This window comes from Dipteris shenzhenensis, chromosome 31 (assembly GCF_047967505.1).
Source record: "Dipteris shenzhenensis isolate YYH24624 ecotype China chromosome 31, Dip_SZ_1.0, whole genome shotgun sequence".
NCBI classification, from domain to species: Eukaryota; Viridiplantae; Streptophyta; class Polypodiopsida; order Gleicheniales; family Dipteridaceae; genus Dipteris; species Dipteris shenzhenensis.
This window is the reverse complement of record NC_141626.1, coordinates 46,628,500-46,700,588: the sequence shown is the minus strand read 5'-3', so window position 1 is coordinate 46,700,588 and position 72,089 is coordinate 46,628,500. Positions and strand designations below refer to the sequence as shown.

Sequence of the window (72,089 nt, the reverse complement as noted above, 5' to 3'; positions counted from 1 at the left end):
ACGTGGGCTTTTGCACATGCAATTATTGATAGATTCATTGCATGGATTGAAAAGGGGACTACTTTCGCAATTCAGTGACAGGGATTAGATTCAATTAGATGAAGAAGCACTGAATATTTGGCAATCAATTCAGTGCACCTTTTTTAGGTTTGATTGAATTTTGTGTGCATGGTATGTGCATGGGGAAGTGGGCATGATAATGATGAAAACAAACTTTGGGGAATGTTTTCCTGCAATGCATGATTGCTTTCCTATATAAGGGGCAGCATAGGCTACTGGTAGGCATTCATTGCATCTCTTTCTCAAATATTTGAGTTGCAAGCTTCCTTCGATTAAATGGAGACTCATAGTGGAGCTTTTGAGAAAGGTTTCAAGAGTATTCACAGTGCTTTCCTTACTTACTTGATTCATTGCTTATCGACTTCATGATTTGAGTCTTTGGTTTGAAGTTGAAACATCAAACTAATGTACCAAGTTTGGTTTTGCAGGATTTGCAAAGGCATGCCCTGAAGTTGTTGCATTGCTTGTCAAGCCAGCAGTCTATGGCAAGGCTTCGACTATTGGAAAGATTCCCATTATCGACGAGTATGGCACAGCAATCCATTCATCTATAGTAAAAATAATTTTTTTTTGTATCTACCATCATCGTCTGTGCCCTTTAATTCATTTTCACTTTTCAATGTTCACATGCTTGTGGGATGAGTGGACAGTAGCTACAATAGGAGGAAGAATGTTACAATAACTAAATCTAAATTTGCTAGTGAGACTAGGCTTAAAGGTGAATTGTAAGCCTTATCGCTGGAACTATCATTGGCTCCATTGCTATGTTATAATTTTTAGCTCCCTCCAGCAAACATGTGCCACCGTCCTTACACTTAGTCACGCAATGTGCTAAGTCAATATGCATGTGCCACCGCCAGCACACCAGTCAAGTGGAATCTATCTACTACAAAGGGCTACATAAGGGGTCCACTTCTCAAGCCTCAACATCAAATGCCAATAGCCCTACCTCAAGTCCTTATCCATCCATGTCTAGATCGCCATCAAAGCTCTACTCGAGAGTGCACGGGTGGACAACACCATCAATTGTATCTTATTTGGTGATTTAAAAAATTTATTCTACTTTATTGTGTCTATTATTTGGTTATTATACTATTGTTCTTGTCAAATGATCACTCTGTTGCATCATATTTCTATATGGTATCAGAGCACTAAGTGCTTTGAGCAATGATAGTACAAGAAACTTAGTTGCAACAAAGCTTTAGCACTTGGTGTGATGGCTGCTCCTGGTGGAACTTTTGGAGTATCTATTGCTCCTACTCCAACAATTCACATTCGACCATTCGCCTTCACGAAACGAAAACTTGACAGTACAAACTATGAGCAAACTATACTCTTTGGAAGTTTAAGATAAGTGCAATTCTAGACTTATATGAGCTGCTAGAAACCATTCTCGGGAGTGATACAAAACCAGTTGTTGGCACTACCGATCCTGCAAATCCTAGCAACATAATTCCTCTTGATGCTACTCTTCTTCAAGCATGGAAGTGGCGTAATGTTGACGCACTTTGTACCATCATCACAAGTGTATCTGATTTGGTGCTCATGATGATTCAACATGTATCCAATGCATCCAAGGCTTGGAACATCTTGAGAACCAGTATGAGACCTGCAATAATCAGACTCAGATTCAAAATTTGAAAAATCAACTTGCTGTCAAAAAGCTTGCAGAAGGGGAGACTATTGAGACATTTATCACAAGGATCAAGAATCTGCGTGATCAAATGGCTGTTGCAAGCATTGCAAAGACTAGTAAAGAGCTAGCTAGGAGGTGCATTTGAATTCTTTCACAAAACCTCAATGCTCTCATAACTACACTTAACACTCTTGCACTTAATTTTGAAGAATTTTGTGCATTACTACTTGAGGAGGAGATGCAGCTAAATAGTCATGATGGTGGGAGAGATGCTGCTTTTACTACTATTACCAAAGGGAGAAGTGCCAATTCTTCAGAAAAGAAGAAGAAGAAGAAATTTCAAGGGTCATGTTATTATTGCATCAAGAAAGGTCATGCTACAAAATATTGCAGAAAGAAGCAATACTATGAGAAGAATGGGGCCTTGAAAGCTTCATGCAAGGGCAAGGACACTGTCAACAATGCTAAAATTAAGCTTGAGCTATTTGTGACTATTGAGGAGATGTGCTCCATAGCTCAATCTTCACCAAGCAACACTTCATGGGTATTGGATAGTGGTGCAACCCGACACATGACAAGTATGAAAGAATGGTATAGTTCTCTTTAGCCTCTACAAGAACCCACAAATGTCATGATTGGGAATGATGCAAAATGTGCAATTCAAAGGACTAGTACCAGCTCACTTGTGGCAGCCAATGGTGAGTCCACAAAGCTGTTACATGTACATTTTGTTCCAAAAATCAAAAGAAATATACTTTTTATTACTGATCAAGATCTTGAAGTTTGCTTCAAAAAATCTAAAGCCCAAATATTAGATGCAAAGGGAAATGTTGTCTAGGAAAAACTTGTATGAGCTCACCACACTTTCAGTCACTCTAGATTTGGAGACAAGAAGTATTTGGCATAAGTAGTTTGGCCACATAGACTATGATGTGCTAAAGGAAATGCAAAAGAATGGGATGGTTGCACATTTTCCTGCACTCACAAACAAGTGGGAGCCATGTGAAGCTTGTTTGATTGGCAAGCAAACCAGGAAGCCATTTCCATAGGAGACCAAAAATCAAGCAAAGGAACCTCTAGAGCTAGTACATGATACTGATCTCTGTGGTAACATGTCTACTACTGCTTTGGGTGGATCTCTCTACTTTATGCTGATAGTCGACAGTTGTAGTAGAAAGATGTAGGTTTATTTCCTTCAAGGTAAGGCTAAAAGCTCTTGAAAAGTTTAAATTGTGGCACAAGCTTGTAGAAAATGAAATAGGAAAGAAGGTCAAAAAGTTTTGCACCAATCGCGGAGGAGAGTTCATGTCAAAGGAATTTGACAAGTATTGCAATGAGCATGGCATTAAGCAGCAATTTACTGCTCCCCATACACCTCATCAAAATACTAATGTAGAACATCAAAATCAAATAGTCATTGAGATGGGACGCTGTGTTGAGATATCGAGCTCCACTCGTGATATGCCAGGGTGACCATTGTGCATTTATGTCACCGACTTGTTAGCTACAGATGCAGTTGGTACACCGCCCATGAATAATAGCTAGATGACAGCTATCCTTATCTACTCTAGTTCGTGGCTCAGTTAGTATGCCACCTTAGTTAGCTGAGTTTGGTTTGAGACCCACATATAGGGTTCTTCTATTTCTTTATACTAGAGTTCTTTTGGCTTTCACAACTAAGAAGAGGAAAACTGTTTTTAACCTCCACCTTTGTGTGTATTCCCCCATTGTGTATGTGAGAAAGCTGCAAGTGAGACTCTTGCCTTCTCTCCCACTATCTTCACATGGTATCAGAGCCTGGTTCATGGTAAGGAGCTCAAGAAAGCAAACCAAGTTTGCGGTGTCCTGGTAAGAGGACCAGTGTTACTTTTGTTTTTCGAGTTTGGGAGCAAATCTCTGTAGGTAGCACAGCCGGAAAGTGCAAGAGTGCACTGATTGAGACACCCTTCGTGGTGTGGCAAGAGGGTGGTATATGCTGCGGGAGAGGGCGAGGCCCTTGGTGACTTTATTTTTTTGATTCAAGGCCATTTCGGGGCCCATTTTGGAGGCGGAGGTTCTCTGCAAGCACTCAGAAAAAGGCCCTCTTTTTGCTGTGCGACCACTACTCTGCAGGTCGATGAAAAGTTGCCGCAGAAATTGCATCGTATGCTTGTACACAGAGATATTGGGAGTTAGAGAACCATCCTTATTGCATGTTCATGCAAAATCGTCACTAGGAAGTGACTGTGTGGTCAAATACCCCTTTCATTAGTTTTGCAGATTTGCCCTTGTGAGGCAGAAGCTGTGTTTTTTTGCAGTGACAGAATATTTTGTAGTGTTCTATAATGGCATCTGATTCTCTTTCATAGATTGTCACTGAAAAGCTTGATAAGAACAAATTCCAAGCATAGAAGTTTAGAATGACGAATTTCCTTATGGGAAAAGGCTATTGGGATTCAATACAGGAAATGAAGAAGAACCAGTTCTTCCTAATGTTTCCAATCAACAAGAAATGCAGGCATTTAAAGGATGGCATGAGAGAGCCAGAAAAGTTATGTACTGGCTGTCTATCAGTATTTCAGACTCTATGATTGTGCATATTCAGGATGCAAGTATGCCAAAGGAGGCATGGGATACTTTGGCAAAAATGTACAGTAAGTACAAATACACAAGCCAGGAAAATGCAGCTCAAGCAGGAGTTGCACAATGTGCAGAGAGAAAATATGAGCATCAATGACTACCACATGAAGGTGAAGAAAATTGCAGATGCACTTGCTTCCATTGGGTCGCCAGTGGAAGATGATGATTTAGTTTCTGTGACCTTGAATGGTCTAGAAAGGATTATGCACAGTTTCTGACATCCATTGCTGTCCGTAAAAAATTTCTTGATTTTGAGGAGTTGTTTGCTCTTCTAATTTCTGAAGAGCAGAGAAATGGTGGTGCATCTTCTTCAGGAGAAACTTCAAAGGAAACTGTCTTCTACTCAAATGCTGGAAGAGGTAGAGGTAGAGGTAGAGCAGGCCGACGATCTGAGGCCATGGTAGAAATCAGAATATGCAACAAACTCAAGAAAACCAGTCCTATGAAGGAGGATGTGGTAACTCTAGAGGCACGGGGAGCCAAAGAGGTCGTGGTGAATGGCAGAGAGGCCAAAATGCAAACAACAATGTTGAATGCTATTACTGTGGTAAAATGGGTCATATGGCTAAAGACTGCTATAAAAAGCAGAATGACATTATGAATGGAAAATTGTAGCAAGGGAATTATGCATCTTCTAGTAGACAGGGTGATGACAGAAATGAGCATCTGTTTATGGTGCAGCACATGACCAATTATGTGACAAGTGCAGAAGAAAGCAATGATGTGTGGTATGTTGACTCAGATGCATCAAACCACATGACAGGTCATGCAGAATGGATGTAGGATGCAAGGAAAATGGAAAGACCAAGATCTGTGGAGACTAGTGATGATACTGCACATCCTATTGTGCAGATTGGTAAAATTCCTTTGTCTATGCATGATGGGAAAAAGAAATACCTGTCTGATGTATTTCATGTCCCGAATATCACCAAGAACCTGGTTTCTGTTGGTCAAATGGTTGAGCAAGGCTTGCAGGTCAGATTTAATCCTCATGGATGCTTTGTTGAGGATATGAAAAATAACGGTCGCTTGATAGCAAAAGGAAAGAAGAAGGGCAGGATGTTTACATTGGATGCGGACATGCCTGAATTGAGTGCAGCAATGTTTGCACATGGGACCGATGTAGTTGCAGATATTGATATCTGGCATAAACGCATTGGTCATGTTAATGTACATCGACTTAAATCAATGCAGGCCCAAAATATTGTCACAGGATTGCCTAAATTCAAGGTTGCAGAAATGCATAAGGTATGTGAAGCCTGTCAATTTGGAAAACAAGCAAGGAAACCATTTCCTAGACATGTTCAAGAGAGTAAGAAGCCATTGGAATTAATCCACTCTGATGTGTGGACTACTAAAGCTCCATCTATTGGAGGTTGTCATTATTTTGTCACTTTTATTGATGACTACAGCAGAAAAGTTTGGGTGAATTTTATGAAAAAGAAAAGTGAAGTGTTTGGGCATTTCAAAGCTTTTAAAGCTATGGTTGAAAAAGAAACAGGCCTGCAAATAAAATGCCTAAGGTTAGATGGAGGGGGAGAGTACCTCTCAAATGAGTTTGCAAGCTTCCTGCAGGAGCATGCGCAGGAGCATGGCATAAAGCAACAATATTCATGCAGTCATACCCCACATAAAAATGGACTTTCCGAAAGGAAAAACAGGCATATTGGAGAGGTATCTCGGGCCATGCTAAATGAAAAAGACCTACCATATTATTATTGGGCTGAAGTAATGCAGTTTACATAATGAACAGGACTCCCACTGCAACAATACATGTCATGATGCCAGAGGAGATGTATACTGGTACGAACCCAGATATTTCTCATTTGAAAATTTTTAGTTGCATTGCCTATGTTCATGTGCTAGATGAATTGAGGTCCAAGTTGGATCCAAAAGCTGAGAAGTGCATCTTTATTGGTTATTCTCTGTAGCAGAAAGGATATAGATGCTATGACCCTTCTACTCATAAGTTTACAATGAGCAGAGATGTTGTTTTTGATGAGATGAGTAGCTGGTATAAACCAGTAAATGTGATTGATGATGTAGATGCACAAAATGGTAATGCTACATAGAATTCACAGTAGCAATCACAAAGTATTAGTGGACCTATAGTGTCCTCTAGTAGTGGTTCACATACTTCACCATGGACAGGCAGAGAATCTCCTCAAATCAATGCAGATAGTGGTATGCAGGTATCATGAAAAGGAAAAGAGAAGGTAGATCAGCCCATGTTTGATGTGAATGCAGGTCACTCTTATGTGGATGGTGAATCTAGTGGCTTAGAACAGAGCATTGATGATGAGTTGGGTATTCCTTCTGTTGTTACACCTGGAGTAAGGAAGACTAGGGATGTTTTGAGAGCACCTGGAAGTGAGCCTATTTTGCACAGGTCTATCAGAGCTAGGTATCCTGTGGATAGGCTGAAATATGATGGATTTACAACCATTCACTATGCCTATATGGTCAAAGTGATACAGGAACTAGAACCCACTTCTTTCGAGCAAGCCATGGGAAAAGAGAAATGGGAGAAAGCCATGGATGAAGAAATGGATGCCTTGGAAGCAAATGCTACATGGGAATTGGTGCCTTTGCCTAAAGACAAGAATGCAATTGGCTGTAAGTGGGTTTATAAGGTGAAGCAAATTGCAGATGGTTCTGTGAACAGATACAAGGCAAGATTAGTTGTCAAGGGGTATGCATAGACATATGGCATTGATTATGAAGAAACATTCAGTCCGGTTGCAAGGATGGCAACCGTAAGAGCAGTCATTGCTATGGCTACATCAAAGGGATGGTCTTTACATCAGATGGATGTAAAGAATGACAAGAAAGTGGGATCATGCTAAGCCTAGTGTACATAAGATCAATGTAAGGGCTACGAAGGCTCAAAGCATATAATGAAAAACATGAGGAGAGAGAAACCAAATGGGAAACACTCAATCTATTTCAATCTATATGATCAACAATACATGATAGGCTTCTTATATAGAGAGAGCCTTTAGAATAGTCAAACCATGTGGGATCCTCTCATCCACATCTCTCCTTGTGGATATCCTCAATCCACATCTCCACATCTTGTAGTCCACATCCTAGGGTGGCTACTTTAATTCTTTCCTATACCATACCTTCGCCCTTAAATCTATGTGCTCATGGCACCATATCTCTCAACAAAGAATGCCTTCTTGCATGGTGATTTGCAAGAAGATGTCTTTATGGAGCAGCCACCAAGTTATGTTCATGCTATTCATCTTGAGTTTGTTTGCAGGTTAAAGAAAGCCTTGTATGGCTTGAAGCAAGCACCTAAAGCATGATCTGACAAGATAGGACAGTATCTTGTCACTATTGGCTTTCATATTTCCAAGGCAAATTTCTCACTTTATGTGAGAAAAACAGAGAAAGGTATTATGCTGCTTGTCATTTATGTTGATGATTTGATCATCACAGGTGATAGTGATGAAGATATCCTTCATGTGAAAATGCTATTGAAGCAGAAGTTTGAGATGAAGGATTTGGGAGAGCTACGTTATTTCTTGGGCATTGGGGTGATTAGATCACCAAGTGGGATACAGCTCTTGCAGAGGCAGTATGGATTGGACATGCTGTCCAAATATGGGATGACAGGCTGTAAGCCTATTTCAGTTCCTTTGGAGCAGAATGTGAAGCTGAGCGTAGATGCAGGTGAGCTTCTAGAAGACCCTACTATGTACAGACGCATATAGGAAGTTTGATTTATATGACTATTACCAGGCCAGATTTAAGCTACGCTGTTGGATTGGTAAGTCAGTTTATGCAGGCTCCAAGGAAACCGCATTTGGATGGGGCTAGACGCATACTCAGGTATGTGAAGTCCACATTGCAGTATGGACTATTTTATGAGACTGGGGTTCAGATACAGTTGCATGGATACACTAATGCTCATTGGGCTGGTAGTATTTCTGATAGACGATCTACTAGTGGATATGTGTTCTTTTTTGGGAGTGCTGCAATCACTTGGAGTAGCAAGAAACAGCCTACAGTTCCCTTGTCGAGCACAGAGGCTGAGTACAGGGGTGCAGCAATGGCTGCATGTGAGGTAGCTTGGTTGCATAAGCTACTTTATGATGTGCATCATGGGCCAGTTGTCATTTATTGTGACAACATGAGCAATATACACTTGGCAAATAACCCAGTCTATCATGCTAGAACAAAGCACATTGAGGTGCATTATCACTATGTGTGGGAGAAGATTTTACTAGGTCTTATTGATCTAGTTTATGTCAGCACAGAGGATCAGGTAGCTGACATATTCACGAAGGCATTGGGCGCAGAGAAGCTGTGCAAGTTCAGAGACCTGCTTGGTGTGCAAGAATTGGGATTGAGCTCAAGGGGGAGTGTTGAGAAATCGATTTCCACTCATGATATGCCAGGGTGACCGTTGTGCATTTATGTCACCGACTTGTTAGAGCTGCAGATGCGATTGGTACACCGCCCATGAATAATAGCTGGATGACAGCTATCCTTATGTACTCTAGTTCGTGGCTCAGTTAGTATGCCACCTTAGTTAGCTGAGTTTAGTTTGAGACCCACATATAGGGTTCTTCTTTTTCTTTGTACTAGAGTTCTTTTGGCTTTCACAACTAAGAAGAGGAAAATTATTTTCAGCCTCCACATTTGTGTGTATTCCCCCATTGTGTATGTGAGAAAGCCGCAAGTGAGACTCCTTCCTTCTCTCCTACTATCTTCACACACTGCATGTTGAAGGCAAAGGTGCCACCCAACACATTCTAGGTTGATGCAATAAATACAATAGTCTATATTCTCAATTGGTGCGATACAAAGGTTCTCAAAGGGATGACTCCACAAGAGGCCTACTTGGGTAAGAAACCTTCAATTTTTCATTTTCATACATTTGGATCTGACTGTTATGCACACATTCCAGGTGCAATGAGAACCAAATACGATGCCAAGAGTAGGAAATGTATCTTCTTGGGATATAGCATGGAGTCAAAGGCCTATTGACTCTATGATGTAGAGGCAAAGAAGATCATCATAAGCTGAGATGTGGTGTTTGTTGAGAGACCACACTTAGGGGTGGATACAGTTCTAGCCACTTCATCATCAATTGAAGAAATAACTCGCCATTTTCTAACCCAAAAGTATGAAGAAACTAATGAGGAGGAGGCATTCTCTAATAGTGAGGACCAAGAAATCCAGCCTGTTGCACCAATCATACCTCAAAGAAATCCACAATCAAGGTGTGTGTAGCAGCTCTTTTATGATCAGAACCTAGAATCTATGCAAGAAAGTCCACAAACCGAAGGACCTCAAAGATCAAAGACAATAGAGGAGCAACGCTAATCAGCTGATCTTGTACATAACATGGCCTTGATGGCTGAGATTATAGAGACAGTCAAGGAGCCAGCAAACTTGGAGGAGGCATTGGTAGATCCAAAATGGAAGCTGGCTATGCAATCAAAATATGATAGCCTAATGAAGGACAACACTGGGAACTTGTAAGTCGATTTGCAAAGAGAAAGGTAAATGGTACAAAGTGGGTATGGAAAGCCAAATCTAAAGCTGATGGTAGTCTAGAAAAGTATAAAGCTCATCTTGTTGCACAAGTCTTCTCATGGGTGGAAGGTTTTGACGTAAGTGAAACTTTTGCACCCATAGCCAAAATGACCACTATCCATATAGTACTTGCTATCGTTGCTCATAACAAATACGTAGTTTTTCAAATGGATGTTAAGTCAAGGAGGAGGTGTATGTAGCTCAACCACCAAGTTTGAGTTGCCCCATTCATAGAATAGAGTGTGCAGGTCAAAGAAGGCATTGTATGGGCTGAAATGGGACCCAACCACGAGCATGGTATCAAAGGATATATAATTTTTTCCTAAACTATGGTTTTTTGAGAAGTGCTTCTGATGCTAACCTCCATGTAATGAAGCAAGATGGAAAACAAGTTGTTATATTCTTGTATGTGGATGATCTTGTCATCACACGTGATTTTGAGAAGATGGTCAAGCAAACACGCCAACTATTGAGCTCTAAATTTGAAATGACAAATTTGGAGCTCCAGAGGCATGTGGCATAACTGAGTGCAAGCATGTGGTCACACCCATGGAGGTGAATGCGAGGCTTCACTACAAAGGATGTCTCACCACTAGTCGACATCAAGAAGTATAGAAGGCTGGTGGGAAGTCTGATTTTTCTTTGCAATAGCAGGCCTGACATCAGTTTTACAGTTGGTATCTTAAGCAGGTGGTGTCTCAAATCATCCCTGAGAGAAAGATTGGAACACAAGCATGCGAGTTCTCAAGTACCTCAAAGGAACTCTTGACTATGGTATCACTTATAGATCAGGAGATTCCTTGATTGGCTATTGGCTACTACTATGACTCGGATTGGACAGGCAACTTTGACTCTAGAAAGTTAGTTTTTTGATATTGCTTCTTACTTGGATTTGGTATTTGTTCTTGGGTAAGCAAGAAGCAACCCACTATCCCTTTCTTCTATAGAAGCAGAGTACAAGGCATCTTATTTTGGCAAACATAAGAGTTCTAGTGAGAGAGCCTACATCAATAAGGTGCAACAACTAAAGTTGCATGGCCATCTTTACGAACCCTATGTTTCATGCTCAGACAAAGCACATCGATATTCAGTACCACTATGTATGAGAGCTGATGCCAGATGGCATCAGTGATGTCAGTGACCTTGTATGAGGTGCCTACTTAAGGACCTCCTTCTTCTTCATTCTATAAGCAAGTATTCTGATTTTGTGTCAACTCTACTCTTTCCTTTCAGTGTTCCAACATAAAAGGAATGTGTATCATCATGGTTGAGGTAATGAAGGCTTTCATCTTCATTGGGAATTGTAGGGTTTATGAGGAGTTTAAGGGTTAGGAGGAGGTTCTAGGGTTTAGAAGAGGTTCTAGGGTTAGAAGGAGTTGCAATAATGAGACATAATCTACCATTCTGAGCATTGCCTCAGTGCACAGCAGTCTCTGGCCTGACGACCTGTCATCGCCTAGAATCGAAGGTTGTCTTAGAGACACCACCATGCTTGTTCTTGGAGTTATAGCTTGGTTACCTAATTTTTACGTATTACAAGAGGAGGTCTATGATGACTAGTGCGTTGGCAAATAGAAGGAGGTCTATGATAGCCACTGCACTGGTTCTTGGAGTTATATATTTCTATACCAAGGAAAATGTATTCTGTTGTGCAACCAAGCAAATGCAATTGACAATATGGCCCTTGAGGGGTCCCCTTTAGGGGCAAGGGCCATATTGACATGCCATTTCTGTCTAGTGGCATCCTAGATATTATATAATACATGTCGATATGGCCCTTGCCCCTAGAGGAGACCCCTCAAGGGACAAATCATCAATTGCATTTTTTGAAAGTTTAATTGTACTTTTATAGATGTATCTCCATGCAACCACAACGGTGGGTCGTTGGAGTTATTTTAGCACTATTTTGGTAATAAACCAAGGAAATTGTAGTCCTTATTTACTGGTATTTTAGTTCTTGTTGCAGTAAATATAAATGAGGGCAAAAGTATAATTTTGTCGAGTGAGATTTGAGAAAAAGATATTACAATGTAAATCTACGTTCAATAATAGGTTATATAAAAATTAACAACTTATACCGAGCAAAAATTGAACAAAGGATCTTACGTTTATAAAGACTCGGCAATTGCTGAGAGTCTTAAAGGCTAAAAGATTATAGCTAGCAGCCATAACCATTCAAATATGAAAGTTAACTCGGGGGGGTCACTCATCATATGTAACCCTATCACGTGAGTTCAACAGAAGGACATTTTTAATATCTAAATTTTACAAAAGTTCATTTACATAAGGGAGAATTTAAAATAATTTTGGAAAAGATTTACATAGAAAAAGGATACATTTTATTAATGAAAATTTTACAGATAAGGTATTTTAGAAATAGGGCTTAAACGCACATGATATAGAGGGTTTATACATAGTGACCCACCCGAGAAAGTTAATAATAGTGCATACTGAGAGCCTCAAATTGAACAAAAAGAGATTACATTACTCTGCAACATGCAGAATGTATTGAGCATTGAAAAAGTCCATATGATGGAGGAGATGAAAAAGGAGAATACAAAAACAAAAAAGATGATCCAAAAATTGCGAGAGAGCTTCAAGGCCAGGAAGGATGGGGTAGAGAGCAGCCAGGTAGAGAAGACAATGAGGCAGCTCTCCAGGCTAGGAAGGATGCAAAGAGTAGCCACGGTGGAGCAAGTTGCAGCACCCACGGTGGAGCAATTTGGAGCAGCCACGATGAGGGTTGTTTTTTCAAAACATTGTTGGAAGTCCAAAGCTAAGCTACAAGACCCTACAACAAGATTACAATACGGCTGTGCACAAGCTTGCTGTGGCTTTCAACAGTTATGAAAAGCAATCCGTCATCCTGAGAGATTTCCAAACTAGAGTGGAAGTCTTGGAAACGGCCATGTTGATGTTTTTGAGCAATTTAAGAAGCTTCAACATGTAGGAGGGTCCAAAATTATTGGTCTGCCATACCCCCATCATAGATGACTCCATGATCCGATGGCTATCCTTCTATGCAGCAGGTTTCAAAATGCATGGTCTATCATACCCCCATCATAGATGACTACTTGATTCGATGGCCGGCATGCTACCACTATGTGCATATTTTCTAGAGGGTCCACGTAAACTAAGAGGTGGAGCTAAGAGCATCCCAAGCCATGAACCAGTCTATGAGCTCTTCTACTTGATCTTGCGACGACCGAGGCGTGCACCATCGACTAGACAACCGGCAAGCAACACAGATATTTTATTTATATTTAAAAAAAAACACAAATAATAAACTTAATAAATTAATAAATCACTAATCACCATAGATTGTTTACCAGTTTAGGCTTCTATTATTCTCTTTCCTTCATTGAAATGAACACGTATTGAAGAGGAAAGAGACATAGCTCCGAAGAAGAAGACACCCAAGAGGAAAAGAGGAGTGACTGAGAGCATATTTACAAGAAGAACTCAATCCTTAAGATACGTCTTAACAGCCCAATTCAACTAATATAAGTATAGTGCTGAAAATATACAAAAAAAGGCATACAAGACCTATTCCATGAACCATTTTCTTCCCTCGAACACCTAAGTTGTTTGTGAGGATGGAATACAATGGAGTACATGTCTCACTATATACACGAGAAATGCTCAAGCACACAGCTTTGCCAATGCCTTTAAGAAACTACAAAGATATTTTCTTCTATGCACTTTTCTATCATTGATTAAACAAAAATAATGAACTTTTGTATAATAGTGCCTTCGGATAATTTTGCAAGGTTGGTTACTCCAATAATTTTTGCCGCTCCTCCTTCTGACAAAGGCAGACAATCTTATCTTATCTTACTATGTTACTTATTATTACTTTATTACCTCTTCTTCGTCTTCTTCTTCTTCTCTTCTCTAAAGAGAAGGGTGCCATGTGGCGAGCAATGGCACCACTCTTCCTTGGAAGTTGAGGCCCTCCATGTGGCATGCCAACCTCTCATTTCAAAATCACCAACCTAAAATTCCTAGTGCATTTAATGCATGTGCAAAGCAAAGGTACATAACTAGTTATTATTATTATTATTACTATATATTATAAGGAGGCTTGTTACATGTCACGAAGGGAGAGAACTCTCATGTGCCACGTGTTACGATGGGAGGGTGGAGGGAAAACACCACCATGCCATTCAATCTTCTTGGGCTACACGCCACCTTCACACTCGACCCTCACACTCCGTCACCCTCTCCCGCTCGTGCTAGAGTCTCTCACCACCTCTTATGCCTCCAGCTCCAACTTTGCAGGCCTCCAAATCTCGCGATCGTGCAGACGGATATCCCCTCATGCTCCATTCTCTACGTAACCTCACCTCTCCTGCCCGTGCCAGAGTCTCTCCCTGTCTCTTACGCCTCCCACTTCAACTTCGTGGACCTCTAGCTCTTGCGTGCGCTGTAGCCACTGTGCAAACGTATGCTTCAACCATCTCCAGTCCACCGTGCTTAGCTAGTCATGCCCATCTCCAAGTTCATGCTCATTGCCCACCTACATCACCGCACGGTGACTTCCAAGAGCTCAGCTGATAACAATTCGTACCCATCTCCAACTCAATCGACACCTTCCTACTCAGGTTTGAAAATGAGCTAGTTTTTCTCTTCTCCTTTTCAAGTCGACCGTGATTTCTCCCTCCTTTACTAAGGACTTTAAGCACTTATTGGTTGCTACGCACAGCACACAAAGTTTCCGTCCGTGATCCCTCCCTCCTCTCACTTCAACACTCAAAATTATGAAATCGTACTCAGTCATCATATCTCGCCATTTGAATCAGCCTAAGGTACCTAAGGAACTTTTTATGCATAGTCCTTTTACGCATTGCAATGGATATCCCTCAAGGGTGCTCTTCTTAGCATGGCCAAGCAATTTTGTATGTAAAAGGGCCGACACCCTTAATAATATATTCAACTTTTTTTTTTATAATACAGCTTTGCTTCCCAAATTTTTATGAATAGTTGCATTGGATGATCCGTTGACAAGGAGTGTTCTCAACATGGGCCAAGGGGATATTCTGTATGTGGTCAATTTTTTAAAAGAAAGAAAAGGAGGGAGAGAGAGAGAGAGAGAGAGAGAGAGAGAGGGAGGGGGGCAGGGAGGGAGGGAGGAAGGGAGAAAAGTACGAGCATTCTTTCAATGGAAAGCACAATTCATGTAGCGCAATCAATTGTGGTTCACATGACGCATTAGTTCAAGTTGAGTCAATAAAGAAATAGATTTTTTGAATTAAGCGCTTTTTTATGCGTGGAAATGTGTATGTGCACACATACGCTCCCATACTTCTACCCATGTATTAGTTTGAGTATACAAAAAAACATACTTTTTAAATTAAACATGTTTGTATTAATACAAATGTCTATGTTTGCGAACATATTTGATTGTATATACATATCTATCTATGTATCTATCTATCTATTGCATGCATAGAAAAGTACGGGACATTTAGAGAGAGAGAGAGAGAGAAAGATTTGTGTGTGTGTGTATCTGCATGTGTATGTGTGTGCATGTGTGTAGGCATTTTTTACCACCCCCCCTCCTCTCTCCCTCCCCTTCTCTCTCTCTCTCTCTCTCTCTCTCTCTCTCTCTCTCTCTCTCTCCTGCATGCGCATGTATGGCTCTTGCATTCACACATAAATGTAAATATATATATGTTTATAATCTTCACACACAATTTTATCTACCAATTTATCTATTATATGTATATGTAATCAAATATTTTGATTAGATATGCATGTGTAGAGGTATAGGTGTGCGTGTGTGTACTTGTGCACATACACATTTGTACACATGCAAACATGTGTATGTGCACACACACACACACGCACACACACCCATACCTCTACACTTGCATATATAATCAAAGCATTTGATTATATATACATATAGATAGATAAATAGGTATATATCAATGATAGATATCTAGCTAGGTGAATAGATAGATAAATTGAATCTCTCTAGGTAGATAGATAGATGCAAGAGTGAGAGCGAGCGCAGAGAGATAGAGAGAGAGGGGGGGGTATAAAATGCCTACACACACACACAGAGAAATGTTACCATAGAACACTTTTCAAAGACCAAAAGATTCCCAAATGCAAATCTCTCTCTCTCTCTCTCTCTCTCTCTCTCTCTCTCTCTCTCTCTCTCTCTTGCCCTATCTTTCTATCTATCTCTTACAAGTTACATGCATAGAAAAGTACGGGCATTCTTTCAGTGGAAAGCACAATTCATATCGCGCAATCAATTGTGGTTCACATGATGCATTAGTTCGAGTTGATGAAAAAATAGACTTTGTGAATTAAGTTCTTTTTTATGCATGGAAATGTGTATGTGCAAACATACACTCCCGTACTTCTATCCATGCATTAGTTTGAGTATACAAACAAACATACTTTCTAAATCAAACATGTTTGTATGGTTCTAAATTAAACATGTTTGTATGGATACAAATGTCTATGTTCACGCACATATTATCTAAATATTTGAATATATATACATATCTATCTATCTATCTATTGCATGCATAGAAGGCCGCGGAGAGGAAGCAGGATGGGAAAGTCAGCAGTTCATGGTGCTTTCAACTCCGGAGCACCGGCTCCTGGTCACTCTTGACAAGCTACAACACCCAACTCCTCGTACGCGGGGACTCTCCAGTAAAGTAGAGGGGGCTTCTTCTCATCCCCCTTCAAAGAAAGAAAAAACATTTTGGCAACTCCCGGACAACAAGCGGCAGTACAAGAAGTAAAGCACGGGACCTAGACCACAGCTGCGAAGCCGACCCAAGAAGATGGTCCATCGTCCTCCAAGAACTCCCACAGAGACAAAGCTGATGCCCCCTCCTCCGATGGCACAGAGTCAGGAAACCGAGCACCTGAAGCTCCATGAGACTTTCAAAAGCCAAGCTCAAGCCTTCCAGGAGAGAGGATGTCTACTGAACCAGGTAAAGCTATCTTTCCACAGGTTGATGAAGATCCACTTGACCAATATGTTGAATGGCTTGAATTGCATGCACTTGTTGAGTATCTGCATGGTCTACGTCCTTCAGCTACGTTTCTTGAAAACTAGTTTAGAACCAACTGGAGTAGGAGAGGCAACTTAGTCACCAATATCCACTTCCTAAGACAAGGATACTTCATTTTTCTCTATGAAAAAGGCGAGCATGCTTCAAGAGTACTTCTTCATGGTCTCTAGACTGGGCGCAACCAGCCTTTGTATCTGGATAAGTGGTCTCCTTTCTTTAGCCCAGATAACCCACGTTACACTATTTTTTCGATCTGGGTAGAACTTCCTAACTTGCCATTCTTGCTCTGTAATCAAGCTGCTTCAATTTGCAATGAGGTTCCTAAGGAAAAATGGACTCCCAAACAACCTAAAGCTCCCAAACATTTGGAAGCTCTTGTTCACCCAATCAGCCCGGTTAAACTAAAAAAGGACGGCACTCCGCTGCCCGAATCCAAGCTTACTCCTGACATCCCAATTAAGAACACTTTTGAGGCGTTATCAGAGATGGTCCCTAAACCCAACCTCTAGCTCATTCCCAAGCTTGAATAGGGAGATGAATGGGCCAAAGACTTTGAGGATGAAGTCATTAAGAGCGATGATATGCTGACAGAGGATCTTGATGAATCAGAGGAAGATCTTGCTCTTCCCCCTCAACCAAATAAAGATATAGTAGTCAAAGGTAAACCTATAGCCACTGCTCCACAGCAAGAGGAGACTGTCTACATCCAAAGGTCCTACTGTGCATGCAAGTAGCCCAAACCCCAGGGCCAAAAAGGGGCAGAAAGAACATGGTAAGTAAACCCATTTCTTTCCTGTCCTCTGAATGTTCCTGGTCTCATTGACCCCAACTGGGCAGGTATCCTGGCCACGTGGTTGAGAGAGAATTCTCTTTCTTCAACTTTTTTGACTCTACAAGAGGTTAAAACTATTGGAGAAGCTCTAGATGCAAGACTCAAGTGGATTGATAAGAGGAGGACTTGGTTTGCCACCTCCCATGAAGAAGGTAGAGGAGAGTGTGCTATTGGAATTTTGTCACACTATTCCCAAAGTGTCCTGGATGTTGTTGTTGACACTAACAACATATGGATTTCGTTGAAATGCCTTCTCAAAGGAATCAAATTCTCGTTAGTGTCAATGTATGGACCTACAAGCTATCGTGAGAGATGTACTATGTGGTAGTCTTTATCCAATCTAGGTGACGAGGTTGTGTTGATAGGAGACTTTAACATGGTTGAAAGAAACTCTGGCAGATGGCTAGGTAAAGGCACCACATTAAGAGGTTATGAGCTTCATTCATGGAGCGACCTCAAAGATTCTCTTCAGTTGGTTGACAGGATCTGTACAGGGGACTTCACTTGGTCCAACAGGCAGATACGGGAGTCAAGGAGAGAAGTAAGGCTTGATAGAGCCTATCTTTCTCAGACTCTCAAACCAGCCCTAGCTACAAAAGTAATGTCTACTCCACATTTTCAATTTCTGATCACAAACCGCTTTTACTTCCATGCGACTTTGGTTCAGGAACTAGAGCCTCATCCTGGTTTAAGGTTGCGGACCTAGCCTTTTCCGGCTAGGTACTGTACAATCCAAAGTGAAGGAGGACTCCCCCTAGACACAGTGATGAATCAGCATGAGTGAGGTTATGGAATGCCTGGAAACATATTGTGTAGCCTCAGGCTCTCTCATGAACCACAACAAAATAGGATATTGCACCCTCAGTGGAAAGCCTCAAGTTGAGCTAGAACACCTAGGATGGTCTGAACCTGATCCAGAAAAACAACGTGTTCAGATTGCTCGGCATACCCATGGGCTTCAAAGTGTCCATGAAGGAATAATGGGGCTGGGTGCTAAATAGGTTCAACGTTAAGCTGGAAAAGTGGAGAGGATTTCAAGCCAATCTGGTGGGAAGATGGATGGTTCTCAACCATTGCATGTACCCCTTCTACTTGTCTTGTTGGCATCCGAGTCAAGCGGGTCTAGACAAGCTTATCTCCAAATGCGGATCTTTTTTATGGGGTGGAACTAATAGGATTGCCAAAGTTAGATGGAACTTTTGTAAGAGTGAAAGAGGACTAGGGGTAGTTGACATCAAACAGGCGGCTGCGAAGTTGGTTGCTACGTGGATTCTCAAAGTTCTCCTAAGCCCTTAACTTGATTGGGCTACAGTGCTAGCATGGAACTTCAAGCATATTTGGCCGGTCAGAGCTAAGGGGTGGAAAAAATAAAAATACCCAATCTTGTCTGCTGTTTTTTGTCCTGAACCCTGCTCAACAAAGGGAAGTGACTTATGAAAATCTCTTTGGAAGGCACTCGAATCAATAAAAATTCAATTGCGGTTCTCCGAGAAAGACTCTTTTATGAGGGTAGACTCCATATGGGCTTCCGCAATACACAGAAATGCCTTACTTAGCAACAGTGAATTTCTCAGAGCCTACTTCCTTTCAACAAGGGCCTCCAATCTTGGGGTCAACTCTGACAAAGGGACCAATTCAAATGGAAAACTATGCTTGAAATCAGGAGAAAATTCAAACTTACCAATCAAGATGCGCTCTTTGTCACCACTAGACTAGCACTTTGGGAAGGAGACATACAATGGAAGGGGAGCTGAGTACTTAATTACGCCTTTGAGTTTAGTTGGATACTCTCCCCCCACCTGCTTCCTGTGCCTACCCCTTGTGATTATATTGAAGACATGATCCCCGTTCTAAATTCCCATTGGAACACCTCCGACTCCGCGCTTTCCTGGAAGCGAAGATTCCACTATATTTGGTCAAAAGCCATTCCGGAGAAGATGTCAACCCTGCTCTGGCTTGTCATGCTTAAAGCGGTTTGGACAAATGCAAGGGGGCTGAGGATTGGAAAAGGTGATGGCAAGTGCCGTCGTCGTCCGAGATCTCAAGAAGATGTTTTTCACGTATTCATGGCATGACCTTTAGCTAGGAAAGTATGGAAAAAAGTGCAGTTACAGTTAGGCAAGCCGGTCAATTGGAAAGCAATTCTTCATGGTGATGCATCTAAATTCAAGCACACACGATGGGCACTCGTGCGGGCACACGCATTGTGGTTTGTTTGGGTTTCCAGGAATGATTTTCAATTTAACACGAATCTTACTGACGCAGAATATCTATTTTCTGAATGGTTAGCAAGCATCCCGGATCTATGACAATGACCTCGAACTTTTCTCACGAAGATCAAGAGCCATGAACAAGAGCACCTCAAGACCTTCAACCAAGAATGTCACTTCAAGGGATCCATCTACTACGAGATTGACTTTTGTTAATGATTATCAGCTGGATGCTTCGAGTTGTGCAGATCTGCTGTTATAACTGTAATTTTGTGATCATGAATGTATATCTTATGACCTGCTTATAATATAAAATTTTTTTTCTCCAAATATATAGAAAACAAATCATTGGCCCAGATTAGCTAGAAAAATCCCCAACTTTCCATACAATTTAGCAAAACCAAAAACTTGTGGCTTATATCTAGGGGTTGGTTAGACCCCAACCAGATACAAAAAAGATAGGATTTCTCCCTTTAGAAGCACTTCCATCAAGGCAAATCAAGATTGCATAATTTTTTAAACTTGATCTACCAACAGTTGCTCAACATGAAGACCACATGTGAGGTCATTCATAAACACCACGTTGTTTCTATTGCTCCATATCACTAAAAGTGCTACTCCTTCTGCAAGGACCAAATTAAGGCAAGGTTGGAATTCCCCAATTGTCACCTAAGGTTTTTAGGGACAAACCAAGTCCATCCCAATTTCACCTCTGCCATTGAGAGTTGACTAGTCGTATGAGCCATCTTGACCATTTCTTGGTATCATTGTTAATAAGATGCCGAAATGCATTAAAGAACTCACCATGTAATCGATTTGGCCCCAATATTTATTGGACACAATAGTCATTAGAATCAAAGAGATAAGTCACATTGATGAATCAAAGAGATAAGTCACATTGACAATCAAACTAAGGATTATCATCACAATCACGATTATTAAAATACCCAACAAACTAAAATATTTTTGTTTATACAAGGCAAAATGGTTCTTATAAAGTTATAGGGATCTAAACTCCAATTAGTATGTGTTCATTCCAAATGGCCATCTATGTAGCGTGGAAGCCATACGTTTTGTGCTAATTTAATACGACTCAAGTCATACAAATATTATTGATGATCTTCGACATGCGCTTTTAGTTGAGGTGGCCAAATCTCTTATGCTAGATAATACTAATAGAATTTGGATTGTTATGATTGATAACATTTACTTGCTAAGGCAGCATTGTAAGATTAAACAATCTATTGATTTTGACTATTTTGACAACAAATTATTTTTATAAAGTTTTGTTGAATGTGATATCGAGATCCTTCTTATCCATTTTACCAATTAGTAGAAGATCTAGATAGTGATATCAATTGCCTTGGTTGCATATAGGATAATATAGCACAATGACGATATTATCCTAAACTATAAAAGCATGCATAAAGGAACAATTGTACTTACATGCCAATCACATCTCAATGATATCTCCTCGTTCTAAGTCACATAAGAATGCTTAGAGCATGCCTTGCTTATACCATCTTTAATCCAATCTAGAGGACACATTTTTTAAGGTATCTCAACTTAGGAGGATATCTTACTTGCTTGGTATCCCTTTTCCTTCATATAAACCTTTTACTTGTTCTCCTTCTCAATTTCATATAGCTTTATTCAATTCCTATTCAATTTTGCATATTCTCTAAATAATATAGCACAAATGTAGCAATCTACTCATAGGTTTCATGAGATAATTTCATCTCCCCCTTTTCCTTGTAGCATCTCACCAGTTAGCTTCTCATCTTCCTCATCACTCCCACATTCTTAGTGATTTTGGATCCATCCCCAATGAGGAGTGAATTGGGGGGGGGGGGACCAAGGTAGGATGGGACTTCCACATGGACAGCATCATGGCTGTCATGTGGGCAACACTCACGTATGGAAAAGCAGAAAAAGGGCGCTACGACATGGGCAGCAAACAAGCTGCCATGTGGGCAACAAACAGAAACATGTATCTGGTAGTGTAGAGCGACCATGGAGGGTAGATCTTGCAGAGCCATGTCCAAAGGCTGTCCACGATTGGAGAGGGGATCATTGCGCAGGGTTTACACACAAACAACTGTGATGAGTTAGCGATAATATCATCAACAATACAAGACAGTACATAAACTTGTAGGGCTGCGTATGGAGCTAATCCAGAGGCTGCAATAGGCCTGGCAGGAGGCAAAATTGTAGCAGCAGGAAGGTGCTATAACCACATTAGGTTTGGGCAACATATGGGCATGGTAAAGGCCTTGGAGCAGGTCGGGGGCTACACATGCCTGGACCAGTGGCAACCTAACATATGGCTAGGTTGGGCCAGCCATCCCTCAAATTGTGTGCCCCCACAAGGGGCTGTTATACATAGTACCTAGGTTGGCTGGTAGGGCTGAATGGCTCATTTATTTTACCCCTACCAAGCTATCCGGGTTGAGCCTTATACAATGAGGCCTTTGGTGCCTCACTTGGTATCCAGCAATTCAGCAATCCAAGGAGCAGAAGGAGCAGCAAAGCAGTACCAATTGGGCCTACATCCAGGAGGAGAATTGGGAACTAAGGAGCTACAGACTTAGCTCAGCAAGGGGCTGACCCTAGGCTATCTTCCAAGACAGTAAGGTACGTGGATCACAAATGGAGAGTCTACATAAGCTCAAAGAGGAGTAGGTGGGATTAGGGATCTAGAGGTGCCAAGGATATTGTAGGAGAGCTTTTGGTAAGATCAGAGGACCACGGTTTGGTGGGACTCTACATCTCTCTTTTGTATTGTGTCCGATTTTGAACGTAAATGGCTTGCATACACACTCGTGGTTGTGAAGTACATACAAGTAAAGAAGCATTTGATTCCATAATTAAACACTTCCCACGTGTAATTCCTGGGATGCTCTATTAGTCTTCCGCCGCGAGATACTCTATAGGGATTTCTTTCTAACACATTCACAACCCATAAATGTATAGGCATTAAAAATTGCTTAGTAAATATGTTGAGCATATTGCATTAGTGTATATCCATATAAAAATGAATAAAAATACTTATCGTCATAAATAATGGAATATTATGGTTAACAAACACAACTGGCCATGTAGATCATTTTGTTGAGCAAGTCCATCATCAACAAAATTGATGCAATGTGACTTGAAGTTGATTGTGCTCTAATACGAAAATGATGCAAAATTTGAAGTCACATCTATGGAATGCATTGCTTTGATACCACTTCACATAGAAGAACCAATCCCACAAGTATACCTAAGGTGCATCCACTTTTTCAAGCAGCTTGCACAGTAAGCAAAAGCTTAAAATGCATTAAATGGAGCAAGCATGTTGGCTTTCATCCACGTAGGGACTTCCACAACATGTGCACTATAACCCATAAGTGCAACCACCTCTAGTTTTTACTCAAGAGTCAACCACTTTGTTTTTTAACAACTGCCTCGCTCACCTAGGTTTAAAAAAACTGTACTAACAGAAAAGAAACAAGCATAAATTGTATCAATATCAATTTGATTATATAAAATTAAACAAGAAAGCTCATATAATACTTTTGAATTATGATATTATACATATTAAAGGTACCGACATCATAGTAATGAAAATTATATTGTGAGTTGTAGAGAAATTCTAAATAGTAATGATCATAAAGCTTTTATCATCCAAAGAATATAATTACAATGCAAAAAAAATGCTACGAATATTACTTTGCACAAAAATATTCTAGTAATTATTTTGGATCGTCCAAAGAAAAATGTTACTTTGGATCATCATAGTATTCTAGTAACATTTTGCATCCAAAGAATATAATTACAAAGCAAAAATAGTGCTATGAAGTTAAGAAATAAGCTACAACACTAAGTATGACCACAAATACATATGAAATCTTAAAAATATTGTAATTCTATTTCAATTGTGACAATTTTTTTATATTTCACATGTATTTGTACTCATGATTATCTTGCTAAGGTGTGTGCCTTATCTAATACCCTACCATAATGTTAAAATTAGGACCCTAGAATTTTTCTAGTTGCCTAAAGAGAGGCATAAAGCTAGATGGGTGACAAAAGTGTTGGTGGGCCCAACATATGAGGTGTGTATATTGCTCATGCTCGGAGTCTCTAGATTGATGCATATTACAGACTCAATCCTCTCTTAGGATATTCTACCTTCACTAATTTCGCCTCAAGTACAACATTAGATGTGTTTATTCTTTGGAAAGCTACGACAAGATCTCTAAGATTTGATTTTTGTTTGCTGCTATGAGTTTTTTAAAAGGTGTGCTTGTTAAAGTTTTCTATGGAGGTTTAAGTATTGTCTTTCTGTTATTATGTTTTTGTAATGCTAAACTCTTTTCGTTGAGAATGGTAAATGACTCCAATTTATTGGACGGATTCCGAAACCAGTTGGTTGGGTATATCACATTCTATGAGGATGGCCCGTAAAGAAGAGAAAACACATCTTTCTGTCCAAAACTAGCTTACTATGTTAAGGATTTGGAAGAGGTAGGGGAGGTCGTGGTGGAAAGTATACACCACAGAAACAAACACCAGTTATTGCTGCACAAAACCCTACATCACAAATTCTAGGATTTCCTATGCCGGCCTCTAGTGTAATGGGGAAAAGGGATGAGGAAAGGCCGGGTCAGCATAGTCTAGTTTATTGGGAAGGGGATGAGGAAAGGCACACTTAGAACCCCAATATAAAAGTTTCAGTCTATGTGCAAAAATCATCCATGCATGTAAGGGAACACTTCCAAGACAAAACCATGACGATTGGGACACAATATAAACAAGGTATAAACAAGATATTATAATACAGGAAAAATAATACTAGGTAGAGTAACACCATAAAAGACCCAAGGGAAACGCATTAACAAATGACTACAAAACCACTCCCTAGTGCTAATATAAACATATAAAAATAAGAATGCTAGATATGCTATCAGTTATCCCGTGTATGTCGCTGTGTTTGGTATTTTCTTTTCAAGTGAAACCCCTGAATATTGAAAAGCCTGCCTTGCTTCATCTACTGTTTTGCCCATTTTATGGCATGAAACTGCCTGGCCATGGGTTACGGCTCCCTGCTCATTAACTCAATAATCTGCTCGATAGATGAGAGATCCTGCCTTTGCTTCATCAACTGTTTTGCTAGCTTTAAAGCTCGCCGTTCACACACTGCACGTCTATCGGGATCTTGTATAGACTCGAAATCCTCCACATGTGCAATCCCAACTATTCTCCTGCAACAGAAACAAGAAATATCGGTTCAGAATTCAGATGCAGTTCATTTTAAAAATCAATTAAGGCATATAATCACTCCCCTCCTTAATGTTCATTTGATTTCTCCTCGTCTACCTTGTGGTGAGAATATTTTGTATTAAATACATAGGAAATCAATGCCTACCCTATCTCTCCTTCTCACATTTGTTCTTTCAAACTTCGCTACAATGTCCATATATGCTAGCTTTCTTTAGCGAGTGCCAATAATGAGTTCATGTTTATGAAAAAAGCAATTGGACAAAGTTTAGCAAAAGCTGGGGCACTTGCAACCTACTAAATTGACTAAAAGTCTAAAAGTGCAATAAAGCAAATCTCTACTACACCCATACCTCAATCTATCTTATCCCTTGACAACAGTGAGAGCCAGTATTTCCCAGATGCAGTGCTCAATACCAGAATGAATTACAAAGTCTAACCCATGCCTAAAGAGAAAACATAAGGCCACGCTACAGTACTCAGAAATCTTGTTATGTTCCTCATCATTCTCTTTACAAATTCACAAACCCATGCCTTGCAAGGAATCAAAAGGAGGAATCTGGTGGGTTGTCATGATCTGGATAGTGGGGAATTGTCCACTCCAAGCTGCACACATCTATGAAGAGATCCAGTAAGATCCTCTTGAGCCTATCCAATCCTTGGGAGTGATGTAATCCTTGTTGATGCTCCATTACCAAGAGCTTGACAACACATTGAGAGAAGGCTGGGCTGCTATCCCAGTGCACCAAGATGCTAACTAGAGGTCAGTATAATTATCAACAAACCAGATATCCTTAATCGGAGCTGTCTGTCCAGTCAGCCTCTATCAATGAATCAATAGTAGTAAACCATGCCTGCATTCCCACCTAGATGCTGGATGGGCAGCAAAGAGGGGGAAAGAAGAAAAATTTTGCTGAACCTTAAGCCCAATGTTAATCTGTCTAAAGCACGTTCAGGCCTGAAAGAATACACGGATGAAGGCTCACTAGAATGTGATACCCTTCTCACAAGCGCATGTAGAATCTCAATGATGCACACACAAATGAAGTTCCAAAAAATCTACATGCCAATCACTAGCTACAAGCTCTCCTTGAGATGGCGAGATGCATCACTAGAACTGCACACGAGGACAAGGAGCTTTGGCTCGACTAGACAAAGAGTGCTTTCAGGTGCATTTTCAGGACCCGTTGACAAAGGGCTAGCTTTTCGGAACACTAGTGAGATTGATTACCATGTACGGAACACCTTTTTGGGTGAGTGGCCTCTCGGCGATTGAGTGGAGGAGATTTGAGCGCGGTTACAGATGATTATGGGTTCTAGGATGATTCGGAGTAAGCCCTAGATTCCCCATCATATAGAAAAGGCACATTTCGCCATGACACCTCTCCAAGTCGATGCCATTTTCCAAACAATGACATTCCTCCACCAAGTTTAGGCCTTACCTCACTGGAGACTACTCACTAGAGTCACCCATACGACTAGCAGAGAGTGGGGTTGATGCAATATGGTATGCATATGTATCCACATGGTTTGCTAGTCATGGTATCTAGATGGACCGGCATCGCCCCTTTGAGTATAGCATGGATATACTACCCGAGTGGATCCCTTGAGATGAGATTAACCATATCATACGCTTAGATCTCTTCCAGCTACATACATCTCGAGCTTGGGGGGACCAAGAGTTCCCCACCAAGATCCACTTCTTGAGAGTATCGGAAGATGGACTCATCATCAGACCCCAGTATCTCAAGGACAAAGGAGTTTCACATGCATTGAGGATTGCCATTGGAAAAATGCAGGTCTTGTCACATGAGCTGGACATTCAGGCAGGGGGAGCTTGCAGGATACCTAGAGAGCACCAGAACTGCAAGTGCAAGTTGAGATAAAGGAGCATTTCTTATGTGTTTGTCTAGCCTACTATGAGATCCAAGGACGACACTGTCTCTTCCAAAGGGACACTTCTTTGTTCCACTCACGACTAATGCACTTCCATTTCCAAGTCTGCATTGGGCTCTATCTGATTGAGATGCAGCACAAAGATTGCTACTATGACAAATCAAACAGGCAGCGACATCATCACAGGATGCTTAGGCAAACAGAGCACAACGACATGTCACGGACTTCTATGCATTTGACTTGGCTCCAAGACACAATGGGGTGGAGGAGGAAAGCTGACTTGTGAGCAGTGTGGATCAGTGGAGAGAGACGATATGGTAATGCCGAGCAAGGGACAGAGAGCCCACGCACGGCACGGAGAGTGACCAGAGCACCCATGATAGAGAGGTCCAACCTATCCACCCTCCTCAATGGGGACCGTCAAAGATGAGGAGTCACCCTTGACATAGCCCATCAGATACAGAGGTCCAGGAGACCATGCCCCCCACTGAAAACTCGACAAACGCAGATATGGGAGATCTTTGCAGCCCACCAAAGAGCCACCACAGTGCTGGGTTTCAGTTTTGAAGTTTCAGTCTCTTAGCTCCAGTGTTTGTCTGAGCCTTGAGCTCTATAGCTTAGTTTAGTGTAGCAATTAGCAAGGCCCCTAGCGCGTCCTTTGCTTCAGCCCTATGAGGCTTGTATGCTTTTCTTTTTTATTTGGTGTACTTTGTCCCATAGGCCCATGAGGTCTCCCGCCGCAGAAGTTAATATTTATTTATTTATTTATTTATTTCTCACATAAGTATGAATGACAAAAAGAATGAATTATTTAAAACATAAAATACTAAAGGAACCACTTGCACTTATGTACTGCTTCCTACAATAATGCAAAATTAGTTTCCTCACTTAGAAAGCACATGCATACTCAATTTAACTCTCTTTTTTAAATTAAAGAAAAGCAGGCTTGAACACAATGAAAACATCAGATTTCTCCTTTAAAGAAAATACCCAGGTAAATCTTGTGAAGTCATCTATAAAGGTGACAAAATACAGGAGATGGTGTCCACATCGGACCAAAAACATCACTGAGTACTAGCTGCAATTTCTCGCATCCCCGACTGCACCATCTTTGGGAAAAGGAAACCTATGCTTATATGATTATGAGGGGCCTCGATACAAGGTAAGGCATCAGCCTTCTAGGCTTCCATAATTCACATGCCCAAACTTGGCATGCCATAACTCGCCATCCTACATGGCAGAGGTGGAAGCAACACAAGCTGAATGTGCTCGTTTTCATAGGCATCAAGCTGGAATAACCCATGACAAAGTGTGCCTATCAACACCAAGGCATAGTCTCTCTGTCACGGTCAATGGTGCACCCCGCAGGGGAGAATCCACCTCTCAGGTTCTGATATACTCAAATCCTAAACTTCTCCTTTTGTTCGTCAATCACAGGCGATGGCATCACGTATATCCACCCAGCCAATTTCGTGGAGCGCATGTTACTTCAAATACATAATTTTTCTCTCATGCCTATCCACAAACCCACAACTCCCTAGATGGTTCCCTCTGTCACATGTCATCATTTTAGACCTTTTTACTTGGTACACCAATTACCCCTCTCTTGGGTCACAAATTTTTTTTTTTTTTCCATGAAAAAGACTTCTATTAAGTAAGAACAAAAACCCGCGAGAGCAAGCTCAAAGCGGAATACATCATGAAATCATGAGGATAATAAAAAACCCCTCAGAGTGAGGTGGAAAGAAGCCAAGGCTGAGGCTGAAAGTGCCATCTCAACCCTGTAGTAGATTCAGAGAAGAAAGGAGAATCCTTCCATTCCCTGAAGAAAGAAGCCCTCCTAGCTGAGGCTGCACGGGAGTCCCCCTGCATACCCGTCCATACGGCCATTAGAGTGTGTACGATGTCTGTCCAGATACTAGCCAATGTGTGCGAGGGATGAACCTGAGTACCCTCCATAGCCTCTGTGCATCTGGCTCTCCAGATATGCCAGGCTGCTATGCTCGCTATAATCTCCCAAGAAGTATCCACAGAGGCATGTACAGCTGTAAAAGGACGGTGTGGAACCACATCCAACGAGCAGAACTCAACCCGATGACGTCGAACCGAAATGGCCCGAGAGGAGTCAAGTCCCTCATAGAAAACCTGAGGTCCTGTAAGAGAAAGCCAAGCCACCGAGCCCCAAGTCATAAAAAGTGGGGAATGGGCAAAGTGACTGAAGATCCTGGCTATCCCCATCCAAATCAATCTCGCCTGTCTGCAATCCCATAAGCAATGCTGAATAGACTCCGAAGCAGAAAGGCAACGAGGGCAAGTAGGGTCGGCTCCGAATCGAATCTGGACCTCCAAAGGTTCACTGCAATCCCTCCATGGATAGAAAGCCAAAAGAAGATAGTGATCGTTCTATTCCTGTGGGATTTCCAGAGCCTCCTCCAGAAGTGCCTCTGCTGATCCGCAGTAATACCAAAAGTCTCCCAATGAGGAACTCTGGAGGGTCTCCAGCCTCTACTACTGAGGAAAAAGAATCTTGGGACACAATTTAGAACATTTGCCCCTTGGCATTATTACACATTTAGGTGCACCTAGGCCTTAGCACTCAAAACCACCTAGTCAATGCCATTACACCCTCACCTAGGACCTTGGCAGTTACTTCTCTTGATCATTTTATTTACGCACATAAAATATTACAAAAGTCGGTCATCTAAGAGAAAATGCCCACCGATCTTTCCGAGGTCATGCTATCTCGGCTAGAGCATAACATTCCTTCCCTCTTCAAGCATCAGCGTCCTCGATGATGAAATCTAGGAACACTCTCTGTAACTGGTATACGGATTCCCAGGTAGCTTCCGATAGAGGTAGACCATGCCATGCAACCAACACCGTGGGGATCTTCCGATTGCGCACTTGCATTGTTCCTCGGTCCAGGATTCTTGTTGGTTTGCGTCTTGCATTATCCTCTATCTCCTGAAACAAAACAACACCTTCGATTAGTGAGTCACCCATATGCAAAAATTTCTTTAAACGAGAAACATGAAACATTGGGTGCACCTTACACCCCTGTGGCAATTCTAATTTATAAGCTACCTTGCCTATTCTCTTTAGAATTAACCACGGCCCACAGTATCGAGGTGATAACTTAGCACACTCTCCTGAAGTTAACGACTTCGAGTGCGAACGAACTCTGAGAAAAACTTTTTCTCCTTCCTTAAATACTCTTATAGACCGGTTTTCATCCGCATACACCTTGGCTCTATCCATAGCCTGGCGGATATTAGCTCTCGCAAGTGCTAGCATCTCCCGCATCTGAACCACAAAGTTCGCGGCACTAGGCACTTTCTGAGGTACTCCAACTATAGTTGGATTTGCTGGTCTATAACCATAGTTCAGCTCAAACGGACTGAACCCCGTAGAGGAATGTTTTCTATCATTGTAGGCAAACTCCAACAATGGCAACCATTTGTCCAATGTATGTTGCCTCAATGACACATATGCTCTCAGCATATCGTTTAAAGTCTGGTTGACTCACTCCGTCTGACCATCCGTCTCATCCCCACTACTCATTCCCAACTCAGTCCTTAGTGTCTCAAACACCGTGGTCCAAAAATGACCGGTAAATCTGACATCTCTATCTGACACTATGGATCTAGGCAATCCATGCAGACGAAATATATGTCTAATAAACAAATCCGCTACTTGCGGGGCACTAACAGACTCTCTAGTTGGAATGAAGTGAGCCATCTTGGTTAGACGATCAACCACCACAAGGATAGAATCATACCCTCCTTGTGTCGTAGGCAGCCCTACAATAAAGTCCATGGAAATGCTCTCCTACTTACTCAGTGGTATTTCCAAGGACTGTAAAAGTCCGGGTGGCTTCACCCGCTCGGCCTTACTTACTTGACACGAGAAACACCGTGTCACATATTCATGAATATGCTTTTTCATCTTTGGCCAAAAGAAATCTCGCTTCACGAGATCATATGTCTTCTCGACTCCTGGGTGTCCCGCACATGGGCTATCATGGCACTGTCGAATGACTCTCTGCCTGAGATCATTCTGACTACGTACTACAACCTTGCCATTTCTTTTCAGTATACCATCCCTTATGGTATATCTTGCATAAGTTTGGCCTTTTCTGGATGCCAGGTCATCCTTTTCGTTTTCCCCAGGTCTAAACACATGAGCTTTAGGCCATAAGCTCTGGACAAACTCGTCCACCTTATGAGTTTCTCTGATCTCGGTCATTAGAGCACTCTCTAATACCGCGAAACTCATATTGTGCATAATGCAAGACAATGCATCAACAACCTTATTATCTTTTTCTCTTCGGTACCGAATCGTCAAATTAAACTCCTGCATGAGCTCTGCCCACCTAGCTTGGCGGCCCCTCAAGTCAAGCTATTTACAAAAATGTTTCAGAGTGTCATGATCCACATCCACATAAAACTCTGAACCATACAAATAATGCCTCCATGTTTTCAAAGCATGGATAACAGCATACAACTCCAATTCATGAGTTGGCCAATTTCTCTGAGAGGGAGAAAGCTTCTTGCTTTCAAAGGCTACTGCCCTTCCCTCTTGAAGGAGAACTGCTCCTACCGCAATGCCACTGGCATCGGTTTCCAGGAACAACGGTTTCTGGGGATCAACTATTTTTAACACCGGTCCTGTGACCACAGCTTGTTTTATGGTGTTAAAACTTTCTTGTTGATGCTGTCTCCATATAAAAGGTACTTTATCTAAGGTCAGATCAGTCAATGGCGATACTATCCTTTGATATGCCTTTTATAAAATTGGACAAACCCCAAGAATGATCGCAACGCGCTCTGAGGGATTGGCCAAGTTAGTATCGCAGCCACTTTCTTCGGATCCATTTCTACCCCCTTTGGAGTAATTATGAATCCTAAATATTCAAGCCTAACCATACACATTATAGTTTTCTTTTTATTTACATAAAGACTGGCTTCCCTCAAAGTACTGAACACTATTCTTAAGTGTTCACGATGTTCAATAATATTTTTACTGAACACTAGAATATCGTCAATAAAATGTACTACAGTAAATCGTTCATAAGCATGACGAATGTAGCCGGAGATTGGTAAGTCCGAAGGGCATTACCAAAAACTCATAATGACCAAACGTGCTTCTGAAAGCGGTTTTATGCACATCCTCGGCTCTAATCCGGATCTGATGGTAGCCACACTTAAGATCTATCTTGCTGAAAATCACGGCTCTATGTAATGCATCTAGCAAATCATCAATCCGAGCCATCGGATACCTGTGCTTAGCAGTGATATTATTCAATGCTTAGTAATCTATACAGAGGCGAAACGTATCATCCTTTTTCTTCTTTAATATCACTAGCGAAGCAAAAGGTGAGAAACTTGGTTGAATCTGCTCCAACTTGAGGTATTCTTCCAGTTGTCTACGCACCTCCGCCTCTTCAGTAAAACTCATTCTATAGGGAGGTCTATTTACAGGTTCTGCCCCCGGGATCAGTTCAATCTTATGCTGAACATTCCGCTCTGGAGGTAACCCATAAGGTAGTTCATCCCTAAAACATTTAGAGAACTTCTCTGATATCTCTTTAGCCAACTCGGTCATTTTCCCATCTTGGGTAGCCTCAGTGCTAGTCGATGCATCATCAATCGACTCTACCGATGCTATACACAGACACAGAAACTCTTTCGGAGTCTTCCGAATTTCCATGGCTGAAATTGATGGTCCTCAAGGTAAATCCTTTTCACCTCATAAAACATATTCTTCCCCGTTCATCTTGAACTGGTAAATATGCTTTTTCCAATCAATGGCTGGATTTTTTCAAAAATGCCAAGCCATACCTATGGCTATATTTGCGTAACCCTTTGGTAAATGCCAAGTCATGAATTCGAAGTTCCAACTGGGTAACCCTTTGGTCCCATACTTCAGTTGAACTTCCGTCCGCCATCCTGACCGTATAAGCATAGTCAGACGGACTAGTTTTCAACTTGAGCCTCTTAATAAGCTTCGAGTTGATTACATTGTGTGTTGACGCTGAGTCAAACAACACAATCACATCATGACTGGCTACTTGTCCTTTCATCTTAATCAACTCACGCTCATCGAAAACCGTATACCCCGTTGTTGCGGGCTTTGAAAGGATGTTATCAGGTGCACCGCTTACTAACTTAGTAACAGACACACTTAACAACACAGGTACTAACCTCTGAGAAGGTCCCGCCAATTGCATCTGCATATGTTCCGCATTGGGACTCTCCTGCATTTCCGCGTCGCATTCAGATATTATCATATTGGCCGTGCAACGGTCTTTATTCAGTGGACAATCTTTCCACTGATGTCGCTAAAGGCAGCCGAAGCACAATCCTTCTTTTCTAGCTTTCTCTTTTTGCTCGAGGGTCAACGAGGACTTTGACCAAGCCCGGGCTGCCATTGGAGTTATTTTCCTTTTCACCCCAACAGTGGTACTTGTTTTTGCTGGTCCCTCAACCGGCTTCACCAGCTTGGTTTGGCCACTTGGCTGCGAGACAATTGTCTTTGAAGTCCATTTTCTCTGAAATCCCCCTTTTCTCGGGTACTCATACTGAGTCCCTGCCTGCACAAATCCACTAGATCTACCTCTGGCATCCTCATAGTTCAGGGCTACTGCAATAGATTCATCTAATGTTGTTACATATTTAGCCCGAACTTCCATTTTAATCTTGTCGTTCAGTCCATAGATATAGTCTTTTAACTGAACCGACATAGGGAGAGGGTCCGTTATCTTCATAACACATTCCCTGAACTTGTCAGTGTACTCTCCCACCAACAAATTCCTCTGGCGAAGGTTTCTATAAGCATCCCAAGCTCAGGACTCTTCGTCAAGTGGAAGAAAGCGTTTCTTAAATTCAGCTTTAAACCCTTCCCAGGTGGTAGGGGCAACTTGATCTTTCTGTTGCTTTATCCACCATCTATCCGCTGCCTCAATAAACAGGTGAGTGGTCTCACGGATTTTCTTTAGATCAGATCTGATTTCACAAATGGCGAAGGCTTCTTCCCACTTGTGTAACCAAACCTCGATCACATCAGAACTGCGCTGGTCGGATATCACATCAGAACTGTGCTCGGTCATCCGACCAGCGTACTTCTTCGGTCTATAGTTGGCAATATTAGGCACCTTGACCTTCGCACGCTCTGATGAGTGTATACTGGTCTGCTGGAGCTTTGCCCTTATCAATTCTAGATGGCCTAGCCGACAAGGCTTGCACCATCTCCCTAATCTCATTTTGACCAGCGTTCACTTGAAGCTGCTGGTTCATGATTTGCTGTAAAGCATCTTCTAATACTGAAATCCTACCCACCAGAGTAGGTGTTGTGTGATGGGACACTTGTGTAGATCGTGCTCTAGATTCACTAAGATTCACCCTGAAATCTTGTCCCTCTGCCTCCATTGTTTCAAAAGGAAAAAAAATTTTTTTTTCAGATTCCCCTTTTGTTATACAGGAATAATAAACTGCAACCTCTGCTGTACAGGATTAAATCGCCTGCAACTCGAAACTAAAATTTGATATAGAAGAAAAGAAAATTGGCTCCCTGGAGTAAATCGTCGGAGACGACGCTGAGACCAAGAAATCACTCATCACTCCTCTTGTTGAACCTTGTTACGCTGGTTTTGAACCGCAAGTACAAGTCACGATGCTTTGAGATCCTCCGGCCTATGCAAAACGGGAATATCTATTTTTTTCGTCCGCTGTTACGCAGATTTATCACCCCGCTCCACATATCGCTTCACTCCAACAAATCCCGCGCCTGGTGTAGACCCTCCGCGTTGACGGTTAAGCTATGTCCTTCCACTCTATCAATATTTTGATATTGATCTTGGAACCACTGGAGGTCAACCTGTCTGGTAACTGTAACGTCGAGGTAGCCCACGTGACGGAACTTGCTATCGCCACCTCCACACGGGCGCACATCGCCTCAGCAAACCCGTACGTTGTCGGACCACCAGGGAGGTCCAAGCCCTGCGACTCTTTCACTTGCAGAATACCTGTAAGAGCTTAGCTTTTGGCATCAACCACAACCACGCAAGGCTTGTCCGTCGAATACTCGAAGGTGCGCCATGCCATCACAGCTCATCGTCAGCCTGCCCTGCTACTTTCCCCCTTGTCAAACCTGCACGCTCTGATACCAATTGATATACTCAAATCCTAAACTTCTCCTTTTGTTCGTCAATCACAAGCGATGGCATCACGTATATCCACCCAACCAATTTCGTGTGGATCGCATGATACGTAATTTTTCTCTCATGCCTATCCACAAACCCACAACTCCCTAGATGGTTCCCTCTGCCACATGTCATCATTTTAGACCTTTTTACTTGGTACACCAATTACCCCTCTCTTGGGGCACAATTTAGAACATTTGCCCCTTGGCATTATTACACATTTAGGTGCACCTAGGCCTTAGCACTCAGAACCACCTAGTCAATGCCATTACACCCTCACCTAGGACCTTGGCAGTTACTTCTCTTGACCATTTTATTTATGCACATAAAATATTACAAAAGTCGGTCATCTAAGAGAAAATGCCCACCGATCTTTCCGAGGTCATGCTATCTCGGCTAGAGCATAACAGGTTCCTTGCACCTCCATGGTTTTGCTACCCACTGGCTCACGTGCACGTTAAGGACTTGATCCGTGTTTCAAGACTGGTTAGATGGAAAGCCCAGAATGCCAACGTCTAGAGCCCATAGGCATGTGAAATCCCGCGACAATGGCACGTGCTTTGTGCCTTGGCTGGCACGACCAGTGTGAAAGCTTGCTCTTGTCCTGTCATGCCGCCCACTCCGAGCTGCGGAACAGCTCTCATTGTTCCGCATCCGATCAGGGTGCACTTGAAGACATCTATCATCCTAAAAAATGACCTGATAACCTCTTCGAGAGAAAGAGACATATGTATATTATTCTTGATCCCACAGACAAATAACACATCTTGGTTGCAAAGATCTGAACCATCCATTGTGAGTGAAAGCTCTCCAATCCCTTTAATCGGATAAGAAGAATCATTGGCACATGACACTTCTTGCCAACAGGTGCAGTAGATAACCTGTCAAACAACACCCTTCGTGAAGTGATTTGGTGGGAGGCACCCCTATCAAAATACCATGTTTCAGCCGTCTCATTGATGCTGAGAGTGTGTGTTTCCCGAGAGGAATCATAGCTTCAAGTAAAAAAGGCCCAATCATGCTCAACGTAGTTAGCTGAAGTATCATGTCCCTGTATTATGGGCTGAACCTGAAACAACCATACCAGATTCCTTTTGACTTTCCTTTGCAAGCCTCTTTGAGCACTCACTTATGTGATGACCAGGCTTTTTACAATACAAGCATTTACCTTTCTTAAAAGGCTTTGTGGCATCCTTTTTGTCCTTCCCACCTACATATCCAAATGCGCTGCGAGAACCATAAGTACTGCAAGAATGATGACCGTGGTCATGTTTGGGTGGATATTTCTTTTTGCACTTCCCTGGCTGAAAACGCTTGCTCCCCACTACGAGAATGTGATGCCATATTCTTTGGTGTTTGCTCCTGCGACAATAAGAGTGCTACCAACTCTTGAGGGGTGTGAGGACGTGGATTTCCCCTCATAGAAAGATTTAGCAACGTATGAAAAGAAAGATATGACTGGAGTAAGGAGTTCAAGGTAGTGGAAACAAGCTGTGCATCTGGAAGTCCCCTTCATTCATGTCCACCCCATCAAGCTTCCTGCGCAAAAATGAGACTCGAGCCTCATTGAGAACTTGATACATGTTCTCCAAAATATCCCAAGCTGATTTTGAATGCCGAAGGACCGAATATAAAGAATTATAAACCTCTCCACATTAAGTGAAATCAATGACAGTGCTTGGGTATCATGAGTATCCCACTCCTCTGCCCAAGAGTAATAGTTGCAGGTGCTTGCACTGTCGCTTGACCAATTGGACCAGCTTGTTGTTGCCCTTGTTGCCTTTCCCATGCATCACCACTACGACCCCCCCTCCCTCCATGCGGAGAACAATCTGAGCATGACCAGGTTCATCACAGATTCACATGTGACCTAGTCCCACAAATTCTTGGCAACCAAAAGATTCTACACCATAAAACTCCAAAGAGATGTTGTGTCTATTGGCTTATGGTACTCCCTCGTGGGGGGTGTTTGTGGTGATTGAAAGACCATTGGTTTGTTCGACTGGTCGACGGGCCCTGATTAGCCCATGCAAAAAACTAGGAGGTGATTGGTTGCCTCGCGGTGGACCTGTGCATGCATTCAACACGTGGTGCTAGCATGCAATCATCACATGTGTGGAGGGAGGTTCCAGCAGGTCGGTAACCCTAACCACCAAATGACCCCAAGGGTGCGTCAATGAAATAAATCCATAACTCATCACTCATTTTTCCAACAGCTGTGTATCCCATGCAGGCACTAGAGAAACCTAAATTGTATGATATGGTGGTATGGCGTCAGCAAATCCAAAGTAAATGTTGTGTGTTGAAGTTCTGCACCCCATGATCCATCGTCCTATTTGCTGCAAGGATGAATTGTGCCACTTTTAAAAAGCCAAACTCGTCACTGACAACTTTTCCCTGGTTCCCTTACTATTTCATTGATTTCTTGTACAAAGGATCTTTCCACCATTCTTGACTCATGTGGTGAAGATATTGGTCCATCCCTTTATAGTTAGGGACAACCTCCTGAACAAGATGACAAAAAGTTGTTTTTCTTTGTCTGCCAAAACGCGAGCGTACATTCAAAAAATCAGATCAGATTAACAACAAACAGGAACAATCCTACTTTTTGAAGTCATTGCCCATGAGGAGCTTTTTCCCCGCACTAAATCAACAAGGTTGAACAAATTACATCTCACATTTACATTGCCTAGTCTGTTCTCTTTGTTAATTGGGTGAGAAAGCCTACCTGATCATTTTTGCAGCAGCAAAACCAAGAGAATCCTGAAATATCTCCTTCATATACTTTTTCTGTGCTAATAGTTTTTCTGTAGCAGTCCTGTAAACTCCTTCAGGATATGCATCTCCTAGGGTTCCCCAGTTTGCTGTCCACAGTGTGAGAAATTTCTGCTCAAATCCATTCCATGTTTCCACGATAGTGGATATGATCCATTTCTTGTACTCCTGCAATGAACATCCAATCAGGCACCGAGTCTTGAACTTTAGGCTCCTATTTGCATTAAATTAGGAAAATGGAAATAAGAATTACGTGGGCATGACGTTGGTAGTTGAAATTGTAACATCAAAAATCTTCAAATGAGCGATCATATGTACGTTCACAATTGAGACTAATGCTATACTCCAATCAACATTTGCACAAGTTCAATTGTGATTCCAAGAGCACAACACTAGTTGTCCAATGGAAGAATAAATTTTGACAATGTATAAACTATGAAAAGACAATTTCAATATATACATAAGGGAAGAACCAATACTGTTATTTCCAAAAGAAGTAGTACTGAATTTCTAAGACCCTCATTTACTTTTCACCACATATGGGAATCTTAGAAAAGATTACTGTTTTTTCTATTCCTAAGGGATTTCCCGAGTCTCTTCCAAAAGGATTCATGCAAGCCAGTAGAAATCTGAAAATTCTCCCAATGAGGAGCTCTAGTGGGCTTCCAGCCTTTTAGCCTGAGCTGAAATCTCCTAGCATTACTAACCATGCAGCGAAAGAAGGGGAGCCTTGCATCAATCCACTCCCATTCTCGGAGTCCCACTGCAATTACTTTATGTGGACACCTCCACAAAGCCAAAATCCTCAATGAACCCAAGGGAATGTGATCCGGGTTAGGGTCTAGATACCATCCTGAAGCCATGAAACACTGCTCTGCATGACCGAAAGCCTTGACAGGCTGAAAAACAACATCCATAAGAATATCCCCATTCCTAGACTTGGACAACCTGCCCCTAGAATGAACATTAAAAACCATGGCATCTCCATCTGAAGTTCATTGCAGTCCTATGGCATTGACCTCTATAAGTCCCAAGCCAAGCAGAGCGACGGTGAGGCATGTCATCTATGTCAACCCAATCCAAGGGTATGGATGCATCCATCTGCTGAATTCTCCTTGCACTTCCTCTGAGATGACTTACTACTTGGAATTCACGATCATCTAGAAGGCTTTTGAAATCCTTCCACGAGCCCGCAAAGGAAGAGGGACCTCTCTCCCATCTAGACCACTTATAATGAAAAGTGCCAAGTGGTTTGCCATGATCATCAAGTATACTATTATTCCACATGATAGGCTGCCTATAAATCTCTTCTAGAGAGGAAGAGGGAAGCCTCCGAAGAGTACTCCTAAAGCTGCCCCAAGCTTTCAAGGTAGCAGCCATAAGAGGAGAGTAGGAAACCTTCACATGAGCTATCCATCCATCTGGTACTATCCATCCAATCTCCACCCATTCAATCTTTCCATGGCTCCTGTCCAGGCAAGACCCCGCTGACCACAATCTTGCAAAGCAATGCCCTGCACTCAAGTCTGGATCAATGTTATTGAGGAAACCTTCCCGTGCAAGGAGAATCAAAGTCTCCCAAGCCAGCCTGGCTCTAATGTCTATTGAACCCCATCTAGCCCAATCCACAAAACCTACCCTATAGGCCTTTTGAGCTGAGAGATGCATTCCCTAGAATGGCACCCAATAAGAGCAAACAAGCCATGCTATGGTCAGTAGCACCTAGTTAACAACCACCACCTTGGAAGCGAGGTCAAGCTTGGGTGAACTCCAAAAGAGGTCAAGCTTGGGTGAACTTCAAAAGAGGTCAAGCTTGGATGAACTCCAAAAGACGATTCCACTCCAACACGAGCAAACTGCAGTGAAGCAGAGATCCCACGCACCCCTCTAAATTCAAGTGAAACCAAAATCCGTCCTACCAATCTTGAGATATCACCCCCTCTTCCAAGAAAGGGACTCTACAAATCTTACATCTAAAACCACCCTCGCAAATATCTACATGTTCCAAAAGTTAAAGCTTGCAAAGAGCCTTACTACGTTCAGATTGTGCTAAGGCTTGGCAATTACACTCTTTACCTTCTACACCTAAGAATTGTTTGAGGCAAACAATGTGCCTTCGCTTTTCTTTTGCATCTCCACCCATTTGGCACTGTATAGCAGTATCTCTGTCACCTTGAGAAGGAAAAGCTATGTTTTCAGCTCTTCATTTGACACATCCCCAGTTACTCCATTTTCTTCACATAGTGGCAGCTCCTTTTTTGCACTATGAAAATCTAAAAGTTGAGTGCCACATCTACATCTCTTCCATCAGAAGCATGACTTATGATGCCAAAAATCCTACTCTCTAAGAGATGACTACAAGGTGCAAGCTATAACTATGCTGAGGTGTGGGCCAGTGTGGCTTAGGCTTGCTTGATGTGCACCATCACCATCTAATAAAGATGACATGAAGGAAACACAAGGAAATGTAATTAAGGTCGACGATATGTGTCATGATCAGTTGATAGATTGAAGATGGATAACTCCAACTAATCCATCTTTTGGTGCACCTCTTTTTTTAAACAGAGAAACGAAGGTTGGAACTTTGTTTATTTATTAGGATATGAAGAGGCCAAATAAGCCTATGAGAACAATAAGTGGATACATTGTGTGACCCACATGTCTCATGGTCAAGGAAACTAGAGATATCTAGTACATCGCTAGAATCAATTGAAGAGCAATGACACATTGAGGGTGGATCCAATTTAAAGTAGTTGGTTATATTTCCATCATAAGTGAGATGACCATTATGTGAGCACTGCTCCAGTCCCATGTGATATTCTAATATATTTGGATTCGCCATGTCAAGATTCTTTGTTGGTGTGCTTTCCTTGTCTCCATCGGCTGAACCCATCAACATCGTGATGTGGTATGATGTCAACATGCTGCAAGATAGGTACCTAGTATCGGGTAATAGCATGGAGCTTCCCTATACCTGTGACTATGCAAGCTTTGGCAGCCCGAATCCAGGACCTCAAAAGGCCCGAGAAGCAAGCCGTACTTGATGAGGTAATGCAGACCTATAACACCTCTCAACCCCCCAATTGTTGAGAGTTGTGGTGCCATGAGCATATGTAGAGCAAAGGTATGAGTAAAGGGAAAGCTGCCACATGGCATGGAGGAGATATCCCACATGTGAGCAAGCAAATGGATGTAAGTACCCTCACCTATAAAAGGGAGGTTCATTTGAAGGAATATCAATCAAGCACTTTGCACTATCTCAAGATTCTCTTTATGAGTCCAAGCTAATCTATCTTGGAACCTAATTGACTTGAGATACATGTCATGAGCACTCTCTTCATCATGTTTCCACATAGGTTCCATCCACCTTAGAGCGCTCCATAGATCCTGAGGCACACATGTTCCATCATGGTATCAGAGCATAGGTTTAGCTCTCCTAGTTTAGCTCATTAGTAGTTCACTAGGATTGCTTCCATTCCTAGATTAGTTGTAGGCATGTCTTAGAAGCTCATGAGTTCTCCTAGGTTAGTTTTAGTATTAGATTGAAAACAAATTTCCGTCCCTAGAGAGAGAAAATTTCCGTCCATTGATTCCTTCCATTGCAATGAGGGAATTCCGTCATTGAGAGAAAGAGAGTGTCATTCTTTCTTTTGAGATAGAGTTCATATGTCTGCGAGAGAGAGTTCATTTGGAGGAATTCTACACCATGAATAGAGCATTGTGTGAGAGAGAAAAAGAGAGACCTGCAAGCAAGCAATAAGCAAGGCCAAGCAAGCAGTAAGGAGATCACAGAGCGGCCCAAAGCAGCTCGAAAGCACTGGGCCTCATCCAAAAGCTATCAACAGCTGCTCTTCAATGGACTTCAGCATCTCCAATGCGACCTGCAACGAGCTACAAACAGCGCTTATGACCTGACGGGCTCCATAAGTCTCTACTAGCTCCAACACGAAGGCAAATTACTGCCTTCCTCGATGGCGGCTCTCTCAACCGACTCTCCAAGCCATCCACCAGTGATGCATAGCCAGCTCCTACGCCACAAGTAGCTGTCAGCGGCGGCTGCTCTAGCCCAAACGACCGCTTCTACAACTATAGCCTCGATGGCATCTGTGATCACCGACTCGAAGGCAGCCTCTAAGTCCTTAAGCTCTAGCTCATCAATGCTCAGCTCCTCCTAACGACAAAGAAATGGGACTTCAGTGACTCAACAGCTATCTTCCAACCACTCAGCCTACCCGACTGCTCAACCGAATCGTGCACCTCTAGCCTCCTCATAGAAGCTTCTGACGGCTGGACGACCACGGCACCCTGGCCTGCTCCAGCAAACAACGCGCTACCGGCCAGCCATCCTGCGACGTTCTACGACATGCAGTGACCTCCTTCTCCAAACGGACGAACGCAAAATCTCACTACGGGCCTTCCACAGCTTGTCACAACCAGCAAGCATACATACGCTCCAAGGCAGCTCCATCGCCACGCCCACGCCTCTGACGTCGATGCAAAGAAGCAGAGATTTTATTCTTCTCTAACCTTAAGACACGTGGAAAGATAGGAACTAACCATGGTTAATTGACTTGGACCATGGTTAAGTATGGCATTGGGTTAAGTTGCTGGCTAGAGTAAAGTTACTATGGTTAGGTTATTGGAGTTTGGTTAAGGTCCTACCACATGGCTTAGGGCCCCTTGCTAAGCACAGTATGGAATTCAGCATGTGAATCCCTGTGCCACATCATCAAAGGCCCCTCTTCTTCACAAAAGCTTCAACAAGCCATAACTTGCAATCCAGGAAGAATTTGCACACGCTCCAAAAAGGAAAAGTGATCGGCTTTTTGAGCTCTATGCGCCTGTCAAGTCAAATTCATTGTATGCAATTAGACACTGCCAATATTGAAAGAAATCTATTGGTAAGACCTTTGCAACAATTGGAAAAGCAAAGCATGAATGCAAACATCGATGTAAAGCCGAAAGCACAAGTGTACGAGATGACCATAGCCTGAAACATGGCATCCACACATAAAGCATTAAGGCACATGGAAGAACAAAGCATCATGCATCAAGCGAAGCAGACAACAAGGTCATCATCAAGCCATGAGCAGTATGACAGGAATAACATGTATTGAAAAGCAAAAACCTTGTCAACCTTGCCTATGTTTTGTAATCAAACCTGACCACCTGAGAGTAGCTATGAAAGCACCCAGGGGAGGTATTGACATGTAAAATCCACACTTGACCACCTTAAGTAGCAATGCATGCACTAAGGGGAGGTGATGGAATGTAACTCACATCTGACCACCTTGCAGTAGCCAAAGGATCATGGCACCAAGGGGAGGTGTTGAGAGTTGTGGTGCCATGAGCATATGTAGAGCAAAGGTATGAGTAAAGGGAAAGCTGCCACATGGCATGGAGGAGATATCCCACATGTGAGCAAGCAAATGGATGTAAGTACCCTCACCTATAAAAGGGAGGTTCATTTGAAGGAATATCAATCAAGCACTTTGCACTATCTCAAGATTCTCTTTATGAGTCCAAGCTAATCTATCTTGGAACCTAATTGACTTGAGATACATGTCATGAGCACTCTCTTCATCATGTTTCCACATAGGTTCCATCCACCTTAGAGCGCTCCATAGATCCTGAGGCACACATGTTCCATCACCAATTGGTCTCTACAATCAAGGAGCTTGTTTAAACAAAAGTGCAAACAATCAAGAAGAAAGGATTGATACAAAGGCAAATAAAACGGTCCTTCACACTAAGATTAAGGAGCATGAAGCCAGCCCGCAGCAATGCACTGAAGATCAATAGGAGCCCCTCTTGAAGGCTGGTTCAACAAGGAGGATACGTTCAATGAGACTCTAGCACAAATCAAGGGACCCGCCCTAGCATTGAATGGCCAAAGGAAGACTAAGACGGAAACAACCCTTCAACCACTATCAACCAGTCCAGAGGACATGCTGTACTTACACTCAATACATGGGATATTAGGATTACTTTATACAATCCTTGGGAGCTGCCTTGTGCCCTCCCTGAACGGATGTAATAACAGGTTTTTTGCTGTCCTATAGACCTGTTCGCCTCCCGTGGACATTAATAGACTTTCTTTCTTTCTTTCTTTCAGCCGCAGTAGCATGCCGAAAGCTCAATATGATGCCAAGAGCCACCCAGTGTCCACAGTCAAGTTGCAAAGACTATACTATAGCATATAACCAGTCCAAGAATATAAAACGAACCCAACAAGTATCCACAGTAAGGATCCAACTCTGCCCCCTCTGAACTCTCAGGTCCGCACTAGAAAATACAAAGCCTCCATTATCTGTAGGTCAATTATTGTTGCTGTTTGATTCTAAATATTCAACAAGATATTAACTATTTCTATTCGTGGTTACATAAAAAAGTGGGTGTTCAAGGTAAGGCGAGTGGACACTAAGGTTCAACTTACCTGCTCATGAACATCAGAAGGCATTGACAATGCCTTAGATGTATTGTCAAGCTTATGAGGGCCAGAAAGGAAGAGTAAAAGAGGTGAGCAGGAAATATTACAGATTCTTGCCATCTTCTTCAAGCTGTTCTAAGCCATATCTGCCCTTGAAGATAACCTTCCCTCAAAGAAGAGAGCCATTCTATTCCTTCTGCTTGCTTCAGGTACAAAGACAGAGACGTCGTCATCTACCTATCTATTCAGCTATGATTTCTTTAGATGTTAGTCCTGAAAACCTGTTTTTGGGAAAGCATTCAGATCGCTCATAAACACTACAGGGTGGTTGGAAAACCTTGTGCTCTAAGTCAACCAAAAAGATTACAGTTTATTGTATGCACCTGTCGATCATTGTCATGTTCAGCATGTCCATCTTGTGAAAAGTAGGACAGCACAAGATTTCCAAGAAATGCACCGACATCAAAACCAATAGGTCCATAGAAAGCAAACTCAGGATCTATAACTTGAGTAGACGAGGTAGTAACCATGATGGAGCTTGTATGCAGGTCCCCATGAATCAATGCTTGGGATCTTTCACAGAACCTACAGAAATACAACACAAACCCAAACTTGCAGATCAAATTCTTGCATCTGTACATGTTTGTGCAAGAGATTTATATCGAATTGAGAAGAACAAGATCCTGAAATAAAACAGACACAAACATCTACAAAAACTGAAAAATCAGAAAAGTTATTATTATATATTCATGATTCCAAAGGAGAAATATGCAACTTTTTTCTTTCATTGATTCCAAATGCTTGAGTTCAAATCCTCGCATGAATGTTTTTCCTCAACTTGAAAACATCAATCTTATCACATCGCATACATATAGCTTGAATCAAGAAGTACCTACAGGAGTGGAAAGGCAACATATCTACTTGATCTGCATCCTACATTAGACTTTTGAGTCCTTTTACTAAGTAAGAAGAGAAGGAAAACTGGCAATAAACCCATCTATACTTGATCAACCTGCTTGCACAACTTTTTGCCAACGAGTTACGCATATGATAGTTTAGCACAGACAGGTCAGAGAACAGAGATGCCATAAATTCATGTTTTCTAGAGGACAAAAGGAATTCCTACGATGAAATCAAAATACAATAAGCTTATAAGGGATCACCCAACACACTCCTAGACTTGATCAGTTTTTTTTAAAAAAAAAAGCCCATGCAGGTTCTTTGCTTTCTCATCTGAGATCCCATGAAGTGTAGTGTCAATAAAATCTATGAATTTACTAACAATTCTAATTGACTTTGACCTTTCAATTTCCAGTATCTGCTGCTCATCCACAATATATATCCCAACCTGGCGCCCTAAGTACCATGCAGTCTGACATCAGGGAAGCAATCTACAAGTCCCAATTCTCACCCCAAGTAGGAGAGCCTTTTTTTTGCAATGTGTATCCCATTGACTTATACCACTTTATCTTTGCCCTCCAGCACACACAATCCCTCTCACTCTCTAGGCTGCCAGCTGATCCGTCTTCAAACTATGTCATCAACAAACTCCGAGTCCAAAAGCTGCTCCTATTGTCAGGGGTGCATCCCTACTAGCCTACCAAGAAAGAGCCCACATCCTCTGCGACAAAGAGGAACAAACAAGGGCTGACAGGGCACCCATTACCAGGGAACAGGCCTCCCTCCTATAGGTGATACTGAGTATTCAGCTGGACACAAAGAATTCCAACTCCTCTCATCCATCGAACATCCAGTTTCATGATCAATTGTCTAGAAAAAATCCATTCCACTTTGTCATATCCTTCTTGAAATCTAGGAGTCCCTTGATGGGCCCAAACAATGGCCCCCCAAACATGAAGTCATGACACTTCTGGTGGAAAGTCCGCACGTTGTAGCTGAATACAAGCCATCAGTTTGGCTTCTCTCTGCTCTTGCTCGCCCTGTTGCTCCTCCCTCCATCACCTTTGATTCCCTCACCTTCAGCTCCAGCTCCCTCCGCTTCCTCCGTCCCCTCCTTCCTGCACTCCACCTTCCCACCTCCCTCATCTGCCTTCTCTCCTGCTCTTTTGTATTCCCTCCCCTGTCCTCTTTCTGCCACCCCCATTTTGTCCATCCGCCCCTGTTCGCCTGCACGCAATACCCGCGCCTGTCTGGCATTGGTTGCTGCGACATGGAGTTCGCAGCCTTTTTTGGCCCTGCCTCCAGCCGGTGTTGAGGGGTGGTCCCTCGAAGCTGTGCGCCCAAGACAAGGCCCTTTTTTGGCCTGGCTGGCTTTTTTCCCATGGGCTGGTCAGCTCTCCGATTTTTTGAGCAGGCTGCTTCCTGTTTGAGCTCTTTGGGCTGGTCTTTTGGCAGGTTTTTGTCCCTTGACAGCCCCCCCTTTTCTTCCCTTTCCTCTCCGACCCCCTTTTTCCTTTTCCCGCAGTCCCTCTTCCATCTTGCAGCCCGCGATGACTTTGTTTCTTGACTGAGTGAAAAGCAAATCTTGGTAGTGACCCTTGGTCTAGCAAGAGGAGCTCACATGGCAGCTCCCTCAACTCCCGCAGCTGTACAGATTTCACTTTTCCTAGAGGATAAATAACAGGTTAAGTATGCCATAGAATCCTTCCAAGAAAGAGCATTGGTGGGCCGGATTGTTGGGCTCATGCCTATGAGGAGCCACGTTCGTGATTGGATCCAGTCGAGCTTGGCATTAGAGGGCGACCACATTCAAGCATTGTTATCCGCAACGGGAACGTTCTGTGGAACACCAACCCCCTTCGGAACTAGAACAAGACTCCAAGAGTACGGGACAGAGAATGGGAATGCCACATCACCAATGGTGGAGTAGTCGAGGGTGAAGGAGTCTATAGAATATATATAAGATAATGATGATGTATTGCCAAATGGCATACAAAACAAGGCAACTAGGAAAAGATCCTGAAAATGCAACCAATTAGCATCACGTTGGGCACCAAAAAGCAGCTGGAAACTATCATATAGTGTAGTCCCTGAGGAACAAACTAGGCAACATTCTCTGGGCATCCCTAGACGTTCTCTAAGATGTGCCCTGCTCGTTCCCTATACCTGACGTTTCCTAGTTCCCACCCATAGGAGGGTCTTGTTCTCCAACCCCCCTCCTCCCCATGAGTAGGACCATGGTGAGTTGGAACGTGTATGGACTCCATGATCATGCACAGCAACAACCATAGCAGTTGATACTTCTCCAAGAGTTGCAGAGAGCTATGGTGGGATGTACAAGTGATTTTCTATAAATTCAGGAGCACATGTTTTTAGCTGCAGATGTAAGTCGCCGGCGCCGCCTCTCTCGAGGGAAAGGCCCCAAGGTGTGGTCCCCTGCAATAGATAGAAGCGGAGGGATCTGCATCTTAGTTTCTCAACCACTCGCCCCAAAGGTGTTTGATCAAGGTGAACTTATCCAAGGCGGGTAGTGTGGTTGGGTTTACGGATGGGCAATTCTAGGACCGGGACCCCAGACGTGTACACCCCTACTTGCAAAGAGCATTGTCCTTCTTTTGGAGACACCTTACTAAAAGCATCCCAGATGTCGACTCTTGCTCTTGGATTCTTGGAGGTGACTTCAACAATTTAGAGTTGCAGGAGGACAAATAGGTGGAGTCTCCTTCTCAACGATGCCCGCAGCTGAGAGAAGCACATTGGAGCAGTGCATCGCCGTGGAGGGAGGTCGATTTCTCCTGACTTCCCGACAGTCTTCGTTCCTCCTTCAGCCAACGGTGGCATGATCATTTGCTAGAGCTGCTCGACAAGTTCTACATCGGGGATTGGGTGATACATAAAGGGGGAACCACTAGTATTCTGGCAAGGACGATGATGTCAAATAATTCGGCCGGTCGTGCTTGGCTTCGAGCAACCCTACTACAAACCTCCACAGAAGGGGTTCTATATTCCTGATGCCCTACAGAAGGAGCAGGTTCAGCAGACCGTGGTATATTTGCCAACAGCCAAAGAACCCCCCACGGGAGGGTGGGCCTCTGGTGGCAGATGTGATACAAGAGTAGTGAGGAGCTCAGTCCCATGCTGTTCATCATCGCCACTCTCTTTAGGAGCAGGAGAGAGCACTCAGACCGGATTTGTCTTCCATAGAGAGACTGAAAGAGCAAGACCCAATCTCACAATGACTCTCAAATCTATACAACAGCGTGTGGCTCAACCTTCAAGCCACAAAGATCGGTGGAGCTGACTTCTCTTATCATTCTTCTCGGGCACGGTGGGCATAACATGGAGACAAGATGACAACGCAGTTCTTTTAGACCAGTGATTGCAAGATGCAAGCGGGCAGATGCACTCAAATCTTAGAGATGACCACAAACTTCTATTGGTAGTTGTTTCAATCCGAGGAGTCTCCCCACGTCCTTGCAGTTCAGGAGGCAGTCTATGTTAGAATTATAGATATAATTCAGTAGTGACCAATGTAATTTAATAAGCTAGTTAGGGCCACTTTTCCCTCTTTAAGAGGTTTTTCCCCCTAACCGAAGTTAGTCCACTAACTATGGTTAGTGACTACTAAGGTTTTGTTACTAGGACAAAACCTTATCTCACTCCTTCAGTTGTATCACTCTTACACTCTTCTATTGCAACTAAGCTTTCAACTCACACTCTCTTGCTCTCTCTCCACTCACACTCACATTTGGTATCAGAGCGGGTTCTTCCTACTCTTGCTCCTGCTGCACATTCGCCTCCAGCTCCAGCCAAACAACTCCCTGCTCCCATTGCTCGTCGTCCGTACAGCCTCTACGTGCGCAACCGTTCCATACAGCTGCGCTCACCTCACACGTGCGTCTGTACAGCTCCATTGCGGTTTCAACGCTTGCATCAACGTACGACCGTACAGCATGTACTGTACTTGCCTCATCGCCGTACAGCCTGCAGCACCGTACGGCTGTTCAGCTCGTCGCCGTACAACCTGAAGGCCCATACGTATCTGCGCCGTACATCCCGGGTATCTACTACCACGATCTGCACTTCCGTACTCCGCCGTACTGTTTCGTCACCTGCAAATCCGTACGTCCGTACTGCAGATCTGCTCGTCCGTACATCCGTACCTGCAAGTTCCGTACTGCACACCTGCATCAGCCGCCGTACTGCATTCCGTACAGTTGTACTGCAGGTGTACGGATTCTGTACACGGTTTATTGTGCAAGTTCCTTCATCTACCGGTGATCCTTGGTAGGCATTCTTGCAGTTCTTCTGCAACATTTGCAGATCTGGTGGTATTTGTGCAGACAATTGCAGTCTTTTGCAGTCATTTGGGTATTTTCGGGATTCGTAGTTGCTTGTGAAGCAGACATTGCAGGCAGATTCAGAGGTTTAGCCCAAAATTTTGGGGCTTTCTGCTGAAATTGCAAAATTTGGGGCTTTCTGTGCTTTTGTCCCTTTCTAGTTGCAATTTCAAGCTCGAAATTTGGGGCTTTCAGTTTTGCAATACAATTTCTTGCTGAAATTTGGGGATTTTGTGATAACACTGCAATTTCGCAGTGAAATTTGGGGCTTTTGCAGACAAAGCGCGATCCATTTGGGGCTTTTGTTCAATTTGCCCCTTTCTGGTTGCAATTTCAAGCCTATTTTGGGGCTTTTGTGTTAGGAGAGCAATTTTGGAGATTTTAGTTCATACTGCCTTTCTTGAAGTGTTTTGCAGCACTTTTGGCAGATTCTGGAGAGCTTTTGATGCTTGGACAGATTTCTGACAGTGCGAGTGCAGAAATCTGAGTTGCATTTACAGCCAGTGCTTGGCTGTGTTTTTTGGGAGTTGTGCATTTCATTCCCAATAAGGGAATTCGGTTTTGTATCTACTAAAATCTCTTTCTCAGATATGGCCCAACAAAATCAGAATGATTTCCAGTTCGGTGGTCTTTCACAAGAAGACAAGTTCGATGGTACCAACTACTCCCTCTGGAGTTTTATGGTACGTAATATTCTGATTTCTCGCAATTTATGGGATTATGTGAATGGGGGTGAGATCCGACCAGCAGATATGGCACCTAATACCCCTCCCCTGCAAGGAGGTGGAAAAGTTCGTGCACAGGGTGCAGTTGCAGAGGACAGGTTGTTGGTGCAGCTGTAGCCACCACTCCAGAACAAAAGAGATGGGATTCAAGGGATGCCTTAGCTTTGTCATGCATCTCTCTTTCAGTGAAAAGATGTATCATTCCGCATATCCGATTGTGTAAGACCTCAAAGGCAGCGTGGGATATCTTAGAAATATGTATGCAGCCCGGAATGATGCAAGGGTATCTTTCTTGAAAAGAGAGTTAAGTAATACACATATGGAAGAGGGTGACTCCATGTCAATCCACCTCACAAAGCTACAAGATCTCAGAGAGCAATTATTGAACATTGATGAGATTATTCCTGATTCAGAGATTATTACCACCACTCTGAATTCTCTTCCTGAGACTTATCTCAACTTTCATACCTCGCTGAACTTATCATTGAGGGGGGGTGCAAATCCTCTCACTTTTCATGAGTTGATAGGACTTCTGCTTCAGGAAGAGCAGACCAAGAAGAACTTGGCTTCACGTGCAGGTGAACAAGCTATGCTCTCAAAGTTCAAGTCAAAAGGAAAGGGACAGGCAAAGACATCAATAAATCAGCCTTCTAGTGGGTCAGGACAGCCTTCACAAAAGGCTAAGAATGATGCAAGTAAGCCCAAGAAGAAGGGTTTTTGTCATTACTGCAAAAAGCCAAGTCATCACATTGCAGAATGCAGGAAAAGGCTTGCAAAAGAGAAGAAAAACAGCTCTGGTATGGCTGTTTCAGATTCAGCTCCTCATGCATCTGACAGTGGGGATGCTGCAGCCAACTTTGTTGGACAGGATTATGCCTTTTTATCTTGCATTTCAGATTCTAGGCTGGCTGCTCCAGATGCTCGGGATAGTACAGCCACTTGTAATGATGATACATATGCCTTTTTGACTTGCAGTTATGATCCTTCCACGGATGCATCAGCTTTCAGTGTCAATGAAACACTGAATACTTGGTATTTTGACAGCGGTGCATCCAAGCATATCACTTATAGGAAGTGTCTCTTCACTTCCTTGCATCCACCTCCCGTTGGTAAGAAAGTCACTTGTGCCAACAACTCGTCATATTCAGTACATGGTACAGGAGAAGTTGAGCTTACAACCATTGATGGCTCAATTTTCAGACTTTCAGATGTCTTGTATGTGCCTGGTATCACCAAGAATCTCCTTTCGGTGTCCACTCTTAACAGGGCTGGATTTCAGGTCATCTTTGAGGATGACAAATGTGCTGTCCGAGACAGGGAAAATGATTATGCCTTGAGATTATATGGTACTCTGCTGCGTGGGCTTTTTCAGCTTGATCTTTTTGAGAAAAGAGCAGCCCATGCTCTTGCAGTTTCTACTCCTACTGCTACCATGCAGAATGCAGAGTTATGGCATGCCAGATATGGCCACATGCATTACAACAGCTTGATGACACTTCACAAGCACTCTATGGTTGATGCATTGCCACCTCTTGAAATACCTCCTCCACATGCCTGTGAAGGGTGCATTTTAGGCAAGATGCACAGATTTCCCTTCAAAAAGGATGGTTCAGTTAAAGCTGTCCGAAAATTATAGCTTATACGCAGTGATGTCTGTGGTCCCATGAGGACTCCATCATTGGGTGGTGATCTCTACTTTGTTACTTTTATCGATGATTACTCCAATTTCACTTGGGTCTTTGGGCTGAAGCGCAAATCATAAGTGTTCATGGTGTTTAAACACTTTTCAGCCATAGTTGAAAATGAATCTGGACTCAAGATACAGACATTGCGCACAGATAGAGGTGGGGAATACTTGTCTGCAAATTTTGATGCTTTTCTGAAAGGTAAGGGTATTGTGCATCAGCTCACGGTGAGGCTGACCCCTCAGCAAAATGGCAAAGCTGAGAGGAAAAATAGAACTCTTATGGAGATGGACGGATGTATGCTGAAAAGCAAACACATGCCTCACAAATTCTGGCTTGAAGGTCTAATGTGTGCCAACTACATCTTAAATCGGTCTCCCACTAAGGCTTTGAAAACAAAAACTCCCTATGAAGTCTAGAATGGGAGAAAGCCTTCAGTGGATCATTTCCGTGTCTTTGGATGCCTTGCATATGCTCATGTGCCAGTTGAATTTCGGCATAAGTTGTCAGATAAGGCAATTAAGTTCATATTTGTTGGGTACAGTGCAGAAAGCAAGGGGTACCGTCTCTACAATCTTGCTACACGCAAGATCATTGTCAGTAGAGATGTGATATTTACAAAAAATTCAGCTCACACTCAAGCTGAATTTCATATGCCTTCTTCTTCAAAGGATGTTTTTTAGGGGTTGCTACCCATTGCCTTGGGTTCCCCTGCTGATATTTCTGATGCAAATCAGAATTTACAGCCACCTCCCGATGCTCCAGTTCAGCCACGAGGTGTCTTGCCACCTCCACAGGCAGTGGAACAGGTGGTTCAGCAAGAAATTGCAAACATACATGCAGCAAAAACAGTCCCAAACTGGCTGTTACAAACTCTCAGGGAGAGTAAGATTGATGCTCCATTACCTGGCAGGACTCGCAGTGCAGTAAGGCACATGGAAGGTGCTAATTCAGTGGAATCAGCATATGCACGTACTCTTCTCGATGAGGAGGAGCCTGCAACATTCGAAGAAGCAAAGGACAATGTGCCTTGGATGAATGCCATGCACGATGAATTGCAGTCCATTCAGAAAAATCAGACTTGGGATGTCGTAGACTTGCCACCAGGTAAACATGCCATTGGTACACGATGGGTTTTCAAGGTGAAACGGAAGCCAGATGGCTCCATTGACAGATACAAGGCAAGGCTGGTTGCCAAAGGCTATGCTCAGAAAAAGGGCATAGATTATGAGGAGACTTTTGCTCCTACATCCCGGATGACCACCATCCGATCTGTTATTGCAATGGCTGCACATTTTGAGTGGAATGTTCATCAGTTGGACATTAAAACAGCCTTCCTAAATGGAGACTTGTTGGAAGAGGTTTATGTCAAACAACCTCCAGGCTTTGAAATTTCAGAAAATGCACTTAAGGTATGCAAGCTAAATAAAGCTTTGTATGGGCTGAAACAGGCCCCTCGTGCATGGTATGCCAAGATTCATGCCTTTTTGACCAGCAAGGGGCTGCACAATAGTCCTACTGAGAGCACCCTCTACATCAAGAAGGATGGGGGGGAAATTTTAGTCATCATTCTTTATGTCGATGACTTACTGCTCACAGGGTCCAATAAAGATAATATTGCAGATTTCAAAGCTGATTTGCAGACCAACTTTGACATGTCAGATTGGAGCTGCTTCACTTTTATTTGGGGATCCAGTTCTCTCAAGAGAGACGCGGCACTGTTATGTCTCAGTCCAAGTATGTGCAGAAACTCTTGGACAGATTTAACATGCATGATTGTAAGCCCATAGCCACTTCCATGGAGCCGGGGCTGAAACTCACAATGCATGATGCATAAGAATCAGTTGATGCCACATTTTACAGTCAGGCTGTTGGATGCCTCATTTATCTCTGCAACACCAGACCTGATATTCAGTTTGCAGTATCTCAGGTGAGCAGGTATATGCACAGCCCAAAAACTATGCATTGGCAGGCAGTTAAGCGCATTGCAGGGCACGAAGTCTTTTGGCTTGTTATTTCCCAGGGGGGGTGACTGCAAATGCATGCCTACAGTGATTCAGATTGGGCTGGTGATTATGACACTAGGTAGTCCACTAGTGGCAATTGTTTCTTTTTGGGTAAAGCTTGCATTTCCTGGCTGAGCACAAGAAACAATCTACAGTGGCTACCTCATCATGTGAAGCTCAGTACAGGGCAGCTTTCACAACAACAGTTGAATGTGTCTGGCTGCGTCGTCTATGTGCTGATCTTCATCTGTCATTGGAGGATCCTTCTCCAATTCTCACTAATAGTCAGAGTGCCATTGCAGTGGCAAAGAATCCAGTGTTTCATGCTCGCACGAAGCACATTGAGGTTCACTATCACTACGCCAGAGAGAAGTTGCATGCAGGAGAGATCAGTATGATCTTTGTGTCCACACATGACAATGTTGCAGATATTTTCACCAAAGCACTTCCACGTGAAAAGTTTGAGGCATTTCGCAGTGCCCTGAACTTATATCCGTTTGGTGATTAATCATCCTTGTACATGACATTGGCACTGCCGGGGGGTGTTAGAATTATAGATATAATTCAGCGGTGACCAATGTAATTTAATAAGCTAGTTAGGGGCACTTTTCCCTCTTTAAGAGGTTTTTCCCCCTAACCGCAGTTAGTCCACTAACTATGGTTAGTGACTACCAAGGTTTTGTCACTAGGACAAAACCTTATCTCACTCCTTCAGTTGTATCACTCTTACACTCTTCTATTGCAACTAAGCTTTCAGCTCACTCTCTCTCCCGTTTTCTTGCTCTCACTGTTGCTCTCTCTCTCAAGCTTTCAAGCTCTCAGCTCTCTTGCTCTCTCTCCACTCACACTCACAGTCTACGCCCATATCCCGAGAGTGGTTTCTTGAGCATGAGCACGTAGTTGGAGGCGCCTTTCACTGATGAGGAGCTTTTGGAGTCCCTCAAGGCCCGACCTCCTCAGAAGTGCCCTGAGGAGGAAGGCTTGACAAAGTCCTTCTTTGGGTGCTTCTGGGTGTTCATTTACCCCCCCCCTTCAGTTGGCTTTTTAGGAGTTTTTTGACTCCGATTCTCTCCCACATTCCTTGAGTAGAGGGTGGCTTTATTTGGGGGAGGATAGGTCTAACATCCGTCAGTGCATACCACATCTTACAAGATCTTAGCCACAGTCTTGTGCTTGCAATTGCCCCGACTTGCAAATATCATCCACAACACGCAGACAGGTTTTGGATTGCAGCGTTGTTATTACTAAGCAATGGACGCACAGCACACTCGCGGTTCAAGATACCACTGGATTCGGATGCCACCATTAGTTGCAATATAAAGGTTAACAGTCATCTTGCAGATGTTCTAAAGATAGCAAAGTTGATAATATGGGATGAGGCACCTATGACTCATCGATTCACATTTGAGGCACTGGACAGGATGCTCCAAGATATCATGTCAAATGACCAACTGTTTGGGGGAAAGGTGGTGTTGTCAGGGGGGGATTTTAGGCAGGTCTTGCTAGTTATTCCCAAGGCAAGACGAGAAGATATTGTCAACTCAACATTGTGCCACTCAAGGATTTGGAGATGCATCAAGGTATTGAAGCTGGTACAAAATATGCGGGTTATTCAGGAAGGTGATAATTCAGTAGAGCAGGAATTCATACAATGGGTGTTAGATATTGGAAATGGAACTAGCAGGTGTATAAGAGAAGACACTGTTCCAATCCCATCAAAGATGCTTTAAAGGACAAACTCTATGGAAGGTCTGATTGAGTGGGTGTATACAGGACTTGCAAGGGTTGTGGATTATGCATCGTATTTTTGAGACCACACTATTCTCGGACCTCGAAACCTTGAAGTTGATGCGGTCAATGCTACTGCACTAAAGGCAATGCGCGGCAAGGAAAAGGAGTATCTAAGTGCAGACTCAGTAGAGATGGGAGGCCATTGATTGGACCCCAAGGGAGTCTCAGCCTATCACAATCCTTCTCTTGGATTTTGAAAAGGTTATGACAAGGTGGAGTGGTCTTTTCTGATGGATACCATGCAAAGGATGGGTTTTTCAGACAAATGGATTTGGGGGTTCTCAGCCATGTATGCAAGGAGCACTAGTTAGATCCTTTTGAACGGTCACATGAGGGAGGCCGTTGTTTCCTACTCAATATGACAAGGTTGTCCCCTTGCTCCCTTCCTCTTCCTCTTTGCGGCAAAGGATCTCAGTTACTTTTTGCATTCTTAAGTAGTAGACTTCACTGGCTTGTAGCTCCCAACTCGTCAGGAGGAGGAACTACTGGACTCAGGGTTTACAAATGACACAACACCCTTTGTGGAGGGCACGTCACAGAGCTTAGAAGGGGTCTGGGGACTCTGGCTTGAAGCTATAACCCAACGTACTGAGCATATGGCTAGGAGGTGACTGGCTAACTCGAATCCCTATGGGTTGTTATGCGGCGAAACCATCCCTCGATGTCGAGGTCTGACTTGGAGCTATAACCCAAGTTGATGATGTTATAGCATGACGTCACTTGACTTGTTCATTTTACCATATCATGACATCACTTGACCTGGTTGTGGGTGTTTCACAAAAAGTGTCTAAGGAAAAGAGGAGAGGCAATTAGTCGTTCACCAAGACCTAAAACCTCCTCCCATGCAGCCTATACCTCAAGGTAAGCTCTTCATCCTTGAACAAATGGTTGTAAAAGGAGGCAGATCTGTCCCTTCTCATTGTTGCAAAGGTCTTGAAGTCAAAAGACTGTTGGAGGTTCCCTTTAATTCTCATAAACTCTGCCTCATGCTATGGGTCCTGACCACTAGTGGAGAAATTGTGTTGCTCCCACGTGCCCCTCTCAGTGGGATGGGAACCTACGGCATGATGTCCAAAGCTGACCCATGGCTATCCATACTGCATGTGATAGATGAATTTGCTACAAGTACCCCTGTGACTGAATAAAACCATCCTTGGTCAGAAGGACAAAATGCTCTTTGTAGAAATCCATCTTGGTAGCATGTGGATGTGTCAGAGATACCTAGGTCTACTGAAAATTATCTTTTATGTAAAAGACAAAGATCCTTGGTAGGGGAGAGTTCTCTCGCTTGTAGGGTAGCCTTAGTTTCTCCTTTGGGCATCATTGATGCAAAGCTTCTTAGAGAGATTGGATCGGTTTTATATTGGGGATTGTGCTATGTGGAGAGGGGGCTCCATAAGAATCCTAGTACATACAATGATATTTGATCATACCCATCTAGTCCTCTCGTTGGAGTAGCTAGGACAAAGTTTATCATGTGGGAAGTGGTTGATCCTGACTTCCTCACCAAGAGGAGGAGGTGAGGGAGGTTATCTCATAGATCTAGTGTGTAGAGGATCCCCCCACATGTTGGATGGCCATAGTGGACTGTAGAGTTCATATATTGGAGTAGTGCTGCCATTCTAGAACAAGCACTGAGCCAATGGCAGTCTCTATGTGAGTAGCACTAGGATTTGTGATGCAACCTTGTCTCCATTGAGAGTCTCAAGAAGCAATAACCTGGCATTCACGAACTAATACGTGTGCTAGAGTCGAGCTATAGATCATGGAGGTCAAATGGGCAGAGTTCTTCTACCATTCATCTGGAACCAGATGGGTACAATAGGGGGAAAGGATGATCCAAACCATAGGACCTAGACTAGTAGGGAACCAACGCCAATGTTGCCCGCGCATAGATGGTGAGATATTGGGATGTCAGGTGATGTTAGACATATCGATTGCTAGAAAGTGCACGCCGTTAACTTCTAATACTAGAGCTCGGCTAGATTATCCTTGGCAATGAGAGATTTGCATGTCCACCAAGTCCTTTGGCTACCGGTTGGTGGTGCTTTCAACAAGAATGCATGAGGCAGCTTATGCGCTTGGTGCGCAATTTCTAGTGGGTGGGTACTAATGTCACCACAAAACACTCAGGCCAAGTTTCCTGCATGATTATGCCCCAAGAAGATGGAGATCTTCGTATTCTTGACCCAAAAATGCAAAGCAAATCCCTCTTTGGCAAGCTCATTGTACCAAGTCTTACCCCTAGAGACTCCTGCTTCAATAGGGCCTTCTAAGGGATAAACCTCACAAAGGGGCACAATGGCAACAATCATTATGGATTTTCACATGGCCCCTCTTACAAGTAAGGTCCACCATTGATGAGAAGCATGACAAGAGTGTGGCAATGTTTCTCAATAGGCCGCATTTGGACCAAACCTATAGAGGCAGTTTTATTGTCTTCAACTCTTAAATGTAAACGTACTTCAAATCAATTCCCGTGTCACATCACCCACTTCGTTATTTTAAAGGAGCCCTTTGCTCTGACTCACCCGCCTCCCCCCTACATACTTTTCAAGAGTCATAACTCCATTCGTAACCCTAATAATTTATCATAGAAAAACCACGACTGAAAGAGGATGCTCCTAGTGGGGACACTAACATCAAGTGAACAACCCTCTTCCAAAGGCTTGCCGGGATCTAGAATGGCAATGGCTGGCCCTACCAATGCAGCCAAAGTTAGTTTTTTTTCTTTACATAAACCATGTGCATTGGCAGGCGCTTGCAGCTCGGATCTTCAAATTGGTTTTCCTATGAAGATATAAAGTGGTTTTTGGAAGACATCTTGCAGCTGGCAGTCTGTAATTGAGTGCATTGTTTGGGGTCATCTTTATAAAACATTGTGGATGATGGAAGTCCATATAAAGGTTGAGGTATCCAATGATCCCTTCCATGTACCCTAACCATTCATAGGTCTACTCAATCATTATCCTCCTTTTGGACGACTCCTTACCTTTGGAAATACACCCTCTTATTTCACACTATATTGTCCATGTCATTTAATATAGCTTATTAGTTGGGAGTCATGTTTCCTTGTCATCTAATCTAAAATATATATATATGTTCAAATCCCATTTACTCCATATGTTGGGATTATCGATGGTTGGGTGTCCCATAGAACGATTTTCAACTTCATAGGTTGAGGGAGTAATTCAAAGTGATCCCTCTTTATTTCAAGTAGCATAGAAAAAAGCAAGTAAATTTTTTTTAATTTGAAGGTATGTACTATCACGTACTTAAGGATCCCACATCCACCTCCCTATGTAGAGAAGAATAGAGTGGCAGCCCTTGATCTGGCATTCAAAGGTATGAGATCAAGAGGGTCGTATGCTAGGCCAATGTATGAATATCAGCTGCACATAGAGAGATAGCAAACCTACTAGCTCCATGGGGATATGGAGTTGGCTCCCCCAGCAGCCCAAGGAGCGGGTACGAGGGGCTAGCAGCAAAATGGCGGAGATTGACGTGGCCATCCCAAAAGCATGGGGGGCAAGCTTAGCATGGTTTCAAATGCCATAGCACGATTTAGTCCCACTCACAGTCTTCTTCGTGGACTATGGCATTGATCTACCTTACCCGATCTTCTAAAGTAGAGGCCTTAGACGTATGCTTCAGTTGAAGTGAGAGCCCAAGCATGGAAATTCAATGAAGGATCGGCTCTTAAACTCCCTTGAGTGGCAAAGGATCAAACTGGTTTGCCATTTGGGATGAAGATGGAGGGTAGACCACTAAGACAGGTACAGTGGGACCCGAGAAAGTCATTTTAGCACAAAGTAGGTGCCCTTCTTCTCTTACACAACTTGCATTGGCATTCGAGAGACAGTTGCCAGCATTACGGCCTAGGATATTGGGGTAGCATGATGCACTTTGGTGATGGGGGGACAGCAGATACGGCCTGCAGCGACCTTTGTCAATACCTAGCATGATATCATCTACAACTTGCAAGGTATTTGGAAGCAGGGTACAGAAGGGATTAGAAAGACATGCCGACAGGCGCCTTAAATTTTCACGGATCAAGGGATCTATTGGCCTCCACCCTAGATGTTGGCGCTTGCATCTGGGATACACTAAGCAGTGAGGTGGAGCCTGAGAAGCAGGCTGCAGAACAGCTAGCACTTTCTTTTGGTCAGCGCCTCACGAATAGCTGATCCTTTGTATTATCTTTTAAAGTTTCTAATAGACAGTTCTTTTCTCTGGGGAAAAAGATAGCCCTATGAGGACAGCTGAGTTTCTACTTAATTTCTTTTCCAATTTTAGTATATTGCAAGAAAAGCCAATAGAGCTCCACGTGCTCTTTCTCCAAAAGACTTCTGGGAAAAGCGATCATAATGGCACAGTATTAAAAACTTTCTGAAGTCAAGAACACGTATGCAACGATTTGGACTTGTCTACAATATGGTCATATGTACACTTCGGTGATATAGTGTCCAATCAATTATTGGAAGGCAGATACCTTTTCTTAAAAATTATGCAGTAAACAGAAATGTCACCAAAATATTTATTAAAAAAACAAATTGTCGTCTATTCATGGGGCAGGGGAGAATAACTGCCACATTAAGTAATACATACAGGCAGTTTTATTGTCTTTATCTCCTAATTGTAAAACTACTTAGATTCGCATTTCCTGTCACATAAACACTTTGTTATTTTGAAGGAGCCCTCTACTCTAACTCACAAGAAGTCCAAACAGAAGAAAGCAAATAGTCACAAAACACTGGATTGGGGGCACAGCACTGTACTTAGCCTTGAGATCTGCTATCTCGAGCTTTAGCAACTCATCCTCTTGCAGCTTTTTGACCTCATGATCGAGTTGTGGAGATGTCCACCGATTGTTAGACGCTTCCATATAGGGCTCCGTAAATATAACCTGCTCTGTGAGTCTACAGAGCTCCACATTACCACAAAACTCAGCCACTGAGCAACAACAGCGCTGAATGAGACCAAGCCACGATTCAAAACCTATATTTCTCAGATGATAAAATAAGAATTGAAAAATGCAAAGATATTTCCAACAGAAAATCAATTTCCATGGATTTTCTCTTGAAGGATGCATAACATATCCTAACAAAAAAAATTTATTGTTTTGCAATCTTGCCAACTGCCTTTGCCATGATCAGAAAAATGAATAACAAATGAATGGCAAAGCTTGATCGAATGAGTAGCTAAGCCAGAACAAATGGATGTCTACCTGAAGCTCGATGTAGTTTAGTTGAAATCGCTAGAAGAGAAGTATGGAAGAGTGTTCTTGCCATGTACTCGGACATGTGGTCTGCTAGAAGAGGATAAGTTATGCCTTTGATCAATCCCTTCCGTAAAATGATATGTGGAGGCTCCAAATACCGCATAACAATAGTTGACATGCCACGGTCAAAGTGGTAAACCTCTGGCACATGCTGTGGACAAAGGCTTCCATGGTGTTTTAGAGCTGATACTTCATAGTATGAACGATCTGAGGTCATAGGCCAAGACTCCCCAACTAAACGAACATAAGGTACAGACTGCAGCAATCATGTTTCAAGATCTTATCATGGGTTTGCAAAAATTTGTGGCATAGAAAACACCAAAATGCTTTATGAAGAAATACACCAAAAGTTTGTGTGAGGTTGAGGAAAATGCTACTTATGTTTAAAAGTAACAAGCTTTCATGAAGCAGTATAAGCATGCAATAGAAGGACCTTAAGGAAAACTCACACATGACTTGGAGGTTGACAATGCCTCCTTTTGGAGTAAACCGTCACTTTCAGACAGCATCATATTCAGTATAGGTGAACATGAAATTATTCACATCGTGACAAAAATCCTAATACAAAATGATAATTTGAATAATTAGAAAGATAGATTTAGCACAAAGATTTGAGATTGTTGCCATGGCACCTAAAAATTTGCACAAGTTGGTTGTGAGTCCTTCTTGTGTACCTGAAGACACGACCCTGTGCTGTTGCTGAAGATAGAGATGGCATTATTCTCCACCTCTTTGGTTGCCTCTACCAGGGTGCTTTTGACTTTTAGCACAAAGATTTGAGATTGTTGCCATGGCACCTAAAAATTTGCACAAGTTGGTTGTGAGTCCTTCTTGTGTACCTGAAGACACGACCCTGTGCTGTAGCAACAGCACAGAAGATAGAGATGGCATTATTCTCCACCTGTTTGGTTGCCTCTACCAGGGTGCTTTTGACTTTTTCCCCTAGGTGGCATTGGCGCACACGGTCAACCACTATAAAACCGTGCATCACTTGGAACGGTTTTTTGTCTGTGCTTAGGTTGCTTTGCCTATAGCCATAATCATGGAATCGAGAGGCAGTCCTCGCCTGCTTTTCTCTTGCTAATGATAAATAACAATGTTCTTTGACATAACCTTCACTCCCCTCCCCCCCCTCCAAAAAAGGAGACATACGGACATACGTATGTACATATGTATGTATGTATTATTCCACATATCTAGAGGCCATGGACTATGTCAAAAAGCAACTCAGGGGTAGGAATGAGAAGACGGTCACTCGTAGTCCTTGTCTTGCCCTTCTGACCCCCCATACTCCCACTGGATTACTTCCCCAGGGTCCAATGTACATGTTGAACCGTAACATCTCATTGACGAGATATGCACAGCCTCAAGTGAGGAATAATTAGTAGTGCCCCTCAACACTTCAACCCATTGAGTTCCTTGAGTTGCTTGTTCAACTTCAATGGAGAAACCATACATGCGTACAGAGTTTTGACAATCAGCTTCTTCAGTTCAGATTGATCCGGAAAGCCTTCAATTGTACCTTTTTCAGGTGTCAAACTCAAAAAAACCTCCACCATAGGCAGCAATCTGAACCTATCAGTCAAGCTTTGGGTTAACCCTGTACAAATTCTGCAGAAGACTCACAGGCATTTGAGACGTTTCAGCTCCCAGCCTGTGTGACACTGAACACACCTTTACAACAGAGTTTACTACTACTTTTTAACATGCACGCAAGTTCTCTTTGTGGATAGAGATCACATCAACCCCATATTTCCCTAGATGGTAATTCCCAAAGTTGTTCTCTTGCAACTTGTCATAAATATATGCACTTAACTTTTCATGCCCTCTATGAAGTTACATTAAAGTCCATCAGTCATTTCTTGCCCCTGGGCGCATGACCATGTCCCTAGCATGAATATGCACATTGGTCTATTGAACAACCCAGTCATATCAAACCCCACATCGAAGATCTTGACCATAAAGCCCTTGACCAAACTTATGGAAAACACATTACATCAGAATACTCCTTTACATTGATAAACAATTATTTTCTCTCTCCAAGGACTTAATGTCCACCAAACCTTCCAAGTTCATATTATATTCCAACTAGAACGTAACACTCCATCCCGCTTCAAGCATCAGTGTCCTGGATCATAAAATCTAGGAGCTTTCCGGATCAAGCAAGTGGATCCCCAAGTAGCCTATGATAAAGGCAGTCCATGCCATGCAACGAGCACTTTAGGTATCATCCGATTTCGAACTTGCCTTTCTCCCTAGTCCAAGCTTTTTGCTGATTTGCACACAGCATTCTCCCTCATCTCTTGTAACATAACAATACCATCAATTAATGAATCAATAATTGCAAAAATTATTTTCAACAACAAAACATGAAATGCTAGATACATGTAGCAACCTTGTGACAATTCCAAAATATAGGCTACTTTGCCTATTCTTTTTAGAAATAACCATGACCCACAATAACGGGGTGATAATGAAACGAACAACGTAACCAGCTGCAAAATGGTACGCAAAAACACGATTTCTCCTTACAAATCACAGGCGATGGCACTCAGTTAATCCTCCCAGCGACCTCTGTGCCAACAAGCTCAATTCCAAATCATACGTTAATCCTTCTACATGCTGTACACAAAGCCCACACTCCTCCCTAGATGGTTCTACATGCCACATGTCACAATCCTAGGGCCATCCTTAGGTGTACCATTTACCCCTCTCTTGGAATATCATTTAATTCCACATTTCGGTGCATCTAGGCCCCTGATCGTAGAATTATCTAGTCAGTGCCAATCCGCCCTCATCGAGAACCTTGACATGGATTCCTTTAACCATATACTTGAAACGCTATAAAAATAAAATACAACAGTTGGTCCCCTTAAAAAAAATGTCCATTGACCCTTTTGAGGTCATGTTATCTCAGCTTGAGCATAACATTCCTTCCCTCTTCAAGCATCAGCGTCCTCGATGATAAATCTGGGAATGCTCTCTCCATCTGGTACACAGATTCCCACGTAGCCTCGGATAGAGGTAGACCATGACATGCAACCAACACCGTGGGTATCTTCCAATTGCGTACTTGCCTTGTTCTTCGGTCCTTCTTGTTGGTTTGCCTCTTGCATTGTCATCTATCTCCTGAAACAAAACGACACCGTCGATTAGTGAGTCACCTGGGTGCAAAAAATCCTTCAAACGAGAAACATGAAATATTGGGTGCACCTTACAACCCTGTGGTAATTCTAATTTATAGGCCACCTTGCCTATTCTTTTTAGAATTAACCACGGCCCACAATATCCCCTCTCCTACAATCAAAGACTTAGAATGTGAAGGAATTCTAAGAAAAACTTCTTCTCCTTCCTTAAATTCTCTAACATATCTATTTTCATCAGCATACGCCTTAGCTCTACCCATAGCCTAGCGGATGTTAGTTCTTGCAACAGCTAGCATCTCCCGCATCTGAACCACATAGTTCGCGGCACTAGGCACTTTCTAAGATATTCCAACCGTAGTTGAATTTGCTGGTCTATAACCATAGTTCAACTCGAACGGGCTCATTCCAATAAAGGAAGGTTTTCTATCATTGTAATTCTAACAATGGCAACCAATTGTCCCACATATGTTGCCTCTATGAAACATATGCTCTAAGCATATCCTCTAAATTCTGGTTGACTATTTCTCTCAGACCATCCGTTTTTGGATGATCCCACTACTCATTTCCAACTCAGTCCTTAGTGCCTAAAACACCGCAGTCCAAAAATGACTAGTAAATTTAATTCTGGAGCTCAACCTTTTTTAACACTGGTCCAAAGACCAGAGCTTGTTTTATGGCATTAGAACCTTCTTGTTGACTCTGTCCTCATACAAAAGGTACTTTATCTGAGGTCAGACCAGTCAATGGCGATACTATCTCGGAATATCCTTTGATATGCCTTTGATAAAATTGAACAAATCCCAAGAATGATCGCAAAGTGGTTAAACTCCAAGGGATAGGCCAAGTCAGTATCGTAGCCACTTTCTTTGAATCCATTTTCACCCCCTCAGGAGTGATAATGAATTCTAAATATTCAAGTCTTACCATGCACACTGGCTTTCCTCAAAGTACTGAACACTACTCTCTGTTTTTTTTTCAAAGAAAGGAACCTTCTATTAATGCTTGAAAGATTTCATACAAGACCACAGCCCCGAAGGTGCTGAGTATGAAAAAAACTCGAAAAAGGTTGAAAGGAAAACCGACTTGTTCCAGAGAAGCCCAGCTCACTGCCTAGGGGATCTCGGAAACTAGGGCTAACAGCTGAGTGGGGGCACTACACAGCCAACGAATCCCTCGCGGAGTGAAGATGTAGAAAACACCTGCAAGCCAAGCCCAACAGAAACGAGCACGCCTCTCAATAGTCGCCCTGGAGCCTGGAGTCCCACGCTCCCAGGTGGACCGTAGAGTGTAAATGATATCCTGTCAGATGGCAACCAAGGTAGCCGAGGGTGAAACCGAGTGCTCTCCCATCACAAGACTGCAGCAAGCCACCCAAATGTTCCAAGCCGTGATGTTGGCTACCACCTCCCAAACACAATCTTCCCTAGGAGGAGGAGGAGCTAGGGCGTCAGGGGGGGCTGCCTCGTGAAGTGCAATCCTCTGAATCCTCTGACCCTGTATCCGGTATGCTGGGGAGATCTCATCAATCTGAAACGCGTGTCCTCCCTCTGTCAACCAAGCCACCATCCCCCAGGTGTAGTCTCTGTGAAGACTCTGCAAGCGTGTCATGATCCTGAGGGCTCTCATCCACATCCTCGCTGCGCTACGATAACTCCTTAGGCAGTGTAGAATAAACTCCAAGACACCATCTGAGCAGCAATGGCATTGCCCCTCCACTCGCATCTACTCCAATCACGGGCCAATGGGCAAGCCTCCGTGGGTTGCCAGCCAGAAGAAGTATGAAATCTTCCTCAGCCGCAAGCTGTACCACAACCGCATCCAAAACCTGGAGCGAACATCCCGAGGCACTCTCTGGGTCACCCAGTGTCTCTCCCTCGAGGGAGTCCATCTCGATGAGTCCATCTGAAGTCTCCTGCCAATCCGTGTGGTTTAGGAAAAGAAAGGCACCTCATCTATCGTCTCAGCTAGGCCATCCCTGGAGGGCCAGAACCACTCCCCCGGGTCCCACTGGACCTCCCTCAGGGGTCTACCCTCCCATAGCCAGAGGCGCGATCTAGAGGCGTCCTGCTTTGAGATACTGGGAGGATGAATGTGCCACTCCTTCCCCAAGCGTCCTACCACTCTAATCATTTGCCAGTATATCCCATCAAGACTCCCATCCATCTCAGGGTCACTCCCAGTGAGGCGCTGAAGTAGGCCTCCAGGTCCTACACGAAAGAAGCCGGGGTGTGTGCTGTCGCACTACATCAAAATCCTCAAGGGAACACCAGTACAGGAAAACTGCCCCAACCATCTGCTGTCTCTCCAAATGTGAAGCCCTTCCCACCACGACTCGGGAATGGCTAAGTCGATCTCGCCCATCTGCTGCCCTGTCCCTCTCAGATGCGCTAGGGCGTGAAGCCTCACCTCTGCCTCCATAGGTAGTCTACTCCAGCGACCAAAAGACCCTGCTGAATCACTGTCCCACTGTGCCCAACCAATGTGAGTCCGCTGCCCAAACATACATCCCTCCTGATCTCTGACCTCCTAGGCCCGATCTTAGCAAAGCTTTTTAATGAAGCGGTTTGTTTGGGATTTCCACACACTTGAACCATTAACACTATCTCACCCATCCACAACGCAGGGGATCCCATGAGCCCGGAGAACTACAGGACCATTATGATTGGACATGTCATGTCCAAGATTTATGCATCAGTACTTGACTCCGAGGTTAGCAGACTTGCAGAGTGTCGAGGACTCAGAGCAGCAGGACAGGCCGGATTCCGACGTGATCACGGAACCATGGACCACATTCTGACGCTCAGATGTATCATCGAGGAGGCGAGATCACGGAAGCAGAGGGTTTATTGTTGCTTGGTGGATTTTCGCAAGGCATTTGTCTACCTGAAGCTCGATGTAGTTTAGTTGAAATCGCTAGAAGAGAAGTATGGAAGAGTGTTCTTGCCATGTACTCGGACATGTGGTCTGCTAGAAGAGGATAAGTTATGCCTTTGATCAATAACTTCCGTAAAATGATATGTGGAGGCTCCAAACACCGCATAACAATAGTTGACATGTCACGGTCAAAGTGGTAAACCTCTGGTACATGCTGTGGACACAGGCTTCCATGGTGTTTTAGAGCTGATACTTCATAGTATGAACGATCTGAGGTCATAGGCCAAGACTCCCCAACACAACGAACATAAGGTACAGACTGCAGCAATCATGTTTCATGATCTATCATGGGTTTGCAAAAATTTGTGGCATAGAAAACAGAAATACACCAAAAGTTTGTGTGAGGTTGAGGAAAATGCTACTTATGTTTAAAAGTAACAAGCTTTCATGAAGCAGTATAAGCATGAAATAGCAGGACCTTAAGGAAAACTCACACATGACTTGGAGGTTGACAATGCCTCCTTTTGGAGTTAACCGTCACTTTCAGACAGCATCATATTCAGTATAGGTGAACATGACATTATTCACATCGTGACAAAAATCCTAGTACAAAATGATAATTGGAATAATTAGAAAGATAGATTTAGCACAAAGATTTGAGATTGTTGCCATGGCACCTAAAAATTTGCACAAGTTGGTTGTGAGTCCTTCTTGTGTACCTGAAGACACGACCCTGTGCTGTAGCAACAGCACAGAAGATAGAGATGGCATTATTCTCCACCTGTTTGGTTGCCTCTACCAGGGTGCTTTTGACTTTTTCCCCTAGGTGGCATTGGCACACATGGTCAACCACTATAAAACCGTGCATCACTTGGAACGGTTTTTTGTCTGCGCTTAGGTTGCTTTGCCTATAGCCATAATCATGGAATCAAGAGGCAGTCCTCGCCTGCTTTTCTCTTGCTAATGATCAATAACAATGTTCTTTGACATAACCTTCACTCCCCTCCCCCCCCACCCCCCCCTCCAAAAAAGGAGACATACGGACATACGTATGTACATAGGTATGTATGTATTATTCCACATATCTAGAGGCCATGGACTATGTCAAAAAGCAACTCAGGGGTAGGAATGAGAAGACAGTCACTCGTAGTCCTTGTCTTGCCCTTCTGACCCCCCATACTCCCACTTGATTACTCCCCCAGGGTCCAATATACATGTTGAACAGTAACATCTCATTGACAAGATATGCACAGCCTCAAGTGAGGAATAATTAGTAGTGCCCCTCAACACTTCAACCCATTGAGTTCCTTGAGTTGCTTGTTCAACTTCAATGGAGAAACCATACATGCGTACAGAGTTTTGACAATCAGCTTCTTCAGTTCAGATTGATCCGGAAAGCCTTCAATTGTACCTTTTTCAGGTGTCATACTCAAAAAAACCTCCACCATAGGCAGCAATCTGAACCTATCAGTCAAGCTTTGGGTTAACCCTGTACAAATTCTGCAGAAGACTCACAGGCATTTGAGACGTTTCAGCTCCCAGCCTGTGTGACACTGAACACACCTTTACAACAGAGTTTACTACTACTTTTTAACATGCACGCAAGTTCTCTTTGTGGATAGAGATCACATCAACCCCATATTTCCCTAGATGGTAATTCCCAAAGTGGTTCTCTTGCAACTTGTCATAAATATATGCACTTAACTTTTCATGCCCTCTATGAAGTTACATTAAAGTCCATCAGTCATTTCTTGCCCCTGGGCGCATGACCATGTCCCTAGCATGAATATGCACATTGGTCTATTGAACAACCCAATCATGTCAAACCCCACATCGAAGATCTTGACCATAAAGCCCTTGACCAAACTTATGGAAAAAACATTACATCAGAATACTCCTTTATATTAATAAACAATTATTTTCTCTCTCCAAGGACTTAACGTCCACCAAACCTTCCAAGTTCATATTATATTCCAACTAGAACGTAACACTCCATCCCGCTTCAAGCATCAGTGTCCTCGATCATAAAATCTAGGAGCTTTCCGGATCAAGCAAGTGGATCCCCAAGTAGCCTATGATAAAGGCAATCCATGCCATGCAACGAGCGCTTTAGGTATCATCCGATTTCGAACTTGCCTTTCTCCCTAGTCCAAGATTCTTGCTGATTTGCACACAGCATTCTCCCTCATCTCTTGTAACATAACAATACCATCAATTAATGAATCAATAATTGCAAAAATTAAACAACAAAACATGAAACGCTAGATACATGTAGCAACCTTGTGACAATTCCAAAATATAGGCTACTTTGCCTATTCTTTTTAGAAATAACCATGACCCACAATAACGGGGTGATAATGAAACGAACAACGTAACCAGCTGCAAAATGGTACGCAAAAACACGATTTCTCCTTACAAATCACAGGCGATGGCACTCAGTTAATCCTCCCAGCGACCTCTGTGCCAACAAGCTCAATTCCAAATCATACGTTAATCCTTCTACATGCTGTACACAAAGCCCACACTCCTCCCTAGATGGTTCTACATGCCACATGTCACAATCCTAGGGCCATCCTTAAGTGTACCATTTACCCCTCTCTTGGAATATCATTTAATTCCACATTTCGGTGCACCTAGGCCCCTGATCGTAGAATTATCTAGTCAGTGCCAATCCGCCCTCACCGAGGACCTTGACATGGATTCCTTTAACCATATACTTGAAACGCTATAAAAATAAAATACAACAGTTGGTCCCCTAAAGAAAAATGTCCATTGACCCTTTTGAGGTCATGTTATCTCAACTCGAGCATAACATTCCTTCCCTCTTCAAGCATCAGCGTCCTCGATGATAAATCTGGGAATGCTCTCTGCATCTGGTACACAGATTCCCACGTAGCCTCGGATAGAGGTAGACCATGACATGCAACCAACACCGTGGGTATCTTCCAATTGCGTACTTGCCTTGTTCTTCGGTCCTTCTTGTTGGTTTGCCTCTTGCATTGTCATCTATCTCCTGAAACAAAACGACACCGTCGATTAGTGAGTCACCTGGGTGTAAAAAGAGAAACATGAAATATTGGGTGCACCTTACAACCCTGTGGTAATTCTAATTTATAGGCCACCTTGCCTATTCTTTTTAGAATTAACCACGGCCCACAATATCCCCTCTCCTACAATCAAAGACTTAGAATGTGAAGGATTTCTAAGAAAAACTTCTTCTCCTTCCTTAAATTCTCTAACATATCTATTTTCATCAGCATACGCCTTAGCTCTATCCATAGCCTAGCGGATGCTAGTTCTTACAACAGCTAGCATCTCCCGCATCTGAACCACATAGTTCGCGGCACTAGGCACTTTCTAAGGTATTCCAACCGTAGTTGGATTTGCAAGTCTATAACCATAGTTCAACTCGAACGGGCTCATTCCTATAGAGGAAGGTTTTCTATCATTGTAAGCCAATTCTAACAATGGCAACCAATTGTCCCACATATGTTGCCTCAATGAAACATATGCTCTAAGCATATCCTCTAAATTCTGGTTGACTATTTCTGTCTGACCATCCGTTTTTGGATGATCCCACTACTCATTTCCAACTCAGTCCTTAGTGTCTCAAACACCGCAGTCCAAAAATGACTAGTAAATTTAATGTCCTTGTCTGACACTATGAATCTGGGTAATCCATGGATACGAAATATATACTTAATAAGCAAATCCGCGACTTGCGGACTCCCTAGTCGGAATGAAGCGAGCCATCTTGGTAAGAGAATCAACCACCACAAGGATAGAATCATATCCACCTTGTGTGGTGATCAGACCTACTATAAAGTCCATGAAAATGCTCTCCTACCTACCTAGTGGTATTTCCAAGGGCTGTAAAAGTCCAAGTGGCTTCATGCGCTCTGCCTTACTCGACACGAAAAACAACGTGTCACAATTCATGAATATGTTTTTTCATTCTAGGCCTAAAGAAATCTTGTTTCATGAGATCATACGTCTTCTCGAATCCTGGGTGTCCCGCACACGAACTATCATGGCACTGTTGAATGACTCTCTGCTTGAGGTCATTCTAATTAGGTACTACTACCTTGCCATATTGTTTCAACATACCATCCACTATGGTATACCCTGCACAGGTTTGGCCTTTTTTAGATGCCAGGTCATCCTTTTTCCCCGGGGCTAAGCACATAAGCCTTAGGCCAAAGGCTCTAGACGAACTCGTCCACCTTCTGAGTTCCCCTAATCTCGGTCATTAGAGCACTCTCTAATACCGTGAAACTCATATTATGCATATACATGAAAACGCATCAACAACTTTATTTTCCTTCCCTCTTTGGGACCGAATCGTCATGTTAAACTCGTACATGAGTTCTGCCCACCTAGCTTGGCGGCCTCTCAATTCAAGATGTTTACGGAAATGTTTCAGAGTATCATAATCAACATCAACATAGAACTCTGAACCATACAAATAATGTCTCCATGTTTTCAAAGCATGGACAACGGCATATAGCTCTAATTCATGAGTTGGCCAAATTCGTTGAGAGGGAGATAGCTTCTTGCTTTTCAAGGCCAATGGCCTTCCCTCTTGAAGGAGAACTACTCCTACCGCAATGCCACTTGCATCGGTTTCTATGAAAAATGATTTCTGGGGATCAACCATTTTTAACACTGGTCCTGAGACCAGAGCTTGTTTTATGGCATTAGAACCTTCTTGTTGACTCTGTCCTCATACAAAAGGTACTTTATCTGAGGTCAGGCCAGTCAATGGCGATACTATCTCGGAATATCCTTTGATATGCCTTCGATAAAATTGAACAAATCCCAAGAATGA

General features: G+C 42.9%; 1 protein-coding gene across 1 annotated transcript; it reads right to left on the bottom strand.

The window, feature by feature from the left end:
* Window positions 1-24,791: 24,791 nt before the first annotated feature.
* On the bottom strand, window positions 24,792-61,494 carry MTK (S-methyl-5-thioribose kinase). The gene is made up of 5 exons (XM_087402428.1): window positions 61,188-61,494; window positions 60,739-60,913; window positions 44,897-45,098; window positions 38,037-38,251; window positions 24,792-25,196 (listed from the first exon to the last, which is right to left on the bottom strand). Exons 1-5 carry the CDS (start codon window positions 61,456-61,458, stop codon window positions 25,028-25,030), a joined length of 1,032 nt encoding a protein of 343 aa, XP_087258554.1. The 5' UTR covers window positions 61,459-61,494; the 3' UTR covers window positions 24,792-25,027.
* Between the last annotated feature and the right edge of the window lie 10,595 nt (window positions 61,495-72,089).

What these genes read in the sequence shown, in the direction of transcription:
- MTK (XM_087402428.1), bottom strand. Translation starts at nt 61,458, where the DNA reads ATGACCTCAGATCGTTCATACTATGAAGTATCAGCTCTAAAACACCAT. An exon ending in TAAACTACATCGAGCTTCAG is followed by an intron (nt 60,914 to 61,187) that starts GTAGACATCCAT and finishes GTTGTTGCTCAG; the next exon opens with TGGCTGAGTTTTGTGGTAAT. An exon ending in ATAGCAGATCTCAAGGCTAA is followed by an intron (nt 45,099 to 60,738) that starts GTACAGTGCTGT and finishes GTATTTCTGTAG; the next exon opens with GTTCTGTGAAAGATCCCAAG.